General features: G+C 47.5%; 2 protein-coding genes across 2 annotated transcripts; both read left to right on the top strand.

The window, feature by feature from the left end:
* Positions 1 to 24095: 24095 nt before the first annotated feature.
* On the top strand, positions 24096 to 25394 carry LOC119403056 (solute carrier family 22 member 7). Its single transcript, XM_037670006.1, has one exon. It carries the CDS (start codon positions 24096 to 24098, stop codon positions 25392 to 25394), a length of 1299 nt encoding a protein of 432 aa, XP_037525934.1.
* Positions 25395 to 36922: 11528 nt separating this feature from the next.
* On the top strand, positions 36923 to 38785 carry LOC119403055 (solute carrier family 22 member 7). The gene has a single exon (XM_037670005.1). It carries the CDS (start codon positions 36923 to 36925, stop codon positions 38783 to 38785), a length of 1863 nt encoding a protein of 620 aa, XP_037525933.1.
* The last annotated feature ends 22231 nt before the right edge of the window (positions 38786 to 61016 follow it).

Genomic DNA, 61016 nt, shown 5'->3' with positions numbered 1-61016 from the left:
TGCTGCTTCCGCTGTGCGACATACTACCGCTATAAAACCATGTTTGTTCTGTTTTTCTACAGCACCTAGTGGAAATATGGGGATGATCCGGAGTCCTTAAAGGACTTTGGCGGATCTTAATGCATCGTGGGGGTCCCTTGGTTGCAACTCACGCCCACGTATATTAAATCTTTGTCTATACACCTGGCGTTGTATACGAAGATATGTTAACATAATTTCGTATTTATCGAACCAACAGTCAGTTTGAATGAATCGGTGAGGTGAATTTAGCAATTGACGAGGGCCAAGCGATACTTCATTCGGCTTTTTCGTGGTTTTCGCGTTCTATATTCCGATGATTTATCACGGAGGTGCTGTGTCACGCCTAAATTTCGGTTGCTCGTGCAATACTCTAGTTTTCACACTCCTCCTTTACTGTTTGAAGGCTGAAGCCTCAGATGCCTCATCAAACGCGAAGATCGATAGTCGGCGCAGTCGGCGTCCCGCGTCGGTTGCATCAACGCGCGTGATGCAGAAAATTTTCACGTGATGACGTCACCATATGAGGTCATCATGACACCATAGATTGGCGAAATGTTTGACGTCATCATGTCGTCACACGATGACATCACATGGCATCCTCGCTTTGCATTGCCTCTGTGATGGTTGGGCCGGTCACGGAGGCAGTGAAAAAACCGGTCAGGTGCACAAAGCTGGCAATTTCTCCGATCCCGGAGGCAGTACAAAACCACCTTAGGTGTAGACAGCTTCCGGAGGGGGGTGGGGGAGGATCACAAGAAGATGGCTTTCGCATTCGAGTCATCTCAAGCCTGTTTCATGTGCGAGCGACTGAGTAGCGGGCCCCGCGGCGATCGAGAGGCACGAACACGCGCGGATGCGGTTTCATTTCGCATGCACCGACTTTGTGCGGCGCGTGGCTCTGCTATGCGCAGTGATGGTTGTGGAAAGCGCCCGTTATCCGCTGGTTCCCTTTGTCCGAGTTGGCTTGTTTTGGTGCGCTTGGGTTGCGAGTTTCACCAGCCTTCTACTTCGGGGCTCGATTTTCACGCGTCTAAACTTTGAATGATGTAAATGTAGTGTACTATAGTGCATTTAAACAACCTCAAGTATTCACGTTTATTTCTAGTCTAGTTTTCTTTTCACCACACAAGTCTAGTTGCGCGCTGGTGCACTTGTGGGAAAGCAAAAGAAAAATTTGGCTTTTGTGGTTTTAAGCTTTCAGAGGGTTTTGGGTGGCTTTCGCTCTCGAAGGAAGCGCCCCAACGCGCTGGTGCGCCGTCTGGGCCGGCAACCGGATGCAAGCGGCCCTGTCGATGACATTGTGGGTTTGTGAAGGAGGTCGTCCCTCTTTAACAGCGAAAACTGTTAAAAGATCTCATCAAGGGTTGTATTTAGCGCCGCAGTTGTTCGCCGCCGCCGCCGCCTGCGGTGTCAGTAACCACTCTCGCGTGAAATAAGAAAAAAAAACCAAGTAAGAAAAAATATCCAGGATGGAACGAGGTTCGAACCTGGGCCCTCTGCGTGGGAGCCCAGTATTCTACCTCAGAGCCATGCAGGTTTTTTTTTTTTGTCTTCATTCCAGGGCTTCAGTTTTCAACAGTGTCAAGAAAGTACATGCTGCCTACAATTCGTCGAGCATCAACATCAGCGTGACGTACAGCCATTCGGGACCTCCAAATACTGTGAAGAGCCAACCAAATTGTAATATCATAGGAAAATTCACCGTCATTTTCAATCATCAAGTACAGTAAAACCTTGGTGATACGATCACGGCTCGTACGAATTTCGGGGTGATACGAATTTTTCTGTGGTCCCGGCCAAGGCCCATTACCCTGCAATGTATTGGAGTACGGTTGGTGCGAACCAATTTGCACCCCGCGACGTTTGATACGAACGTACGCTAGCGCACAGGTATGAACAGGTGCTGCCCGCGCTGTCGCGGAAGACGCGGCAGTCATGCGCGGGCTCGGGCATGCGCGCTGCGCGACCATCAACGGTGAGTCTTTGCCTCCGAGGTAGTGCGCCCGAATCCTGGAAGCCTTTACGCGCCTTCGCGTTTAGAATACAGATGACGTCGCGCTTTTTAACACGAAAGTGTTTTATGCCGGGGTCCACCAAGACTTCACTGACGTATTTCCGTCACGGATATGACGTTCTTAAAATATACACGAACATAATACAAAGAAAAAAACCAGAAGAAAAAGTTCCACAAACATGGAAAATTTGGGAATCGAACCCACGACCTCTCGGGTCCGCGACGATGGATCGCCGAGCGTTTAACCCATTGCGCCACAAACGCATTTGCGGAGAGCTACACAGACGCGCCTTATATATCTAACACTCCTCCGTGTACCTGCGCTCTTGCTCGGGGCGGTGCCGCCGCGTACGAGCAGAAAAGAGAAGTACTGCATTATGACACTAACGCGCACCGACAGTGAACGCTTCGGTGGTCTCAGCACTACGACGCCTCGATGCCAGCATTCGAAGGGACGCTGGCATTAAGAAGCACTACCAACGCCACCTAGGTGGCGTTCGGCCTACTCACCACAGCGGAGCGTGGCCTCCTCAATTAGCTCTGAAAATGTTTCTGAAGTTGATCGCGGAGGCTGCAATTGCAACGCGCTATACGCGCTGATTTGACTCGGTGACGATTCAGTTACGTGCTTCGTCTTTCGCGTTGTGCTAGCGTGTGCAGCATAGTGCAGTTTCCATATACACCAACGGTGTTTCTCCGCTGTCTACTGATACGAGTGTGATGGCACCGACTACGAGAACTGCGGCATTAAGCGCCGTCGAAAGACAACGACGTCGCCGAGTTAACGTCATGCAAGTGAGTTTGGTGCAGCGATGGACACGCCAGGGGGGAGTGGGAGGCCTTCGCGCGTTCACGGCTCAAGCTGAGAACTCTGCCTCTCGCTTTCCAGAAGTTGACCGCATCGCGACCCAACAGGCTGCCATACACACACCAAACCAAGACCGAAATGATCGTACCTTCGCCGAAACGACCCGCCAGCGGGACGCCGCTCGACAATACGACGCAGGATGCCCAGCGCACCCACAGGATGGTCCACGACCCGCAAATCATGCACCCTTCGCTGCAGCGGACCGCGAGTTCACCAAACGATTCAGTGACAACCCGTTCGGTTTCGCCTGCACGGTTTGCAAACGCCTGTTGTTCACGTGTGATTTGCGCGATGCTCCGGCGCGTGCAATGCAGTGTCTCCGGACAATGTATCCCGGTCGCCAGTCTTTCCAAGACTTCCGCTTATGTGCCAAGTGTGTCACTTTCGTGTTCTATACCGATTCCTATATCAGAGGGATCAACCACATTTTTTTTTTCAACGCGTTGACGCGTGCTCCTGAGCTCGAGGCAGCAGCGTCTTTGTACTGTGTTAACACGTGCCTGCCACGTGGACGCAAGCCATGTCCCCGCAATCAGACGTTCTATGAAACAAGACTGAAACCTGGGCTGCGGGTCCGTCATGAAGTCCCATGAGACGTGGACGAAGACCCCAAGAGACAAAGCGGACGGTCTTGGCGAAGGACCTTGGCCGCTATTTAACGCGTGCGAATTGCTTCTTAGGTTGTTTTCGCCGCAGTACTCAATTGTCATGCAGAAAAGCGTAGTAAGCGTATATTTACGAGTACAAGTATGATAGTTGATGTCTGAAAACTTTACTGGCAGTCATTCATAGCTGCTCATGACGTCGCTGCGGCCCTGAGAAACACTAAATCAAAACGTATGCCAAGTGTCTTTTGTCACACACTAATTTTCCACGTTTTCTGGTGATACGAATTTCAGATGATACGAATATTTCTGGTAACCCCGCGAGATTCGTATCACCGAGGTTTTATTGTACCTTACTCAGAGCCACGCCGGTGCTTGAGAATGCTTTGTAAAAAGACACTATACAGGCTTCATCTCGGGAAGGAACAAAATTAACCAATGTAATGTAGTGTGGAAGAAAGTAAAATAACAACTAGGCGTCACGCAACGCGAATTCTGTAACCAGGCGTCACACAATGTGAATTGCTCAACGAGTGGGTTGTCGAATGCTTCCAACCCACTACAAAGGCCTCTATCATAATTCTTCATCGTCGTCAACCACAGCATCAACAAAGTGCTCATAATGTCTTACAGGTGTTTGGCGAGTACCCGGTTCTCCGCAGAATTACAAAATGGCAGTGTGGCTGCTTCCCTAATTCACGAATATTGTAATCGTTTTACAGCCACGCTCTATATGGCAATGCGAAGCCAAAGTTCGTCCCTGCTATCTGCAAAAAACTCCTAGCGCATACGTGCCACTAAAATTCGGCAAAGCCCACTGCTCACCAGAGGACCACTAACAATGAAAAAGGGAAAACAGGGACGACAACCACACTTAAAATTTATAGGCAGAGATAACCAATAATTGAAAAGGCGTTAATGAACCATTGGAATTAACTGAGTGTTAAGCAACGGGGCCGCACGTTTCATCTTGGCCGCGTAGTACTTGGGCGGCAATTTCATTTCTCGCAAAATAGCTCGAAGAATGAGTAGAAATAGGGAGCATAAAAATGGCACAGACCAAGTCCAGAATGTAACGGGTCTAAGATGACAGGTTGGTCCTGTTCAGAGACATTGCTGTGGTCTTTCATCAGAACGTTTGACTGGACAAGTTGGTGTGATTCCATCTTGAGTAATTGAGACCTCTGGTCTTCAAGGGTAGAGCTTGTCAGCTGGGCCTCCCAGTGCCCGACGTTTGGCCCCGTGATAGGTGGCAGCTACTAGTTGCGTCCATGCTTCCTTACCATATGGTACAGCGTCTATCTTGTAGATGACAAGGTACAATCGCTTCGGTAGCTTGCATGATGGGCGGCGTGCTAGGGGGCACCTTGATAAAATGTGCCAGTTAGAGGTATCCGGAACAACACCGTGTCTTATTTTGTGAGTTTGGGGTGAATGGGTGGGAGAGCCCTTCAGCACAGTTTGTAGTGGAGAGTCGAAACAAAGAGATTCCTATAAGAACCAACCACGAATGGTCGCGTTTATGCTGAACTTGTGCTGATAACGATAGTGTGTTATCGCTACACATACGCACGACGGTCGTTTCTGAAAGCAGGGACCGCCTGAGAATAATTATATTCTATTTGACGGTTGGCTATACGTTGAATAGGAGGTTTATCGATCGGGATTCAGATTCAACACCACCCGAACACTGCTTGAGGTAACCACCACCCTCGCCCATGCTGTATAACCATGAGACGAGATCGGCACCCTCGCTGCCTGGTCACTCTTGCTGCACGAGGGGGATAAGTGACGTCTACATAAGTTTCGCAGCGTAAGCGTTTCAACGGCTGCACACGCACGTGTATATAGTGAATTGTTTGAAGCAGTGACACCGTAGTCTAATTTCACTCCATAACACGTTCATATTTCTCTTTCTCACTCTCTAGCTCATAAAATTTTAGTACTTCACCTATGCAAAATGACAAACTTTAATCCAGATGCTGTCCAGTAGAAGTTGGAAGAGATGATAAACACGTTTAAGGGCTCGCGACGAGGCAAATGTGTTCGCAGTTATTCTGATCAGGTTGATACGGCAGTCTGGTCAACCAGCGCAATGGCACTGTCAATTACAGTGTTTATTTCAAACGGTATTTACTGTTCCATTTTTCGTTTTGTCTTTTTTTAACCATTCTTGAGTTTTCAAACAAATTTTATACAACGAATTTTTGGCCAATATCCCGAGTGGGTATGTGCCATGATGTAGGACAAGCAAACAAACAAACAAAGGTGGCGCGCATGCGCTGTCTACAAAGAAGAAGCATTCACTTCTGCCACTCAGCATAAGTTGGTTCTCGTCTGAAATCTTTTGACGCATCGAACCCGACGAGCAGCACCTGAGACCCAGGTCATGGATCTTCTGTTTCTCAGTCGGCTTGCCCGTCTCGATTTGCGAACGAGCGAGTCTTTCGATTGCGGGGTATGCTTTGGCCACGGCCCTTTCCAGAAGCGGATGCTATTCCTCATCCTCCTGGGAACATTCATCACTCACTGCCAAACCCTCGTGGTGTCCCTTGTCACCGGCGACGTCGACCACTGGTGCAAGCCGCCCGATGGCTTCAACATCTCTGCCACCGAATGGAAGCATATCGCCATACCGATGGAGACCGACGGACGTTTCAGCCGCTGCCGCATCTACGAACGCTGTAAGCCGCTCGCTAAACACGACACATTGGTAGACCACCAGGACGTTGGCGCTGTAGCACCCGCGGAGGAATCATGGTACAACCGATGCTTCCCCGACCAAGTGCAGGACATCAACAGCACGCGCGACGCTCCTTGCGAAGCGTGGGACTACGACATACGCACGGCTGAGAACAGTGCAGTGAGCACTTGGAACATAGTGTGTGACCACCGGCTGATGCGGGTCGTCCCCGTGGCCTTGCAGAGCTGCGGCAGCGTTGTTGCTCTCGTCCTGGTCGGAGCCTTCGCCGACTACATCGGTCGGAGAACGTTGCTCCTGGGCTCGGCCATCGTGATGCTTACCTCCACGCTTTGTAGTTTCGTGGCAACGGGATACGCGTATTATGCGTTGGCTCGTTTCCTAGCCGGGAGCAGCATGGCCGTCAACGGGGATTTGCACCTACATAAACCCATTCGAGTCGATGACGCACGCTCACAGGCCGCAGCAGGTCCTTCTCCTGGCCGTAATAGGCGTGGCTCTGTCCGAGGCATGGACCGTCGTTATTAATTCAGTCTTCATCGACTGACATCTGAAGCTGGTCATCTACCTCGCCCCGGCAGCTCTGATCCTTCCCGCGCTGTGCTTCGCGCCAGAGTCTCCCCGATGGCTTGTCGCAAGAGGAAGGCTGGCCACGGCCGAGTCCGTTATGATGCGGGCGGCCATGACCAACAGCTTTCCGCTTCCGGCAACGGCGTGTCTTGTGCAGAAGCTCAAGGAACAAGTCAAGAACCGCGCGCTTTGTGAAAGCGTCGAAAGAGACGACTTGCCCGACGCTGGCTCCCTGATTCGTCGACCGCTGGCCCTGTTCGTCGTATGTTTTTCAATATCATTTGTGTTTCACGTGGTCGCCTTTTCCGTGGTTCAGTACGAAGAATTCTGGATCCCGGCATTCACGGTCGTCATAACGCTGCTCGCATACGTAGTGATGCACTGCCTCATCAGCGGCGGCACACTCGTCACCGTACTTAGCGTTTCCTTTGTGACCACCGGCTGCATACAGTGTGCGCTGAGTATCGCGGCCGCCGCCACGCTGGCCAAGGTCACCAAGGCCTTGCTCGTGCTTTCTAAAGGTGTCTCGAACGTATTGTTCATCCACTGTTTGACGTACGTCATGGGAGCTTTTCCCATCGGCACTTCGAGCTGGCGTCGGCTGCTGGGCGTTCGCTTGCTGTGGCGTCGCAGCCATCTGCACTGTTTCGATCCTCGTTCTGCAGCCTGCCGGATACGAAGACGTGGTCTTCGCCATGACGGCACTACTCCTTTTCGAATCCCTCCTCATGATCCGTGATCTACCGAAAACAACAGTGGTTGAGGAAGCCAAGATCATGGCCCGGGAGCCTACAGACTCCAACAGAATGTGCATGGATCACATGAAACGGACGCTGGAGGGTAAAACGCTGCGCAAAACGTCCCGTGTGCGAAGCATAGAAAGCACCCGGTCATCCAAGAGGAGGAGACCAAAGAGCACTGGCAGCAGCAGCTCTGGCAGTTCTAAGTCGTTTCCTCGGTCGAATAGCGGATAAGCGCCAGAGTGAATTCACCGGAAGCTCGGTGGAAACACTGGTTGTGCTTTTTGTTTTGTATTGGGAATTAAAATTGATGATGTTTCGTAAGAACTGGATCTTCGTTTTTTAAATGTTTTCTCGCACTACGCCGACATTAAAGAAGGTATCCGTTGCACAATGATTCCTATAAGTTTGGCCTTCGCTTTTTGAAAGTTAGTTTGCCCTAGGCCGAAGGGAATTGGTCCGTTGCATGTTCAACTGGAGCAAGAAGTAAACTTTGTAGAGACGACCCGAAATGTACCTCCAGGCATCACCGTTATTTCTCTCTCTGTTATCACAGACTGTCCAGGACTAGTGGAGGCAAGAAGTGCACAACGGTATCGGGGGTTCGTCCGCAATTTCTACTGGGTATGGGAGATGAAGGGCTGCCTGTTTTTTAGAGGAGATGGGTGATGGCTTGGTGTGGAATAATTGAGCGACTCTCTGTATGGCCAGGCGAGACAAATATTCCCCGTTTTATGTGTGCCGAAGCTGCTAAGGTGTATGTGCCACAGAAATTTGGCAATCTTCACTACCGACGCCATGTTAGAATTAAGTTGTCCGCGGGCAAAAAAGGTTAATTGCCCAGGTAATTTTCAGTGGTGTAATAATGAGGGGGAGGGAAATAAGGAGGGGAGAGGGCAGAGACTCTAGATTTTGGATAAGTCAGAAAGAAAGAATGTCCGCGGTTTTGCTAAAGATGCTTTGATTTAGCAAGTAGTAGCAGAGGCCTTCAATACTTTTATTAGTCATGACGTTTCCACGAAAGTTTGATACAGGGATAAAAGCTTCCGCTAGGGGCGCCCTCGTCCGTGTGGGGCATCGGAGCGGCGCCGGTGCTGCTGTTCTAAGGCAAGCGTCGGAATCGAAAAACGTGATCAAATGTACCCGTGAACGTTGATTATATCGTCAGAATGATATTACCTTTTAGGAAATTCGGCGAAGCTCTGATACAGAGCAATATAGCGTCGAATGCGGCTCTGGAGCTCTAACTTTGACAGCAACAAACGCATGCTACTTCCGCTGTGCGATATACTACCGCTATAAAAGCATCTTTCTTCCGTTCTCCTCGAGCATCTAGTAGACAAATGGGGATGATTCGGAGTCCTTCGAGGACTCTGGCGGATCTTAATGCATCGCGGAAGTGCAGCGGTTGCAACTCTTGACCGCGTATATGAAATCTTTGTCTATTCGCCTGAAGTTTTTATACGAAGATATGTTAAAGCAGCTTCGTATTTATCGAACCAACAGTCAGTTTGAAAGGACCAGTGCACTGAATTTGGCAATTGAGGAGGACCAAGGGACAGTTCACACGGCTTTTCCTTGGTTTTGGTGTTTTATTTTGCGGTATTTATCCCTGCGGTACCGTGACACGCCTAAAGTGCGGTAGCTCATGCAATAGTGTGCAGTTTTCCCACTCCTTCTTTACTGATTTTTAAGGCGGAAGCATCAGATGCCTCATTAAACGCGAAAACTCACTGTCTGCGCAGACGGCGTTCCGCTTCGGCGGTGTCAACGCGAGTGGGGCAAAAAATCATCATCAGGTGATGACGTCACCATATGAGTCCATCATGACGTCACATATCGTCGGAATTTTTTACTTAATCCGGACGTCCCACGATTACGTCATCCCAAGGCATCGTCGCTTTGCATTGCCTCCATGATCGTTGCGCCGATCACGGAGGCAGTGCGAAAACAGGCGAGGTGCCGAAAGCATGCAATGTCTGGAGGCACTACGAAAGCACCTTAGATGCAGGCAGCTTCGGAGGGTGGCGAGGGAAGGTCAATAAATCTGATGAAGAAAAAAAAAGCCGGCAGATCCGACGCATTGTGGGAATCGATGTAATGCGAAGCAGCCAGCAAAGAGCTGCATACATCGTCTTGTATGTCACTAAGGAAAATGCGTGTCATGGTTTTCATGTTAACTCCTATTATTTATGTTCGTCACACAGTAACGTCACGCAATACCAACTTCGGGGTAGATCAAGCTAGCGAAACGGCCGCCAGCGCACCATGGCGTGGTAGGTAAGTCACGCTGTACATGACATGTGTGTCATGAATTTCATTTTAACTCCTATTATTTATGTTCGTCACACAGTAACGTCGCGCAATAAGAACTTCGGGGTAGATCAAGCTAGCGAAACGGCCGCCAGCGCACCATGAGCGTGGTAGGTAAGTCACGCTGTACATGACATGTGTGTCATGAATTTCATGTTAACTCGTGTTATTTTTATGTTCGCCACACAGTCACGTCGCAAGATACCAATTTCGGTGTATATCAAGCTAGCGAAACGGCCACCAGCGCCCCATGAGCGTAGCACGTAAGTCATGCTGTACATGACATGCGTGTCACGATCTGCTATCTTGCATAAGATCTGAAATACGTAAGGACAGAAATACTCTGATAACGCTTTCAAACTTGCAGCCAAACACTTCCTCACGCTCCTTGAGGCACACAGAACTTTGGCATGTACCACGACCGCAAACAAATTGGTTTGCAGATGATGCAGTCTCGCGTCCCTCAGGTTTTCAATAAATTTCATCTCACGATTGGAAAATTGCGTGTACTTTCGAACAATGACTTGCACGCGCTTCTTGTATAATTGCCTATTATCATCTGGTGTCTCGCTTCATTTAGTCATACATTTGCACAAGCTCATACCGAACTCTATCTTACGTGTTCTCTTCAACAAATATTACTGTTGTTACTTTCGTGTGCATTGTTTTGTTGTAATATTTACTTCTCCTCAACTGTCTGTTATGACTTTGTTTTGCAACTCAAAGAGCCTTTGTGTACATGTTTTATTTTGCTTCTGCTATAGTGTCCGCTGCTGGGTAATGGGAGGTGGGGCCAGTCAAGCTACTTGCACGTAGATTTTTTCCCACCTTCCCAACCACATCTCAAGTGCAATTGCTTTTGTACTTTGTGTGGCAAAATAAACCAAACTTCAAACTTCAAAATTTTCATGTTAGCTCGTGTTATTTATGTTCGCCACACAGTCACGTCGCAAGATACCAATTTTGGTTTATATGAAGCTAGCGAAACGGCCACCAGTGCCCCATCAGCATGGCACGTAAGTCATGCTGTACATGAATATGCGTGTCATGATTTTCATGTTAAATCGTGTTATTTATATTCTTCACACAGTCACGTCGGAAGATACCAATTTTGGGGTAGATCAAACTAGCGAAACGGCCGCCAGCGCACCATGAGCGTGGCACGTAAGTCATGCTGTACATGACATGCGTGTCATGATTTTCATGTTAACTCGTGTTTTTATGTTCGTCACACAGTCACGTCGCGCAATACCAATTTCGGGGTAGATCAAGCTAGCGAAAAGGCCGCCAGCGCCCCATGAGCGTGGCACGTAAGTCATGCTGTACATCACATGCGTGTCATGATTTTCATGTTATGACTTGTCATTTATGTTTGTCATACAGTCATGTTACGCCATACCAATTTTGGTGTACATTCGATTACCCAAGCGACCAGGAGAGCACGAAGTCGTAGGCGGCTAGATAGATAGATAGATACGCTCAAAGTCGCAGAAGTTCGCTAAGAAATGCTTCGCATTTAAAAACAAGAACATGGCTTTCGCCTTCGAGTCGTCTTCGGCGAATGCATAAGGGACGCTGTGAGCTCTTTAGTTGCGAAATCCACTTAAATATTTTTCTTTCTTTCCGGTATTCGTAAGCTTCTCGGTCATCATATGGTGTTGACTACATCGACAGTTCGCGTGTCAGAGCCGGGCTTGTTTTGCACGGTGGTTAGGTAGTGTTTATTTCTACACCAAATTCAAACCCTATGAGACTAGCACGTGCAACCATATATTTTTATTTAGTTCAGATGTTTCCTCGAATGCACATGCACAGCACATATCTTGTGTGTATATTATAAGTTTTTGCTGCGTAAGCGAGCGAGCGCTGGACTTTCTCGCGCGAGACAAATACGCCATAACGCCGCCGAATATCCTTGGCGCAGCGTCCAGCAAGGGCTTCAGAACATCTCGCTGAGACGTTACAACAATACCTCCGACTAGCCGCTGGTCCACGCGAACAATGTCACTCTCATCTAAGTGTTTTCCCTGACACGTACATGTGGGGAGTGAAATGTGAAGCCACCCGTTTTAAACGCGAAGCATTTCTTAGCGAACCTCAGGCACTTTGGCCGTTTCTATCTACGTATCTATCTATCTATATATCTAGCCGCCTACGTCTGGGCGCTCTCCTGGTCGTCTTCATAACTTGTGATATACCAAAATTCTCATAGCAGGGGATCAGTGTATGACGAACACGATGCACTGGTCATGACATGAATAACGCAAAATAGCTGTCGCGTACGTCAAGAAACCCTTTCTCTCAGTCACGTGTGGCACATACCCGTATACCAGAGTTCACGTTATGCGGGTATGTGCCGCAGGTGGTACAGAGTCTCAACCAACACAATAACCGCGAATACACACATTGACAGGCAAGGAAAGTGATAATAATAAGTGTTTGGGTTTTATGTCGCAAAACCACGATATGATTATGAGAGACGCCGTACTGAAGGGCTCCGGAAATTTCGACCACCGTGTATTCTTTAACGTGTAACGAGATAGCACTGTACACGGGCATCTAGCATTTCGGTTCCATCGAAATGCAACCACCGCGGCTGGGATCGAACCCGCGACCTTCGGGTCAGCAGCCTAGCACCGTAACCGCTACACCACCACGGCGACGCGAGGGAAGTGACGGAGATGAACACAGAACACCTCTGGAAGACGCTCAACTACCATTCACTCGTCCACGTGGTCCACAACGTGGATGACGTTGATTACGCAAAAACCAGGATCAATGCTTCCTACAAGAAATCTGCTGAGAGAAGCAGGCCTCTCACCATTACCGGTGACTTGAACATTGATTTATCAAGACCCAACAACGCTTGGTCCTTACACTGCGTGAAAGACGGCCTGGTTGTGGACAGGGCATCAAAAGATCTCTCTGCCAGGTCCACCACACAAGGCATCATAGATCATTTCATTGTAAGAGGCATCCAGAATTTCCACCAGCTGCACTACACCTCGCACTTCACTACACTTAGACTCCTCATAGCCACGATCACAAACGGATCCGATTAACAAGTCTGATTGAGCTGCTGGTGTTCACTGATCACGGTGATGATGACTTTGTTGAAGAACTGTCAAGAGCCCCTTCCACACTACACACGGGTTCGTGAAACGTGCGTACGTTCTCCGTCATAACAGACAAGTATAGGCTTCTAAAGCTACGTCGAGCGGCGCCACAGCTCTTATCGCAACTCGGGCATCCATGGCCACAACACTGCCGACCCCGCTTCCGCGCACGCGCAGAGCTCTCAGATTGCATATGTGGCGTCACAATGTAACTATAGCTGACTAGCAGTGCAGCGTCGTTACGCAACAGTAAACAACTGGTTATATATTATATATGCGACTCTTCGACATATGAGTGTGCGTATACCACTTACACATTTCGCTTGCGTCACTCCGTAACGTTTCGATCAATGCGAAAATTACGCCACAGTCACCATCCCTCGCATGCTTCGCATAACATTGATTCCCACGATACGTGGGATCTGCTGAATTTTTTTGCCGTAGCGCGCTTCCATTTTTCCCGCCGTCCGCTGTCTCTGGGCAGCCAGAACATGGACACTTTTTCGTCATTTTCCTTGTATCCTGATCGACACCCAGGTACGCAGCAGGTACGCGGCATCCTTTCCGACTTTCAGGCAAAACATACTAGGCACAGTACAGGACATAAGGTGAAAACTCAGCACTGACTTGCCATGATATTTCCTATTCACACCGGCAGCCGCCTTCGCTGCCGTCTGCCCGATTCCAACAGACTGAACGCAACGCCGCCCCGCGGGCGCCGCTCAGCGCAGAAAGCTCCCCCATAGAGTTACACCGAAGCTTCATGACCAGTGAATGCATTGAAGGACTCTGGTAGTACTAATCGTGGCTAGGCTTGGCTATTATTCTGTTTCGTTCGGTTCCCTACACTTCTCACGTGTTACGTGATTTTGGCGGCAACATGTCATGTGACTAGTTGTCACGTGCTTTTACGTAATGTGGTCACGTGACTAGTTGTTACGTGATTGTCTGTAATGTGTCTAGTTGTTACTTCATGCTACGTGATTCGTAGTCGCAGGAGTAGCTGATAAGTGGTGTTACGTGATTTTAGGCACGTGACTGGCTACCTGATTTTACTTCATTTTAGTGGGGTGACAAGATGTTACGCGATGTTTTAGTCAACTGACAAGTTGTTACGTGAGGTTGCGTCGATTTTAGGGGTGTGCGAATTGTAAATTTTAGAAACGAATCGAATAAGAATCGAATAGGGTGACAATGAATGAAGTACGAATACAAATTGAATACTATTCGAATAGTTTTGGAATAGTGAGGCAACGATTTTTAAAACGGTTGTATAAATTAACAGTACTTTCTTTGTAACAAATATTGACAAACATTGAGAAAGGAACGTTACGATTGACACGAACCGAAAAAAAAATGCCACAGCTCTGTAAACTTCGGTAAGCTCGTGTAAGCCTTGACAGCCCAGAATTATTTTGTTAGTGTAAGTTGAAATACAGTGGTTAGATCATAGCTCAAGGTGGTACTTTGTTGCCACTTTTTATAAAATAAAAATGAGACATTAAAATTTAACAATGTTTGTTGAATCAACATCATGAATCTCATGATGAGCACTGCAGATTGAGGACACTTTCGCTTGGCGACGCTTGAGTGTTAAAAAGGAGCACCTTGATCTGTGATTAGTACGCCATCGATAGTCCCGTAATAGCCTGGGCTGCCTATATCTTGGTAATCCAATAATTAACGCAAGAAAAGTACTTCCTCGATGTTCCGATGTGTTGGTCATATGGATTTTTTCCCCAGTGCTGATTATTCGAAAAGTATTCGAAAAATATTCGGCATTTTGAATGTGTGCTATTCGATCCGAGTATCCAATCGACTAGAACACTATTCAATTCGTTATTCAAGATTTTTTTAAGTGCGAATGCACTTTATAAGCGACCCTGAATCCGCCGTCCCATAGCAACGGCGCGAGGAGCGGAGAGGAGCGTCTGTAGCAACGGCGCAGCGACGTCACGCCCCACGTGACTGCGCGCGCTCCGCCCTCCGCTCCGTGGCTGCGCGCGCACCGTGCATTGCCTGTGGTGATGAAGGCCGGCGGCGAGACGCCGAACGAAAGCGTGCGAAGCGAGCCGAGCACCCTGAAGCCGATCTGGCGCGGGGGCGCGGGGACGCGCGATGCGTGAGCGAGCGCGGGCCCTCGAATTCGATCGGCCGGACGCGCGCTTCAAGCGAGACTTCCTGGACCGCAGCTTCGGATATAGCTGCGCGGTGTGCGATCGACTGTGGTTCGACAACAACCTGAGCCCCATCTCGGGCGTGCGCAACGCCGCCAACAAGTTGAACGCGTTGCGGGTTCTTTGGAACGAGTTCGGAAGACAGATCATCATCATCAGTAAAAGTGCTTTGCACTTAAAAACGGCCAGACCTCCGTGGGTCGGCTGGCGCGTGCTCTCTCGCTGCCGTCTCCTTCGCTCGGCTCTGCAGTTTAGTCGCGCGCGCCCCTCATAGCATCACCCCGTGCTTCGCACTTCCTCATACTCCCCTTCGGGGAAATGCGGGTTTTTATTGCGATAGCAATTATATGGACAGTCTCGGCTGGATTTTGCCGTCGCCGTCGCCGCCGTCATGCACCGTATATGTATAAGTATGTATATATATATAAAGGCCCCCAAGAAAAATAACTCAGAAAAATGCTTCCGAAGCTCGGAATCGAACCAGGGACCTCTTGCCCCGCAGCGAGCGGCGCTATCCACTACGCCACAAAACGCAGATCCTCCACGTAGCTAACGGCGAGCGTTATATACACACCATTTAGCGCTGGACGTACTCAGAGACAGCAGGCGATAATAAGTGTTTCTTCATTACCAGCGAGGTGGCGCTAAGAGCCCGACGGGCGCATTTAAAAGTCGTCGGCGAGCTCGCTCGCTTCTTCTTATATTTGCGCATGGGAGAAGCTTGCCCTTCCGCTGTCTGCTCGCGCGGTTTTCTCGTGGCGAGGGGTAGAGGAATGTTTCACGCTTTCACCGTGATGTCCGCGCTCATGTTACGGCGCGTACGAATGTCACTCGAGCTCAGGGACGCCGCCAAACGAACAAACAGAAGATGAGCGCGCGAACTATCAAGTGTCACAGCTCGACACTTGAAGCACGCTAGTTTCTTTCGCTGCTTCGGCCGCCTTTGCAACAGAAGCGCTGTTCAAACTGAGACTATCCATTGGCGAGCCTCACTTCGTATAGCATTAGTTCCTTGCTATCGCATTCATTGCTTCGCCCTTGCGGCGAAACTGTGACTTTTTTAATATTCGCTCACCTCTACTTATTTTTTAGTCAGGTGATTATGTGTTGCGTGACTGTTATTCCCATTAGTGGTTGTTACGTGATGTTACGAGATTTTAGTAATGTGACCAGTTGTTACGAGATGTTACGTCATTTTTCGTCGCCTGACTAATTGTTCTGTAATGTTATGGGATTTTTAATCACGTAACCGACACGCCCATCACAGTTATTGTATTCCACGCCGTACAAATAGACGAACGTGTTGTGGCAACGAAGAAGAACATGAGGATGAGGACGAAGAGTGCGCGTGTCGGGTCATAAAGACAATTTCCACTCGCTCTACCGGGCGCAACAACAACTTAAACGGCTCTGCTGCTAAAATTCCAGTAAGATTTCTGAAACTCGCATTTATCCCATAAACTCCACAACTAATGAGCCAACGTGACCCTGCTCCGTCCTTTATCAAACGATAATGTTATAAGCGGTCACTGATACGACCAGTTTGGCCGATACAGTAAAATACCACTTGAACGAACGTCAGTTAAACGAACTTTTCAGTTCTACGAACATTTTTTAGGTCCCCCGCCGAAGCGCGATTGGACCCAATGCTAACGCATTTCAGTTTAACAAAATTAGCGCGGAGCGCATTTCAGTTCTACGAACATATTCTGTGACACCATCCAATGCCTCTCAGGCCATATTGATCAGGATTTGTTTGAAAGACTGGGTACAGACAGCGCTTTGTGTTTTGAGGGCTATATCATCTGTGACCCTCGAGTTGAAGCATGTGCCACTCTGTCTACAGTAGAGGTGGTAGCGAGCGTCCTACCTCAGGAAGAAGAAGAGAAGATACAAGTACTCCTTGGAGAGGAAGCACCAAGAATTTCAGCTAAAGAAACACTGATGTACTTGGAAAAAGCGAAGTCTTTCACAGCCCAGCAAAGTGTTGCGCCGGAAAAGGTTTATGAGAGCTGGAGCACAATGAGTGAATTTATGACCACTGCAACCATAAGTGCACAAGTGCAGAAAAAGATTACTGGATTCTTAAAACTTTAGAATTAGCGCAAAGACAGGACGAAGGAAAATGACACACGGACGGGCGCTGACTGCCAACAGAAATTTTTATTGACGAAACCAAGAATAAGAGTAGACGAAAGAGTAAAAAAAAAACGATATGGTTACAACATTTTTGTCACGTGCATTACGTCAAATAGCTGATTTCTTTTTCTAGCAATTCGAATGACGGAACGCTTATACATCGATCACCCCTTTGGTGGATGACAAAGGCCTCAAATATCTCCTGCGCGCGCCTTTGACGATAGCGTTTTAGGATGGTGACGTCAGACAGACTGGGGGTGCACCCATGACTGGCACAATGAGTGGCTAAATTGCTACCGATACCAGTCGTTAATGAATTTGCACGTTCGCGAAGCCTACACTCTAAATATTTTCACGCGTAGCAAGCGTGAGAGGGGGGCGTGTTTTTGCACGCTTGTTCTATGCGTGGTGTGCTTTCACGCTGAAAAAATCACGCTTCCTGAGCGTGACTTGCGGGATGCATAACGCTTGCGAAGCGTGAGTGGGGGCGATTTTTTGCACGCTTGTACTAAGCGTGGTGCGCTTTCACGCTAAGCGCACCACGCTTGCCAACCGTGACTGCCAACCTTTTCAACGCTTAGAGAAGGTGTTAGAGAGGAGTTTTACTTACTTAATGCGGCGTTCTCCCGCTCCTTGAAATGCCTTTCTGACTGTCAGAAATCATCCAAAAAGAAAGCTGAAAGAAGATAATATTTGTTGTGCTGTATGGGCTTGGCGGCTTCTTGAAGAGTATACATACTGATGCCCGGCATTAATTAGCGCATTACAAAAATTAATTTTTCCTTTTCATCTTGCACATGTGCAAACTGTAGAACGTGACACTGCGAGAGGGTAAAATGAGCTTGCTGGCTGAAACATAAATATGGATTTCGGTTTATAGTACAGAGAGTAGGCTAGAAATAAGAGACAAGCTTTCATTATTTCACTGGCTACTCTTTCCATGTTGTACCCAACGGTACATATATACGCACAGCTCAACATCGGCAGTGCGGTCTGTATTTACGGTGCAGCTAGCAAGCTCGTGTTCTGCAGAACCAATAGAATGTTCCCGTGCCCAATATGAAAATTGAAACTTGATATTTGTAATTAGCCATTTAATGTCGGGCAAACAGCATATATACCCGCCAAAGAGCCGCCAAGCATCAACAAATACAGCACAACAAATATTATCTTCTCTCAAATTTATTTTTAAACACTTTCTGACAGTCAGAAACACATTTTATAGAGCAGGAGAATCCCGCATCAAGTAAGTAAAAATCCTCTCTTACACCTTAACTAAGCATTAGGAAGGCCTCGCGTCACGGATCGACAAGCCTCACACCGCGATTGCGGCGTTAGATCTTCGTTATACACCGTTCAGAATTTAGTAGTGTTAGCAGAATGAAGGCGTTCTCGATTGTCTCAAACTTTCATAAAGCATCTTCCACAGGTGCATCTGGCGAATCCTACAATTAAGCCTCTGATGTGCATGCATTCTTTCGAGGCGATTACTTATATATACGGTAGTCTAGAAATTTGAGTGAGGAATTTTGCGCGGAGTGTTCTGACACTTTACATTTTGAATCAAAGATAAGGGGTTAAGTAGAACGAAATATTTACAAGAATTTAAATTTGAGTAAAACTTTTATTGACCATAACTTACAAAAACGCTTCTTTTTATGGAAGAGCAATCCAAGAAAAAAACACACAGGAACTGTAAAATAGGCGCTAGATGAATTTTGGATGTCTCTTTAAGCAGCACATAAACTTTGATGTGTACTTAACTCAAACGAAGTGTAGTTTCGTGAACAAATACCGTAGCCTTTTCTGCGCCCATGGAATTTCGTCGATGCCGGCACGTCTAACGACTGCTTGAACGAAGCCAAGCAACTGGCCAAAAGCAGCCGGATAGGCAAGGTCCTTGACGTAGTACACACACAAACAAAGCACCAGTGCTTTTTCCAGCGACGTGTTCGGCTGTAGCTTCATGGTTTCGCTGGGCTCTTTGCCGCATACAAGCTCCTTCACGTCGCCCCACACAATGCACGGGCCAATAATGTCTACGGGTGAAACCTGGCAAAGATAAAAAGGAGAAATTAAATTGGTACCTGATGGAATGAACCGTTGTCCAATTTCACTTGGTTCAGAACTACAAATTCATGAAAATGATTTTGTCGACAAAGCTCACATTGCGACTGCGGCGTTAAATCTTCTGATACACTGCTGAAAACTGAGTATAGTGTCAGAAGAATGATGACGTTATGAATTGCTTCTGAAACTTTGGCTCTTAAAAAACTATTTTACTCACCTTTGAAATTAGGGCCATTTTCGCGAGCCTTGGCCTCAGGTACGCATCCACCTCTGTGTACAATGGGTCCGCTAAGAATGACACTGTCGCCACTGCAGGCAGAATTTTGCTGAGGCTTTTGACATTCTCCTCCATAGTGCTTAAAAATATCAGTTCACTTTCAAAGGCAAGCTGAAAGAGAAAACGTGGAGTTAAACTTCATGAACACAGAATACAGCGCAAATCAGCAAAACTTCGTGGCTCTTTGTTGATTTAATTATAGTGGCATTGGGGGTCAGCAAAAACAGTACAAAGGGGTTTTGATGTCGTAAAGTCAAGTATAGTTCGTACACCGGCAATCTGTTTGAGCACGAATGAACAAAAAAAAGTGAGTGCTCCAGATTACACTGGGCGCCAATAAAATCTTCTGAAATATGGCAATCTGAAGAAATAAAGAGGGACATAAGAAGGTACAGGACTGTCTTACCAGTTCTTCGTTTAGGAGATAAGCCGGTAATACCGCCACTGGTGACGTGGTCCTCAGGATAAAGGATGCTTTTAAAAGTGCCTTCACGCGGGGTGCATCTATTCCGCTTTCAGAATGTCCTTCTTCATCTATTGTCTGCACAGATCAACAAATATAAATTTCACAGCGATAAATATAATTGCGAGTGTAAGACGAGTGCCTCTTTTTGAACCCCATACACTCCAACAGATCTTGCGAGCTTTTCAATCAAACGTTCTTCCCTTGACAAACGAACTGCGTTGGCAGAACCGTTAGTCCTTCTCGAGACTAAATGCAGAGAGGTTAACCGTATGTTTGACATCCCGTATGACGCAACTGTAAGCCCCAAAGAAAGAACATTGTGGTGCAACCGTTCGTCCATAGAGAGGAACAGCTGCAGGAAAAAAAAAGATTTGTGCCCGCGGTGGGAATCGAACCGCTGTCTTGTCGGTTGGCAGCCGGGTGAGCTAAGCACTCTTCCGCAATTATAGTGTTTGTGGAAGTAGAACTCAACTCGACTGTGAACATGTGCACTCAGCGTGGTATCTCAGACATATTCATCCATTAGAAAGAAAACCGTTAACCTGGGGATCGTATACTGACCACATTTCACTGCGAATTTCAGAAACGGCATTCAAAATATTAGCTATTAGTTACACCACTGAGTACCATACGAAGCACTTCATTTTTTGTACTCGCGACTATTTTGGGCTTTTACAGTAAAAGGTGCAAGCTCGAATTGACTGTTTTGACACGTATGCTCTACCTGAGGCGCTTACAAAAACAGCTTTTCTGTAATTCCGCATAATTTTGCTATAAGATCACAACATGACTGCAACAGAGCTCCATTCTTGCTGCCGCGACAGCTAGCTTACCGACCGCCGAGGCACTGGCTCCACGTAGTGGACCGTAAGGTAAACTGTTTATGCTACCTTACGGTAACGCAAATATTAGGGAGTTTTCGAATAGGGGCCCCAAAGAAATAACGCCAAGGCCGCTGCGCATGCGCGAGACCGAAACAGCTTCGGGTTTTGCGTTGGGCACGCTATTTCGCCAATTTAGCGGGAGCCCCAAAGTCTGCCCCAAAAGCTTTGCGTCAAACAAACATGACCGCACTAACTTCGAAGCGACGGCTCTCGGCCAAGACCACGGTGACCTAGAATAGGGGGAGTGCCCAAATCGCCGCGGACCCTATTCGAAAACTTTATAACTCCTGCTTGACCCAAAGCGAGCCGACGCAAGAGGCCTTGGGGCCCCGAACGTTTGGGGCAACTATTCGAAAACTCCCTATTAATTTCACACAAGTGCGACTTCACCCAGTAGCCTCAAATTCCTGAAGGTGACGCAATCGTATCTTACTATAAAAGGCGAGGTTGTGGCATAAATAGTTCGCCTGTAACCAGAGCGGTCTCTTGGCAATAGCGGCTTCAAATAATACTTATGGACTCATGCGTTGCCGACTCACATAAAAAAGCGAACTTCAGCCTTGATGTGCAGCAAAAACACACAATTTTACTGTGGCCTTAACGCGCTTGTTTTGCAGGATATGGCACAATTTTAACGCTTCGTAATGTACGCATCGACTACATGAATTTACGGCATACAATATATTTTTGGTCATTTTCGAGGCGCTCTGCGGAGGACGGAGGAAGCAGGCGCTGTTTATTCACCGCGCGAGGCGCCAGGCGGGCCCTTTACCGGCGTTCCGCCTCCTGGCCCGAAAATGGCCACCGCCGCGAACCGCGACGCGGCCACGAAATTTGGCGCCGACAAGCCAAAGCTATGGCCAAAGCTAACGAGCGCTAGACGCGGGGACCGGTGGATACCCGACGGCGAAGTCAAAACGGCTCACAGCCACGGCACCGAGAGGAACACTCCTTCCTTCTTTCTTGTCATCCTTCCCGGTCGATCACACGACCCGAGTGAAACAGAAACTCTCGGGCTGAATCGACATCACTTTCTTTACTACAAATACTTTCATGAGCAATTACTCAAGATAACCACGTCACGTGGCTACGAATCCGGCATCTAAAGTTAATGTTGGCTCTGATGTAAGTGTTCGAGCCAAAACTACGCCGCTATGACACGAAATGGAGATGTTCAAAATGAAAGTACGTGAATTACATAGCCCTAAATTTTCGCGTTTCTGTCCGTCATACTGTACACAGAGAACTTGGCCTGATACTAATGTCAAGTTCAGAGGTCAATAGGAAGAAACGTCACTGTTGCGAAAATAGCTGTAAAATATATAATGAGCAAACACATTTCAAAATATTTGCTTACCCAGGTATTCCAAGCGGCCGTGAATGGCAGGCGAGTGCCCGCAGTATGCACACCATCCGGCCGGAATAGCAGAGTTCGCAGTGAGTGGCGCCGTGTCGCGCGAGAACTCCGGGCAGTCGCATTCGATGTTCTTGCATCTACCGCGCGGCACACCACGTAGGTCAATCGATGTCAAGTTATTCATGACTTCACCACTTTTCAACACCACAAAGCGAACCCTCCGCACAGTACACGCTCGAAGGCAGAGACGATGCACAAAGAGCTTGCTAAGTCAATGACTCCAACGACTCTAACCCCGTTTTCCCGCCAAAAGCATATATCGAAGCGAGCGCCACCTTTCAAGGCATTCGCGTGAAAAACAAAAATAAATGAAAGCAGGCGCAAATTGCAGCAGCAAATCAGGGGCGAGTAACGGCGACGTCGCACGGCTGTCTTGGCGATTGTATGAGGATATATATACGCGTGATGAGGAGAAGCGCGATCGGCGTCGCAAACTTTTCCTCAGCGTGAGTTTTCCGGTTCTCACGCGTAGAATCCCGCATCACGCGTAAAATACAGCGAATGTGCGTGTCCTCGAGCGGCGTCACGCTTGGGTGGAGGAAAACAACGCGTATTTTGAGTCACGTGGTACATAAAACGAATTTTAGGAGGCCGAGGGGCGCGTTTCACGCTTACTACGCGTGAAAATATTTAGAGTGTATCATTGATGCACCTCCCAGTCTGTTTCACGTACACACTGCCGCACAAGCACGGAATCTCACACACGACGCATGTCGCACACTCGGTGAATGGCTTGGCGTGCCTCTTCGAACAGCTCGCTCTGCTGCCTTCCCTTTCGTTCACACGGCGACACATGCCGCCCAGCAGGAAAGGTGCTGAAAACACCACACGGACACCGGCACGTCCAGCCGCCTTCTTGACCCGATGTGAAACACCGTGTACGTAGAGGACCACTGCCACATTGCGGTTCGGCTCTCGTTCCTCCCGAGTACGACGCCCCTGTACCTCCGTCAGCAGCGCCTCAGCCAATGACACAAGCAACTGTCGCGGAAATCCTGCGGCCAGCAGCCTCTCAATTTGGTTTGAGAAACTAGGGTGCACGAATTGTACGCAGGAGCGGGATAAGGCATTCCTTATGGCGGACAGTGCAATGCCTCTTTTCAAAGACTTCGAGTGGGAATGCCTTATTCCGCTCCTGCGCACATTTGGTGCACACTAGTTTCTCAAACCATTTGTTTCCAATACAGGTGTCCCACAGAGATCTGGGCTCGCACCAGTTCTTTTTAACGTGGCCCTCTTCGAACTGGCATGGAAGCTGGTGGTAATACACCACGCAAAATACATCATGTATGCAGATGACATCATGCTTTGGTCAATGCACGCTGAAATCAGCTGTCAAGAACAAGCTTTGCAAGAGGCCCTCGACTAGCTTATAACAAAATTGCAATGCTTCACCTATGCAAAATGACAAACTTTAATCCATAGTCATCACAGAGGTGCTCTCTGGTGGAAGAAAATAATGAGCACATTTAGGGCTCGCGACCAGGCGAAGGTGGCGAGCGTGCGCTGCCTACAAAGAAGAAGAAGCGTTCACTTCTGCCAGTCAGCATACGTCGGCTCTCGTCTGAAATATTTTGGCGCGTCGAACCCGACGAGCAGCACCTGAGATCTGGGTGATGGATCTTTGTTTCTCACTCGGCTTTCCCGTCTCGACTTGCGTACAAGCGAGTCCTTCGACTGCGAGGAATGCTTTGGCCATGGCCCTTTCCAGAAGCGGATGCTATTCCTGATTCTCCTGGGAACATTCAACGCTCACTGCCAAGCACTTGTGGTGTCCCTCATCACCGGCGACGTCGACCACTGGTGCAAGCCGCCCGATGGCTTCAACATCTCTGCCACCGAATGGAAGCATATCGCCATACCGATGGAGACCGACGGAAGTTTCAGCCGCTGCCGCGTCTACGAACGCTGCAAGCCGCTCGCTAAACATGACACACTGGTAGACCGCCAGGGCATCGGTGCTGTAACACTCTCGGAGGAATCATGGTACAACCGATGCTTCCCTGACCAAGTGCAGGACATCAACAGCACGCGCGACGCTCCTTGCGAAGCGTGGGACTACGACGTTCGCACTGCTGAGAGCAGCGCAGTGAGCACTTGGAACATGGTATGTGACCGCCGGCTGATGCGGGTTGTCCCCGTGGCCTTGCAGAGCTTCGGCAGCGTTGTTGCTCTCGTCCTGGTCGGAGCCTTCGCCGACTATATTTCTAGGAGAACATTGCTGCTGGGATCGGCCGTTGCAATGCTTACGTGCACGATATCCACTTTCGTGGCAGCGGGATACAGGTATTACGCTATGGCTCGTTTCCTAGCCGGATGCAGCGTGGCCGTTAACGGAGTTTTCACCTACATAATCCCCTTCGAGTCGATGACGCACGCTCACAGGCCGCAGCAGGTCCTCCTCCTGGCCGTCATAGGCGTGGCTTTGTCCGAGGTATGGACCGTCGTTATCAATCCAGTCGTTATCGACTGGCATCTGAAGCAGGTCATCTACCTCGCCCCGGCAGCTCTGATCCTTCCCGCGCTGTGCTTCGCGCCAGAGTCTCCCCGATGGCTTGTAGCTAAAGGAAGGTTGGACGCAGCCGAGGCGGTTATGATGCGGGCGGCCACCATCAACAACTTTCCGCTTCCAGCAACGGCGTGTCTCGTGCAGAAGCTCAAGGAACACCTCAAGAACAATGCGGGTTGTGAAAGCGTCTACAGAGACGACTTGCTCGACGCTGGTTCCTTGAGGTGTCGAGCGCTGGTCCTGTTCGTCCTAGGTTTTTCAATATCATTTGTGTTCAACGTCGTCGCCATGTCCGTGGTTCAGTACAAGGAGTTTTGGATCCCGGCCTTCACGGTCGTCATAACGCTGCTGGCGTACGTATTGATGCACTACCTCATCACCGGCGTCACCCTCGTCACTGTACTAAGCGTCTGCTTCGTGCTCGTCGGCTGCATACAGTGTGCACTGAGCATCGCGGGCCGCCGCCACGTTGTCCAAGCTCACCAAGGCCTTGCTGGTGCTTTCTAAGGGCGTCTCGAACGTATTCTTCATCCACTGTTTGACGTACGTCATGGAGCTTTTCCCATCGGCACTTCGAGCTGGCCTAGGCTGCTGGACGTTCGCTTGCTGTGGCGTCGCAGCCATGTGCGCCGTTTCGATCCTCGTTCTGCAGCCTGCCGGACACGAATACGTGGTCTTCGCCATGACGGCGCTGTTTCCTTTCGCGTCCCTACTCATGATCCGTGATCTGCCGAAAACAACTGTGGTTGAGGAAGCCAAAATCGTGGCCCGGGGCCTTACAGACTCCAACAGAATGTGCATGGTCCACATGAAGCGGACGCTGGAGGATAAAACTCTGCGCCAAACGTCCCGAGTGCCAAGCATCGAAAGCACCCGGTCATCCAAGAGGAAGAGACCAAAGAGCACTGGCCGCAGCAGCTCTGGAAGCTCTAAGGCGTGTCCTCGGTCTAATACCGGACAAGCGCCCGAGTGAATTCAACTGAAGCTCAGTGCAAACACCGGATGTGCTTTGTTTTGTATTGCGACTAAGACTTTGTTATGATGTTTCGTATGACCTCCATTTGCGTTTTTTGAATGGTTTCTCACACTACGCCTATAATAAAAAAAAATGTCCGTAGCATGAAGACTCGTTTAAGTTGGAGCTTCGGTTTTAAAGGTTCCTTTGCCCAAGACCGAAGGGAATTTGTTCTTGGCGTCTTTACCTGGAGCATGCAGTACACTTTGTAGAGGCGACAGAAAACCATAACTCCAGGTATCATCGTTATTTTTTATCTGTTATCACAGATTGTCCGGGAATAGTCGAGCAAAGAATTGCACAACAGTGCCGGGGGTTTATCTGCAATTTCTATTGGGGAGAGGAGAGGGGGGCTGCCTGTTTATGAGAGGAGATGGGTGGTGGGTTGGCGTGGAAAAACTACAGGGAAGGTGTATATGGCTAGGCGAGACCAGTATTCATCCGTTCTATGTGTGCGAAAGCTCCTAAGGCGTACGTGCTGCAGAAATTGGGCAAGTGTCACTACCGACCACATCTGCACTGAGAAATCCGTTGTCCGCGGGCAAAAATGTTAAGTGCCACTGTAATTTGAAATGATATATGACAATGAGGAACATAGAAAGGAGGAGTGGAGAAGGTAGAGGTTCGTGATTTTGTGTAAATCAGAGAAAACTCCCGGCCTGCGCGGAAAGCGGAACACAGTTACAGCGCAAGCTGCAACAGCGGCATTTCCAGAGCCCGTTAAAAACTCTCTTGTGGCTACACTAGCAAGTACACTAGCAACGTACCCACTACGCCAGAAATAATAATTTTATTGCGATAGCAATTATATGGACAGTCTCGGCTGATTTTTGCCGTCGCCGTCGTCATGCTGCGTATATGTATAAGTATGTATATATACATCAATTCCTAAAGAAAAATAAATCAGAAAAATGCTTCCGAAGCGCGGAAGCGAACCAGCGACCTCTGAATTCCCAGCGCGGTGCGCTAAGCACTACTCCATGAAGCGTTCATCCCTCATGTAGCTAACGGCGAGCGTTATATACACACCCTTTACCGTTTGCAGTCCTCCGAGACGGAGGCGCTTATAAGCGTTTCTTCATTACCAGCGAGATGGCGTTAGGAGCGCGACGGGCGCACTTAAAGGCGTCGGCCAGCTCTCTCGCTTCTTGCGCAGGGAGAACCTTGCCCTTGCGCTGTCTGCTCGCGCGGGCGCTCGAACAAGCTACCGCAGTGTTCATGATTCTCAGCAGATGGAGCTACGTGGTAGCTTTCACTGCGTGTCGCGTACGTGTAGCTAAAAGTGTTTCAGATGTCGTGCACGTAACGTACGTGTACTTTTCACGTTTGCGTATGAGAAGTCCCTACGCACGTGAAATTAAAACTGTCTAGTAGCTGCCGGGTAGTGATGGACGCGCTGCAACTGCCGTGAAAGCAATGAATGCTATCGCATTCATTGCTTCGCCCTTGCGGCGAAACTGACTTTTTGTCAAGTTGGAAGCAACCACCACGACATTGTTCGTCATTCTGCGGAGAAGCAAGGTACCATCTGTAAGGCATTCTGTGTACATGTTGATGCGACGGTTGATGACGATGAAGAATTATGGCTGAACGCTTTGTAATTGGTTGGAAGCTTTGAACGACCCACTAGTGACGTAATTCGCTTGTTGTGACGCCTGGTCGTTATTTAACTCTCCACCACGTTTTATAACATGCGTTAACGTTAGACAGACAGAGAGAGAGGGAATTAACTTTACTGAGACCCCGAGGAAATAGATCATGGGAGCCGTATGGGCTTCCTTGGCAACCAATACAAGTGCACTTGCGAGGAACCCGCTAGGCTATAAACATTCACAATTTTTGTGCAGTAGGCAAGCAGCCGCTATGCAATTTTTCGTCTTTCTGCTGAGAACCGTGGTAGCCGCTAAACACGTGTAAAACATTATATGCACTTTGTTGATGCTGTTGCTGATGACGATGAAGAATTACGGCAGATTCCTTTGTAATTGGTGGGAAGCATCCAAAAACCCACTGGTTGCTCAATTCGCGTTGTGTGACGCCTGGTTACAGAATTGGCGTTTGGGACGCCTGTTAGTGATCTTACTCTTCTACCACACTACATTACATATGTTAATGTGGTTCCTTCCCGACATGAAGCCTGTATAGGGTTTATCGGTGTAGAAAAAACAAAAGACTATGTTCCTTCATGCTTCGCTAGGGTAGAACCCCTGCTTGCTATGAAGGTATTTTAAATCACAATATGTTCATCCAGTGGTTGACGGTAGATGTGTGCTTAAATGTTTATGGTGTCCTGCAACATATTTCTGTTGTCCCCGTTTGTGTGAGGTACAACCGGGAATAAAGAAAGAGAATGACATGGCTCCACAATAAATAAAAAGAAAGAAACGGCATTGCTCTGAGGTAGAATGCTGGGCTTCCACGCAGAGAGCGAAGGTTCGAACCTCGTCCCATCCTGGATATTTTTTCTTATGTCGTTTTTTTTCTTATTTTGCGTGATAGTGGGTACGGACCACGGCGGCGGCGGCGACGGGCAACTACGGCGCCGAAAACAGCCCTTGTTGTGGTGTCATAACAATTTTAGTAAAAAGTAGCGGAGTCATTCAATACCTTTACTGGTCATGAAGCTTCCACGAAAGTTTGATATTGGGACAGGAGCAGCCGCTAGCGGTGCCCTCGCCCGTGTGAGGGCGTCGGAGCAGTGGCGGCGCTGCAGTTCTACAGCACGTGTCGGAACAGTAAACACGTTGATAAATGTACCCGTGCACGTTGATTACATCATCAGCGTCATATCACCTTCAAGCAAATTCAGGGAAGCTCTAATACAGTGCAATATAGCATCGAATGCGGCCTTGAAGCTCTAAATTCGACGACAACAAACGCATGCTGCTTCCGCTGTGCGATATACTACCGCTATAAAAGCATGATTCTTCTGTTTTGTTAGAGCATCTAGTAGAAATATCGGGATGATCCGGAGCCCTTCAAGGACTCTGGCGGATCTTAATGCATCTTGGAAGTGCAGTGGTTGCAACTCTTGACCGCGTATATCAAATCTATATTCGTATACAACTGGTGTTGTATACAAAGATACGTTAAAATAGAGTTGTATTTATCGAACCAACATTCAGTTTGAATGTATCAGTTCACTGAATTAAGCCACTGACGAGGACCAAGGTGTACTTCATGCGGCTTTTTCCTGGTTTTCGTCTTTTATCTTGCGTTGATTTATCACTGAGGTGCCATGCCACGTCTAAATTTCGGTTGCTCATGCAATACTGCGTAGTTTTCACACCCCTTTTTGCTGTTTTTAAGGCTGAAGCCTTAGATGCCTCATCAAACGCGAAAATTGACTGTCGGCGCAGGCGGCGTCCCGCGTCGGTGGCGTCAATGTGAGTGGTGCAAAAAATCATCACGTGATGACGTCACCATATAAGGTCATCATGACATCACAGATCGCCGGAATTATTGACGTCATCATGACGTCATGCGATGACATCACACGGCATCGTCGCATTGAATTGCCTTCGTGATCGGTGGGCCGATCACGGAGCCAGTGCAAGGACAGGCGAAGTGCTGAAAGCTTGCAATTTCTCCGATCCTGGAGGCAGTACAAAACCACCTTAGGTGCAGACAGCTTTCGGAGGGGGGTGGGGATGGATCACAAGAAGATGGCCTGCGCCTTCGAGTCATCTCAAGCCTGTTTCACGTGCGAGCGACTGAACGACGGGCCCCGCGGCGATCGAGAGGCACCAGGACGCGCGGACGCGGATTTGTTTCACATGCACTGATTTTGTGCGGCGCGGGCCTCTGCGATGCGCAGTGATGGTCTGGAAAGCGCCCGTAACCCGCGGCTTTCTTTCTCAGAGTTCGCTTGTTTTGGTATGCTTGGGTGGCCAGTTTCACCAGCCTTCTACTTCGGGGCTCAATTTTCACGCGTCTAAACCTTGAATGACGTAAATGTAGTGTATCAGTGTGCAATTAAACAATTTTAGTAGTCACGTTTATTTATATTCCAGCTTTCTTTTGAGCACGCACGTCTTGTAGCGCGCTCATACACTTGGCCATGGGAAAGCAAAAAAAAAAAAAAACCCAGGCCTGCGCTGAACCCGCAGCACAGTCACAGCGAAAGCTGGAAGAGCGGCGTTTCTTGAGCCCGTTAAGCTCTCTTGGGGCTACAATACAAGTACACTAGAAAGGTACCCTCTACGCCCAACTCACAATTTTTGTGAAGTTGGGAAGTACCTACTAAGCCATTATTCGTCATTCTGCGGAGAAGCGAGGCACCAGCTACACGTCTGTAAGGCATTATGTGCACTTTGTTGACGCGACGACTGATGACGATGAAGAATTATGGCTCAGCCCTTTGTAATGGGTTGGAATCTGTAAACGGCCCACCAGCTATGTAATTTGCGTTGGGTGGCGCCCGGTCGCTATTTGCCTCTCCCGTCATGCTGTATAACATGCGTTGACGTGGGAGAGAGACGGGGGGGGGGGGCAAAAAACTTTACTGAGACCCCGAGGAAATGGATCATGCGCTTATGTGCTTCCTTCGCAACCAATACAAGTGCACTTGCGAGGAACCCACTACGCTATAAATCATAGTAATTTTGGAGAAGTAGGGCAGCAGGCACTGTGCCATTTTTCGTCAATCTACGGAGAGCGTTGGTACCTGCTAAACGCATGTAAGGCATTATGCGCACTTTGTTGATGCTGTGCCTGATGACTATGAAGAATTATGGCAGAGACCTTTGTAATGGGTTGGAAGCATTCAACAACCTACTCGTTGCGCAATTCGCATTGTGTGACGCCTGGTTACAGAATTCGCGTTGTGCGAAGCTTGGTGCTTATTTTACTCTTCTACCGCGCTATATTGCATATGCTAATGTGGTTCCTTCCCGACATGAAGCCTGTATAGGACCTTTTTGCAAAGCAGTTTCAAGCACCGGAATGATCCCACGCAGAGGGCCCAGGTTCGAACCTTGTTCCATCCTGAATTTTTTTTCTTATTTCGTTTTTTTTCTTATTTCGAGCGATACTGGTTACGGACACCGGCGGCGGCGGCGGCGGCAGACAACTACGGCGCCAAAAATGACGCCAGGCCTGCGCTGAAACCGCAGCACAGTCACAGCGAAAGCTGGAAGAGCGGCGTTTCTAGAGCCCGTTAAGCTCTCTTGGGGCTACAATACAAGTACACTAGAAAGGTACCCACTACGCCATAAATCACAATTTTTGTGAAGTTGGGAATCACCTACTAAGCCATTATTCGTCATTCTGCGGAGAAGCGAGGCGCCAGCTACACGTCTGTAAGGCATTATGCGCACTTTGTTGATGCTGTGCCTGATGACGATGAAGAATTATGGCATAGCCCTTCGTAATGGGTTGGAAGCCATCAACAACCTACTCGTTGCGCAATTCGCGTTGTGTGACGCCTGATTACAGAATTCGCGTTGTGCGACGCTTGATGCTTATTTTACTCTTCTACCACGATATATTGCATATGCTAATGTAGTTCCTTCCCGACATGAAGCCTGTATAGGGCCTTTTTGCAAAGCAGTTTGAAGCACTGGCATGGCTCAGAGGTTGAATACTGGGCTCCCACGCAGAGGGCCCTGGTTCGAACCTCGTTCCATCCTGGAATTCTTTTCGTTTTTTTTCTTATTTCGAGCGATACTGGTTACGGACACCGGCGGCGGCGGCGGCGGCGGACAACTACTGCGCCAAAAACGGCCGGTGAAATGATCTCATAACAGCTTTCGCTGTAAAAAAAAGTCCCTAGTCATGATCCGTGATCTGCCGAAACCATCGTGCTTGAGGAAGCCAAGATCATGGCCCGGGATCCTACAGACTCCAACAGAATGTGCATGGATCGCATGAAACGGACGCTGGAGGGTAAAATGCTGCGCAAAACGTCCCGAGTGCCAAGCATCGAAAGCACCCGGTCATCCAAGAGGAGGAGACCAAAGAGCAGTGGCAGCAACAGCTCTGGCCGTTCTAAGTCGTTTCCTCGGTCTAATACCGGACAAGCGCCCGAGTGATTTATCCGGAAGCTCAGTGGAAACCCTGGATGTGCTTTTTGTTTTGTATTGCAACTTAGAATTCATGATGATGTTTCGTATGATCCGCATCTTCGTCTTTTGAATACTGTCTCACACTACGCAGATAATAAAAAAAATACGTAGCATGATGACTCCTTTAGTTTGGACCTTCGCTTTTTAAAAGTTAGTTTGCCCAAGAGCGAAGCAAATTGGCCCGTTGCATCTTTAACTGGAGCAGTACACTTTGCAGAATGGAAACGAAACCGTAATTCCAGGCATCACCGTTATTTCTTTATTAGACAAAACAATAATGAGAACTAATGCACAATAATGCCAAGGAAAGTATAGGGGGTGGTATTTGTAGCAACCACAATAAAATGTGAAGAAAGTGAAGTGGACAAAAAGATAACTTGCTGCCGGCAGGGACCGAACCTGCGACCTTCGAATAATATGTCGGATGCTGTACCACTGAGCTACGGCGGCGGTGATCCCCTCGTCCACTTTATGGGGTATATATGTGCATTTAAACCTAGGAGTGTTAGCCAGCGCCGATCGCAGCCATGGCGGCGAGTGTGGTACACTCCTTTTCTGCCTGCTGCCGTCACGTAGCACGTGATCTTTTTACGAGCCGGCAGCTAACCGGCTCATAAAAAGCTGCCGGCTTTAACTTAATTCGGTCCTACGCATAGAATTTGATAATAATTTCCCTTCTAATGCTAAACAAATGCCATTTTGATGTTTAAATGATAAGTTACAAGATTACTTTGTTCACGTGAGAATAAACAATATAATTGCGACTGTGGGATGTTGTAGGCATCTTCTCTCCTTCTCTGGACTGGTCTTTTTCGGTTAGACTTCCCGATTGTACACCTATATTCTGTGCAGAATCATTTGCTATTGTTCAAGCACTACGCGAACTTCCTTCAAGCGAATAAGAAGAATTTTTAATTACAGATTCTTTTTCATTATGTTCTGCTCTCTCTTCGGCGACAAACTTAACGCTTTTTATATGTTTCGTCAATTCATACCGGTAAACTCGCAAAAAAATTCAGCTGCTATGGGTACCAGGCTACCGCGGGATATATCTGAATGAGATATGGAGGGCTCATTAGCCGCAATATATCTAAGCGGAACTTTTATCCCAATTTTCCCTGATATGGCTTACGCGACAGCAATAAGGTTTAGAAATGAAATGGTTGTTTGCATAAGGAAATAGGCAAATTATCCTAGTATAAATTCAGAGACTTCGCATATCTATGATAGAGTGAATTTATTAGAAGACAGAGAGGTCAGCCTGCGCTTGAGCGCTCTGGCCTCTACTCTGCACAGGGAAAAGGGGAAGAGGAAAAAGAGCAATGAAGATCATGCTGGGGACATGAAGAGGTGATGCGTATGTACAATAACCACGTAACACAGTGGTCTTCTAAAGTCTATTGTCAAGTCCAGTACTCTTGAGAAAATCAATGAATGCTCATGTAGCAGTCGTTGATGCTGTGTGCTCGGACATCGCGGACAACAGATTAATCTCACTTAGAGTGTTCACACCGCTGCCGGCCAACGCTGAAGCCAGCGTGTTCTGTTGGGACACGTACAGAGGGCGGTCGCACCATATATGGGTTAAAGTTTCATCTACTTGGCAGCGCTCACAGTTCGGGCTGTCCGTACGGCTGATAAGGTGCGCGTAGCGTCGAGTGAAGGCGACGCCTAGTTGAATCCTGTGCAGCAGACTGGCGTGGCGTCGCTTTATTTGAGCTGGGTGTCGAAAGGTCATGTGAGGGCCTGTTTCCTGCAGACGCCTATGCCGATGGTATGGGTCAGACCAGGAAGTCGTTCTGAACTCTCGCATAAGCGACCTTAAAGGGACCCTGAAACGGTTTTTTGAAGTTTTGTCAGCGTTTAGGCAAGAGCATCTACTGTACGGCGACAACCTGCAAAAGCATGCGGACAAACAAAAATAATTCGAGAACGGTCACCGAAAAGCGTAAACTCGGGAAATGTGGTTGTGTCATCAGGGGTGAAGTTACAACCGCAGACGCGGGGATCGTGGCGTTGAACGGATAGCGAGAGCACGACGCTCATTGCAGCGACGAGCTCAAGGGATTCTGCTCGCCATAGGCCTCACAAACATTGCACGATGTCACAGCTTTACAAGTCACCAATTGCTAGATATGTGGCACACAGCACGGCTAGGGCAATTCATTGTGTCCAAGAAAAGAAACCTCGAGATAAACACTGTCGCTCAGCTCACGTCAACACGGAGCACGTTGTAACATAGGCAGACGACGCTCGCTGCCCACAGGAGGTTCAGTGACGTGGACTGGACATATCCAATCAGATCAGCCGCCTGCGTGACGTCGCGCTTCCAAGACGACGCGCACTGGAAGTGCGCGGTTTGAAAACGCGTTTGGCCGAGCCGCTGTGATCGGTGGTGATTCGCAGATTTAAAGCCTTGTAATAAATTACACAATTTACGCAGAGCGCTTAAATTGGTCTGTAAAAATGATCCTTAATACTTGCTGTACCGGCCCAATGTGTTCGTACAAAATCGTCAAAACCGTTTCAGGGTCCCATTACAAAGAGTTCACGTCACTTAGCGAATACGGAATTTTCACGAGAACTGCGCTGTTACCCACAGCGGCTTTTGCTGTAGAATCAGCTAGCACATTGCCTGCCAAGCCGCATTGTCCAGGTATCCATTGGAAGATGGCAGAGTGACTATTCCGTTGCGTGAGATCAAATACATGTATGATTTCGGAAGGCAATACGTAATATTGTCCTTTTCTTGAACATGAATGGTTTGCAATGCGTATTTCTCATCAGAGAGTATTATCCATTCGCGTGACGCTTGGTCGGATAGAAATCGAACAGCTTCTCGTATAGCAACCAATTATGTTGCTGTTGATGATGACTTATGGTCTAGCCTATGCTGCCGGGAAATGTCCAGTTGAGGGATCACAAAATCGGCAGTCCAAACGCGCGGAGTCACAGGCAGATAAATGTATTAGTGTATAGTGTCGTTGTATAACTCAGTCAAGTATGGCAATGTGAGTTGCTTGAGGCCAACACAAGGATCACGTGATTTCTACGGAATCCCAGGTATTTGAAGGCACACCAGTGGTTTACGCGGAAACCGCAGGCGCACTTCAGCGATGATGGTTGGTGTAAAACCTTCAGGAATGGTAGGCCTGTGAGTATTGATGCATTCTGAGTAGGCGCAGTCTGGTCGGTTCGTCTGCAGTGAAGACAAGTGGTGGTGCGCATGCCGGGTCAGTAGCCGAAGGTGAACTCGAAGAGGTTCACATGTCATGTAAGTCTCTATCTCTCTATAGGGTAGGTGTGTGACTCTTCAATAGTGCCTGATGTTGCAGTACATCGCGGGAGGTATAGGCATAAGCGGAGTGCTCGCGCTTGAATGCTCTTTAACGTACGAATGCACGTCGTTCGCATTCGTGAAGGCACCGGTAAGCTGTAGCGTAGATATCCCACAAACAATGCGTTGCATAACTGCACAAGGCTTTTCTCCGAGGGGCCCCATCTCAGTCGAGCTACAACACGAAGCAGGTCTACAAAGCTGACTAGTTTGGTCCGTAGCGCCGTGACATGCTTCGACCAAGACAGGTTAGCGGTCAATAACGACACCTAAATATCTGGAATGCGTGACAGCAGAAATCGTTGCTCCGTCAGCGAAGAACGGATACCGCGTCATTAACTTTCTTGTGAATGCCAATGCAGCACACTTTGCCGTTGAAAGCTGCAGTTCTTGACGGCGCAAGTACTTGGATGTTATTGATGTAGCCTGTTGTAGTCTTGCTCGCATTTGTGGACGCGTTACTCCAGAGGCCCATAAGCAAATATCGTCAGCGTATACGTTGATTTTAACAGAGCCAGGAAGCTCCGCTACAAAACCAATGAGCGTGATGTTGAACAGTGTGGGGCTGAGGACCACGCCTTGTGGAACACCATGGTTGATGTAGTGTCTGCGGATGGTGCCATCAGCCGTCGACATGAAAATAGTACGTTCGCTGAGATAGCTGGCAATCCATGCGTGAAGTCGACCCCCTACGCCAACATCTTCAGCGCGTCAAGAATGGCCTCATGAAGGACGTTATCATAGGCGTCTTTTATGTCCAAAAGGAAACATTTTGCTGGAATAAAGAGTGGTGTGTATCACGACTTGTAGAAGCTATTTACACCAGATAACGCTGCAGAATTCCGCATTTGAAATATTACTTACATAAGGCTGGTCTTAGGGGGCAACCGTTATGTCAGTTTTGCAAGGAAATAGAAACAATAGACCATTTGTTCTTATTCTGTCGTTGATATTCCCATTAGAAAAAGATACCTGGTCGCTCCACTACAAATTTAAAATTAGAAATAGATGTTGCAGCAATTTTATTATTTGGCGGCACTATATTAGTTATAGCCACAGGGATGTCTGCTCGGCAGTGTTTGGTTACATAAGAGAAACAAGAACATTTACGTTAGTGTATAGTTATTTATGTCTATTATTGGCTCCGAACCCGTCATTATATCCGTCAAACAACAGATCACACAGTCTGACTGTTTGCTCATTTACATTTTCATTTATTAGCTACGTTTTATTTCAGTTTAAGTTTCCAGTGTCTGTTATGAGCTCCATAGGTCTTTACCTTGAAGATCCTGCCTCACGGTTCTTGGCCCATCCCCCTTAATGGGTGAGCGCCATCAGTGTGAGGACAACAACATCATCAGTAACTACCGAGGTGCCGTCCTGCAAAAGGTGGAAGAGAATGACGACCACGTTAAGCCATTATCCCCCGTAGAGGGTAAAAGCAAAGAGTTAAGGGACAAGGAGGCAAGCAAGCAAGCTCGCGACCATGCTACGGTGGAAAGCGTGCAGTGACTAGACAGAAGAAGAAGCGTTCACTGCTACCGGTCAGCGTAGGTTAGCTCTCGTCTGAAATCTTTCGACGCATCGAACCCGACGGGCAGCCCCTGAGACCAAGGCTATGGATCTTTTGTTTCTCAGTCGGCTTGCCCGTCTCGACTTGCGAACGAGCGAGTCTTTCGATTGCGAGGAATGCTTTGGCCACGGGCCTTTCCAGAAGTGGATGCTATTCCTGATCCTCCTGGGAACATTCATCACTCACTGCCAAACCCTCGTGGTGTCCCTCGTCACCGGCGACGTCGACCACTGGTGCAAGCCGCCCGATGGCCTCAACATCTCTGCAGCCGAATGGAAGCATACCGCCATACCGATGGAGACCGACGGAAGTTTCAGCCGCTGCCGCGTCTACGAACGCTGTAAGCCGCTCGCTGAACACGACATATTGGTAGACCGCCAGGACGTCGGCGCTGTAGCACCCGCGTCGGGATCGTGGTACAGCCGATGCTTCCCTGACCAAGTCCAGGACATCAACAGCACGCGCGACGCGCCTTGCGAAGCGTGGGACTACGACATTCGCACGGCTGAGAGCAGCGCAGTGAGCACTTGGGACATGGTGTGCGACCGACGGCTGATGCGGATCTTCCTCGTGGCCATGCAGAGCGTTGGCAGCATTGTTGCGCTCGTCGCAGTCGGAGCCTTCGCCGACTATATCGGTCGGAGAACGTTGCTCCTGGGCTCGGCCATCGCAATGCTTACCTCCACGATATGCACTTTCCTGGCTACGGGATACGCGTATTACGCGATGGCTCGTTTCCTAGCCGGAGGCAGCTCGACCGTGAACGTTGTTTTCACCTACATCCTGCCGTTCGAGTCGGTGACGCACGCTCACAGGCCGCAGCAGCTCCTCCTCCTGGCCGTGATAGGCGTGTCCCTGTGCGAGGTATGGACCGTCGTCATCAATCCGGTCCTTATCGACTGGCGTCTGAAGCAGGTCATCTTCCTTGCCCCGGCAGCTCTCATCCTTCCCGCGCTGTGGTTTGCGCGAGAGTCACCCCGCTGGCTTGTCGCGAAAGGAAGGCTCGACGCGGCCGAGGCGGTGATGATGCGGGCGGCCACAATGAACAACTTTCCGCTTTCGGCAACGGCGTCTCTCGTGCAGAAGCTGAAGGAACAGGCCAAGAACCGCGCAGGCTGTTGTGACGACAATGAAGACCTACTCGACGCTCGCTCCCTCCGGAGTCGAGCGCTGGCCATGTTCGCCGTATGCTTCTCGATATTGTTTGTATTTTACGTCGACACCGTGTCCGTGGTCCAGTACAAAGAATTTTGGATCCCGGCCTTCACGGTCGTCATAACGCTGCTGGCGTACGTATTGATGCACTACCTCATCACCGGCGTCACCCTCGTCACTGTACTAAGCGTTTGCTTCGTGATCGTCGGCTGCATACAGTGTGCGCTGAGTATTGCGGCCACTGCCAGGTTTGGCAAGCTCACCAGGACATTGCTAGTGCTGTCTAAGGGTGTCTCGAACGTATTGGTCATCCACTGTTTGACCTACATCATGGAGCTTTTCCCATCGGCACTTCGAGCCGCCGTCTTCTGCTGGTCGTACGCTTGCGGTCGCGTCGCAGGTATGTTGGCCGTTCTGATCCTCGTTCTGCAGCCTGCCGGATACGAAGACGTGGTGTTCGCAATGACGGCACTGTTCCTTTTCGCGTCCCTGCTCATAATTCGTAATCTGCCGAAAGCAACGGTGGTTGAGGAAGCCAAAATCGTTTCCCGGGACCCTACGGACTCCAACAAAATGTGCATGGATCACATGAAGCGGACACTGGGGAATAAAATGATGCGCAGAAGGTCCCCAGCCTCTGGCACGGAAAGCTCCCGGTCTACCAACAGGAGGAGAGCAAGGAGCACTGGCAGCAACAGCTCTGGGAGCTCTAAGTCCTGTCCTGGGTCTAATAGAAAACAAGCGCTGGGATAAATTTACCGGAAGCTCAGTGGAAGCGTCCGCGTGTTTTGTGTTGTGTATGCCGCTTAGAATTTAGGATGATGATGTTTCGTATAAACTGCAACTTTATTTTTTACATGCTTTGTCGTACAACGACGATAATAAAAATGTACTTTACATGATGATTGGTATTGTATGGACCTTCCCATTTTGAAAGTTGTTTCCCCCAAGACCGAAGGCAATTTCCCCGTTGCGACTTCAGCTTGAGTGAACGGGAGGCTTTGCAGAGACGCCAGCAAGCCGTAACTCCAGGCATCACTGCTAGTCATGTGTTGTCACGAAGTGTCCAGGACCACTGAAGGCACAAACCGAACAGGGGGGGGGGGGAGGGGAGGGTGCCCGTTAGTAAGAGAAGAGGGGTGGTGGACTGGTGTCGCATAATTAAGCCCTGACTGCCCTGCGTGGTGGTTATACGGACTTCGAGCGTGTTCTATGAGGCTGCGTAAACCTAAACTAACTGCGTAAACGTAAACCTAAGCTGCGTAAACCTAGCAAGAACCCTAAACTTAATATAACCACGCCCGAGCAGTGGGAGGCTATGCTGCACAGCGCGTGCCCGGATGACCGACTCTGGGCAGTCCGGCTGGCTGAAGACACCGCCAAGACCCAAGGTCTGGCCGCCGCCTGAGAAAGGGGGGCTCCGGTAGGGCTAGTCTCCCGGCCCCCGCCGCCCTTGACCCCAGCAAGGACGAAAATAAAGTTATGTCTCGCTCTACCGGTCCCCCTTTGATCCAACAGGAACAGAAGAAACTTATTAAGGCGCAGGACCTTTCTCAAATCCTGGCCGTCCATAGGGCCCGCGTGAGGGCCGTCAGGTTTAACCTGATGGTCTCCGAGTGGGCCTATCCAGGTGACGTTGTGTTTACTCGCGTCTATTGTGGACCAAATAAGGTTGTTGCACTCACTCACTCACTCACTCACTCACTCACTCACTCACTCACTCACTCACTCACTCACTCACTCACTCACAGGGAAGCTGTGAGTGAGTGAATCTATCTATCTATCTATCTATCTATCTATCTATCTATCTATCTATCTATCTATCTATCTATCTATCTATCTATCTATCTATCTATCTATCTATCTATCTATCTATCTATCTATCTATCTATCTATCTATCTATCTATCTATCTATCTATCTATCTATCTATCTATCTATCCGCCTACGTCTGCGTGCTCTCATGATCGCCTCCTTAACTTGGTGTATACCAAAATTGGCACTGGAGGGTAAGAGGATTTGACGAATATGACTGTGGGGAAATGACATGAATAACGTGAAAATCATTTCACGTACGTCGTCAAACCCTTTCTTTGATACACGTATGGCACATACCCGTTTACCAGCTGGAAAAGAGAAGGCCTCCGCATGCCCTCCTCTCCCAACCAACCACGTCATCACAGTCGGATGTGAGGCGTGACGACGCCTCACGCCGCTCTGTAGATCGCAGCAGTTTACGTTGGATGTGCGCTGTGTTGGATGTGCACGTATGTTCAGAAGCAAGCCGTTCAACCGTGACGGAGTGCTTTGGCACCGGCGTTAACTCCTGGCCGAGTTGTTAACAGTTTGCAGGAAGGGCGCTTCAAGATAGCTGGATGCTGCTGCGCGCCTAACCGCAGATGCAGCGAGCCTATACGCAGTGTGGTGAGGTTTCTTCAGATCCAGCTCAGAGGGACGCACGGACGTAAGCCGTCTGAAGGCAGAACATCATGCCGAGAAAGCACATAGGTACGGAATTAGCATGGCGGAGATATGTCGCGGATTTATTTTTCGTTGTCTATTCAATGTTAAGTCTATCGGGCGCAAGGAGGTTGAAAGAAAACTTCTGGAGTGGAGGCGGCGCACCGCCGCTGAAGCCGACGACCGCCATATTGCTCCAGGCAGAAAACGTGTGGGTCGTCGCTTGAGCCCGCGTGGAAGTTGCACAGAAGGGGAATTTCTCCGCTCCTTTGGTGACAAGCGAGTGTGATGGATGTATCATTTTTCGGACTGCGATCCACTCGATAACCACATTTACAATTTGTCGAAGATTAGCAAGCTGTACATAAAAAACGCCGGGCCTGCGCGGAGCGCGCTGCACAGTCTCAGCGAAAGCTGGAAGAGCGGCGTTTCTAGAGCCCGTTCTAAACTCTCTTGGGGAAACTAATACAAGTACACTTGCAAGGTACCCACTACGCCGCAAATCATAATTTTTGTGTAGTAGGGAAGCAATCACTACGCAAATATTCGTCTTTCTGCGGATAAGCGATGTACCCGCTACACATCTGTAAAGCATTATATGAACTTTGTTGATGCTGCCTGTGGATGACGATGAAGGAGTATAGCTGACAATAAAATGAATCTCGATATTCTCTTGTCTAAGAAAGGGAAAATAGACAACCACCCGTTTGTAGCGCGAAGCCACAAGCAAATCCATACGGATTTCTCAGAAATAAAGCCTCTTAGTTGCCGAAAAATTCGTCCTGGTCCGGGGATCGAACCCGGGACCAACGCCTTTCCGGGGCGGTCGCTCTACCAGGACGAATTTTTCGGCAACTAAGCGGCTTTATTTGGGTTTCCTTGTGGCTTCGCGCTACAAACGGGTGGTTGTCTATTTTCCCTTTCTTAACCCTCCCACCACCTTGCGGGATTTCGCCGAACTGATTTGCAATTCCCTTGTCTAACACAGGCTGTTTTAAAGAATGCAAAAGTGAGAATGATAAATGTACATAGACGCTTTAAACTGTTTGTTGAAGAATGCAGTTTTTCCATTTATGAGTAAAGTAATTCCTGTGCCTTCTATATGCTGTTCTGCTCTTCCTTTGAATCTACGACTAGAGTGACCAAGTTGCATAAAGTTTGCTTTCCTTAGCTCCTGTCAAACACTCTCAGGGACAATAAAAGAGGCAGTGTTACGATCCATGCAAAAAAAACGCCAGGCCTGCGCTGAAACCGCAGCACAGTCACAGCGAAAGCTGGAAGAGCGGCGTTTCTAGAGCCCGTTGTAAGCTCCCTTGGGGCTACTAATACAAGTACACTAGCAAGGTACCAACTACGCCATAAATCACAATTTTTGTGAAGTTAGGAAGCACCCACTAAGCCATTATTCATCATTCTGCGGGGAAGCGAGGCACCAGCTACACGTCTGTAAGGCATTATGTGTACTTTGTTGACGCGACGACTGATGACGATGAAGAATTATGGTTCAGCCCTTTGTAATGGGTTTGAAGCTTTAAACGGCCCTCCAGTTATGCAATTTGCATTGGTTGACGCCCGGTCGCTGTTTCCCTCTCCCGCAATGCTGTATAACGTACGTTGACGTGGGAGAGAGAGAGAGGGGGGGGCGAAGAACTTCACTGAAACGCCGAGGAAATGGATCATGCGCTCATGGGCTTCCTTGGCAACCAATACAAGTGGACTTGCGAGGAACCCACTACGCTATAAATCGTAATTTTTGAGAAGTAGGGTAGGGAAGCAGGCACTATGCCATTTTTCGTCATTCTACGGAGAGCCGTGCTACCTGCTAAACGCATCTAAGGCATTATGCGCACTTTGTTGATACTGTGCCTGGTGACGATGAAGAATTATGGCGGAGCCCTTTGTAATGGGTTGGAAGCATTCAAGAACCTACTCGATGCGCAATTCGCATTGTGTGACGCCTGGTTACAAAATTCGCGTCGTGCGACGCTTGGTGCTTATTTTACTCTTCTACCACGCCATATTGCATATGTTAATGTGGTTCCTTCCCGACATGAAGCCTGTATAGGGCCTTTTTGCAAAGCAGTGTCAAGCACCGGCATGGCTCAGATGTTGAATACTGGGCTCCCACGCAGAGGGCCCACGTTCGAACCTCGTTCCATCCTGGAATTTCTTACTTATTTCGTTTTTTTTTTACTTATTTCGAGCGATAGTGGTTACGGACACCGGCGGCGGCGGACAACTACGGCGCCAAAAACACCCGCTGAAATGATCTCATAACAGCTTTCGCTGTAAAAGAATAGACGGGACAGGGTTAATCCCCTCTTCCCCCCGCCTCGCCCGGAGGAAACTGCCGGACATTTAACAGTTCATTCATTCGTTCTAGTCACTTACTCGAAGAAAAGCGTAAGAGAATGTTGCTGTCTAGGATGGTGTTGACTGCAAAGAAGCGGTCGCAGGTTCGAATCCCAATGGCGCACTTCGAAAACTTATTTCTTAATGATTTATTTTTGTTTTTTGGTTTTATTTATATATACATACATATACATATCCAAGACCCTACGGCAACGGCCACGGCAAAAATCGGCCGAGAGTGTCCATATAATTGAATAATAAAGCAACTTCTGCAATGCTTTTGTGGTAGGTTATAGCCGAGAATGCATCAGCGGTTATATCCACGTTAGAAACACTTCGATCTGAAGAACTGCCCATGAATTTGTTAGACGTCTCTGTTCTCGTACCGTGACTGTATGTGTCTGTGCGCTTGTTTAAAATTAGGGAAGAAATAACGGACTAATTATCAGGCCTTGTACGTGACAGTGCCTATTTCCGCTACCGGTGGGCTTTGCCGCAAAGCAGTGGATACCGAAACACACTGCACATGCTTTGCAGCGTAACACAACTGCACTGTGATAATACTGGCTATAGCGAATCAGTCACCTTGCAGCACCTGCAAATAATGTAAATAAATAGTCCAATGAATCTAAGTGGCAGTGCAGGCACGGTGAGAAACAAGGAAGCTGTGCGTCAAAATATGGACGAAGCGCGCAGCACAGATTTCTCTGCGCTTCTTAATGATGGGTTTGCTATGATACGCTTCGCCGCTACACAGTCCTGTAATGTGAAGAAAACGAAATTTAATGCTCTGCGCGAAGCGTACCGTGAATGATATCGCCGCGTTGCTTCAAAGGCGCAAACTGCTCCCTAGCCCCGACATGCGCGTTTCAAGAAGCGGTTTATGAAAAAAGAATACTAGGTAAACTCAAAAGAAAGTGACCCCCCCCCCTGCCCCCCCCCCCCATTAATTTCTCAGCAATGGATGCGGCAGGTGTGCATTTAGTTACACGTGCGCCCGTGAACGCAATCCGCTGGCATTTCCACGGGTCAATCGTGAAGGCACATCTCGCACGCGCGTGGGGCCAGAAGAAAAAAAAAAAACTACTTCCACAAACTTGCCATTTGAATTCTTTTGCGCGCTGTTACAATCACTCTGGACCCTTAAGCAGGTGCTTTGGGTCTCAGAAGCAGTCTAAAGTGCACTGTATCGCTCCGGAAAGTGTGCAATAAACTTCAAATGTCACGCACCTAACCACGTAGCGAGCCCAACAAGTGTCATCGCTGGCACGCGTGAGATTGAGTGTGCGATCGTTCTTGGTGAGTGGGCGTACAGCGCTTGCTTCACGGAATCGGAGGTGCGGCATGTCGAATCCGTCGAGCTGCAAGAGACGGGTGTCCTTTATATATCTCCTTCGGGCCCCGAACACGCTATTTGGAGGGGGGGGGGGGGAGGGACTCATTGTCGCGTGGGAGTGGTGATTACAGAAACACAGCGCAAAGTGATCATGACAATGTACCGTAAGAACGACATCTTGTGGCAGCTGCTCTCCTAATGGCAATCACACAATACGCTCTGGAGTGAACTGGAAACAGATAACACAAAATGCAATAACAAGAATACTACAGTGAGCAAACAGACGAAAACAACTTAGACGAACCTGTACAAAAGAATACATTCAAATAATAAAGAGCAAGATCAGTGAGGGCGTTAGCATAAGCTATGGATCAACAAAACAGCTTTAGATGCGCAGAGTATGGTCACGTATGGGTTGCTGCAGTAGCACTATGTGACACTATACTGCATCTATTGATATCGATGCGAAACGCAGCCTACCTGTACCTGATATGGTATAACAAAATGCATGTGTGTATGTCGAATCTGAGAATGCTGTCGCATCGCCTTAGCCCAAGTGAAGAGCATGTGTCTGAGGTGTTTGCTAAAAGGGGTCATGACAATAACATTCAGAGCCTAAATTATGCCCTTGCTATTGACCCTCAAACGTCCCACACTCAGGAGCAGAAAGAAAGAGATTGTATGAAAATGTAGCCAAGACTTTTGGTATTTATACGTTATTAAGTGCGGACATGCCTATTGGTAATGACATTACACAATGATCACGTGTTGTAAGTGCAGCAGTTTGCCTTACCACGAAAATTCAGTGATTAGAAATTCGGGTAGTAATGAAATTCGTCACTTACGTTGTGTGCGGAAATGATCCTTGTGACGGAGAGTCCCAAGGCCGGCAGCTTCTTTAGCACAATCAATTCTGAAGTTCTTGTGCACTCGTACTCGGACATTTCCCACGAGGTTGTCACCTCGAGTTTTAGTTCAATCTTCTTTTCAACGAAACAAGAATTAGGAATTGAAAAAAAAAAGAGTTAACAGCGAACAATTCAATCAACAGGTGCGTTAGAGTGTAGCAATACTAATGTTCTTGACTAAGCCACGCGAGTTCCTATACAGACATGAAAGTGGTGACAACCAAAAAAAGATTTGCTGAAAGCTCAAGCATGGGATGCAGATTGAATTAAAGGAAATATTGCTTTTCCAACACCCAATAACCAACCATACCCGAGAATAGTCAACACTATCTAATATTATCCCTAACGCAGCCCTCGCCAATCATGAGTAAGCCCAAACATGTCAGTGCTGTGATTATGCGAGTAAATGCTCTAGCTAGCTAAGGAAGCACTCTACTCGAGGTCAGCACTCTAAGAAAAAAGCGAGTATTTGGTGAGTATTTCTCCTACACAACAATAATCGTCATCTGGCTTGCTCGCGTTTGCTTTCTTGAAAACCCGGCTCTCGTCACTTTCCTACCAAGAATGCTATGTCACGCTGAAAACGCGCGCGCCGTTCGTGACCGGTAAGTGCCGGGACCACGGTGATAAAGCGAGGAAAGTACGCGAGATGGATGACGATTATTGTTGTGTAGCAGAAACACTCCCCAAATACTCGATTTTTTCTTAGAGTGAGTGAGTTCAGAAAGAAACGATTGTCGATATTACCGCGGGCGTCACCATGCCCCGTTAGAGAAAGTTGGTGGAAGAGACCGCAACCCTGTTTCCTATCTATCTATCTATCTATCTATCTATCTATCTATCTATCTATCTATCTATCTATCTATCTATCTATCTATCTATCTATCTATCTATCTATCTATCTATCTATCTATCTATCTATCTATCTATCTATCTATCTATCTATCTATCTATCTATCTATCTATCTATCTATCTATCTATCTATCTATCTAAATACGAGACGAAACCGATTCAAACTTTCACTTGCAACTACAGTTTACTGTACTTGCAACAATTACAAACTCTAGGTGCAGAACTGAGCCGACAACTTTCAGGTTTCCTTCTCCATATAATTATTCTTTAAACATACATACTTTCAGCTCACCTTTTGTTTCTCAATCACTTTGATGTTCTCCAGCGATAGACGGACAGCCAGGTTTCTTTGGGGGTAACTTATCACTGAAAGGCGAACGTTGTCAAATTACTTTTAATGAATTGTGATGCTTCACTCACAAGTTTCTTTGCCTAGAGTTTTAACCATTACAAGGCAAGACTTCTAAACTAGCAACTCAAGTGCTTGTGCGGGCAATTTTTTTTTCTGTCGCGTATTGCTTATTTTGGTTGAACTTAGCACAAAGTTTCAACTGCATAATAATATATATCATATCATGTGTTATAAAACGCATATTGCAAACGATGAGAGCAGGAGGGCATTATGACGGAAAACTGCTGCGGGGAGTTGCAACAGCGCCAGCCTATACTTCACTCATGGCTGATTGGCTGACGCTCACGACAAACGCCGCCGGCACCAACACCGACATCGCACTTTCGTCAGCAGAGATTTTTGAAAGCTATTGCGTTAAAATACGCAGAAATGTGCTGTAATTCACTCAAGTGATTACCTAAGCTTAACTCACTCGCGATCTTCTGATTATCGGTGTGGCGAATTTTCGATTTTCTAAGAATAATGTGATGTTGTTTTCCAAAGAATTCCTCTACTCGTAGAATACTTGCACTGTACGAGTATATTCACTGTATGCATTGCACTTTGAGTAGATGTGGATTGCTGCTTGGTTAGTCGTACTTGGAGGACGTTTATTGAAAAACCTAGTTCGCATAACTCTTGTCGATCCAGAACTGGTGTCTCATCTGCTGACGTAGAGCGTGTTAAAGTAGAAGGCTGATACTTCCAATGTGACATAGAATGTAGAACTCTTTTGCTTAATTCATGAATGATTTACTTAATCCTTTATTTTTCACACTATGAATGAATGAATGAATGAGATATTTATTCCACTGAATGGGACGGCTCTCGGCCGCATTTGAGGATTTGGTGTGGAGGGGTCGGGGTTGGATGATTGCATGGTGAGCAGGGTCTGTATTCAGCTGTACTTACTAGTCTTTCTTATTCCATCTGATGCGGATAAATGTACCCCTCATCGGTAAATGTTGAAATCAGTTGCTCTCGCATGAGCCGGTTGACCTCTCCTACGCAACTATCACACAGTTCACTCACACTAGAATATTTTGTGAGGGCTGTTTGTGCCACATGAATTGACGTACTACATTTCATAAGGTTCACAAGTAACCGTTAAGTAGGCGTTAAATGTTGGAGGTTAGTTGCGAGAAAGCTATACAATGCACGGTAAAGTCTCATGTCACATATTTCTTCGTAGAAACCTGTACTTACCGATGTTAACATAATCTCTATCTTCGCCTCTCGACATGTACCCATTCTTGAGACTGGAAAATATGTCAATACCGTAGGTTCAATGGCAAATTTTGGTGAAAATTATACATCTTCTTCTTCGCTAGGAAATATTCGTTTCATGGTCGCACCTCATCAGCCAAAGTGCCCAAATTTTCGTAGCAGGAGCTCTTGAATAAAGTTCTCGCTGTTGCGCCAAAAAAATGCGTATTTTTTTCTTAGAAATTACTACGGAATTGGTTTAAAGCGACAGCTCTCCTTATATCTGAACCATGGTTAAAAACAATGTAACAAACAATATAAAATCATTTGTCAATTACGTAGAGGTCATAAAAACGTTTTTTTTTCAATCTGTTTGAAATAGGAAATAGTGAATATATCAAATGGCGCAATTTCGAAAGCCACCGTTGTAGACCCCCCTCCCCCCCCCCCGAAAGTTTCTAATTTGCATGTTTATGTATACACTTACGCATAAAAACACACGCACGAACATGCATAAACGATGGTATAACCCCCCTATTACCCACCACTGTGCAGCAAGCAGAAGGATGAAGAATCGCAGTCGCATCTTCGCAGTAATCCAAAACGGAGCGCACCCACACAATGCAGGTCATGAACAAAAGCTCACAGAAGCGGGCCCGATGCAAAGCCAAAAATGAAGTTTACCCTTTGTCGCTTGGCAACTAACGCAAGGTCGATGACGTGGCGTTGAGAGCGCGACTAATTTCTTGAGTGATCGCAAACTGACGTGAGCGAGACTCTTTTGTTAAAGCGAGACAATTGATTATTGCCGGACAAGACAAACATGGCCTTTTGTCCCGGCGATAGAACCTTACAGTTCCTGGAATGGTCTGTTGTAACGCTCGACACACATTTTTGTACAATCAGCACCGCACTGTGCCATAGTCACTGTTTAATATCATCTTTGCCACTCGCCGCGGTGGTCTAGTGATCATGGCGCTCGACTGCTGGCGCGAGGGTCGCGGCATCGAATCCTGTCAGCGGCAGCCGCATTTCGATGGAGGCGAAATGCTAGAGGCTCGTGTGCTTTAATTTAGGTGCACGTTATGGAACCCCAGGTGGTCGAAATTTCCAAAGCCCTCCACTACAGCGTCTCTCATAACGGTATCGTTGTTTTGGGAAACCTCAACAGTTATTAGGGCAAAAGTCTTAAATGACTCATGAAGCGCGAAAATTGACCGTCGGCGTCCCGCGGCGTCGGGCACAGCAGGAGTGATGCAAAAAAAAAAATCACCATCACGTGATGACTTCACCACATAACGTCACAACGATGTCACAGGTAACTAAAATATGTGACAGCTTGTCTATTGGTGCTATATTATTGTTATGTGGTCCATAAGCGAAGCTCCAAGGTTGTACGGTTCCGCTGATTCTTAGAGCGGCAATATATTTTTGGTCCACATTCTTTTGTGAAAAACCTCTTTGTTTCCTTTCATTGATTGTAGGAAACGCTGGAACATTTGTGGCAATGGCTCAACAAAAGGCAGGCGAACTACACTAGCAGGTTATGCATTTTGACATTACCAACTGCATGGTAACATTCCTGCACTAATGTTACATGTACTTTCAACAATAACAGGGGTGTCAACCCCATGTTTATACATCCGTCTACTAAGTCTACTCATCAGCTAAGTGCTTTTTTGTAAGGAGTCAGAACAATATATCCGCGACAGCGAGTGCCAGGTCGATGCTGTATTCATCGGAGCCGTGGGGCTGAGCTTTCAGTTTTTTTTTCTCAACGAGTGGCATTGGTCTTCATATGAGGCGTAGTTTCACGCAAAGCTCAGTATGACGTCCGCTTGAGAAAGCAGCGAGTGTACAAGGAATGTTCCATGGATACAGGCGAGTGCCCATACCGCTGGTCTCAGACAACAGTGTCTGCCTAAATGTTGGGTTTTTGATTTTCTGCGATGTGCGGAATCTTTCAAAAGTATTCTGTAGGAGACGACTCGATTGCGCTGTAGAACGGCGATTGCTTGAGAAGGAGTATACCTACTGCATAAAAAGTCGAAGTATCTAATTGCCAAAGACCTCTAAATACCCTGTTGCGTCCTCGCGTCTTTTCGCGTGTTCTGGTAGACTCATTCACACCGGTCAAATCTCAAGGTTTCTTAACGTGGAGCAAATTTCCCAAGCGCGTACGGCAGCAGCTTTGAGAGAGGCCCCGCCAAAGTTGTGCCAACGCCGCATTGTGGGCCATTTACTCTAAATCAATTTAGCATTAAATGAGTGTACTACCAACTTAGCTAGAATACTAATGCTTCTTTCACCGTTTAAAAAAGATGAAGGGATGGCTCACCGTGATGTTTTAAAATATATGTGTCTGGCATATCTACAACGGCCTCCCATTAGGGGGTCCTGTGAGTAACTCCTGAGGAAAAGTTCGTTATCTATCTATCTATCTATCTATCTATCTATCTATCTATCTATCTATCTATCTATCTATCTATCTATCTATCTATCTATCTATCTATCTATCTATCTATCTATCTATCTATCTATCTATCTATCTATCTATCTATCTATCTATCTATCTATCTATCTTTCTGTCTGTCTGTCTGTCTGTCTGTCTGTGTCTGTCTGTATGGCATATTCTCTTCAAGATTCAATTTGAAAATCGAAATTTTTGGCTTAAGGTGACTTGTTAGGTTGTTTAAACAGTTAGCAAGATTGGGATAGTCAATGAGGCATTTAAATTTCTAGTTCAAGCAGGTCTGCCTATGACTACCAAGTGTAGAAATACACCGCTTCAATTCGATGCTTTCTAGGTGACAAAGTAGAAACGACGAATAAAAAACAAAGAAAATGCGCACGAGAACCTTCAAAATAAAGAGGCACAAGGTTAAACTTAGAATTTAGTTTCAAGAATGAACCGCAACGGTTATCCGGCTTGCATTTTACGCGTAGAACGACAGAATCGACCGTTTCTCGGAACTGCTGAATAACGGACAAATAACGCAGTAGTACATTTGCATTACAAAACTAAATTAATCGAGCAGACAGTTACCCGAGGGAAAGCATAGAAGACGTAAATTGTTATTTTTAACCATAGTGTAATTATTGTGACGGAAATGTACATGAATTGAAGTGGACGAAAAATCACCCCTTCCGTCAGTGGGATCTTAGCCTACAACCTCCGAATTATACGCCCGATGCTTTACAAGTAAACGAGCCCCTCGGAAAAAATTCCGCTTCTATTGATACATTTGTATGTCTTTCGACAGGTCTTTCAAAGCCAGTCGCGTGGCCGGTGCAAATGCCGCCGCAGAAGCATAACAGCATTTTGAAAAAAATACTGAAGTGCAACGCTCACACCGTCGCAAACCTCGACGACAAACACTCGCGAATTGAACATCCCGGTGGTGCGATGTCCCTCATGGCTCGAAGCTTCCGGTGTCACGCCCTGCTGTGCCGCCTCTGTGGTTGCTTCTTCATCCAGGATCTCTTCAGGAAGGATGACAAAAGCTCGCCGAGGGTGGTCTGGAGAAGTTGGTACACACTATACTCACTCGGATGCATCGGCTTCCTTCTCTGGATGCAGGTCGGCGTTATCGCGCACGCTAGTCACCAGGCGACCAGGACCGGTCACAGCTTCCAAGGCTCCCTGAGCCTTGTTGCCCACGTCGTACTCTTCGTCAAGATCATTGTAAACGCGATATCCGTGGTGGCCGGCACGTCGAAGACGCTCGACTTCTACCGTCGCGCTGCGGTATTCGAGAAGCGAGTCGGCATTCGAGGATGCCCCTGCTGCGCCCCTAAGCGGTACTTCTGGTCCGACGTCCGGTGGTACGGCGTCTTCGTGGCGTACTGCGCCGCATTCGCAGCAGCTCTGCCGTTAGTGCCTGAGTGGCATGCTCTCTCGAGCATTGGAATGCGTAACGTCTGGTCCCGGGTCTCACTTTGGATCAAGGCCCTCCTTCTCATCATGCTCTACTTTGTCTACGACAGCGTACACATCGTGGCGCTGCGATCGGCTGGCAAGGTAATGTAACGATAGGCTGCCAAGGCAAGGTAAGAGGAAAGGGTGACAGCGCACTGAAGAGGGGGCATTTTATGACAATTGAGAAAGAAGCGATTTAGTGTTTGAAGTAAGACTGGGTTGCCTCAGAACGTGTTGTTATCAAGTCAGGTAAATTAAAGAAGGAAATGCTTGTACACTTGCCGTAAGAAAGATGCGGATGCGACGGAGCATATATTTTCTAGGAATCTGAGTATACCCACGCGGGCATTTGTTTGAGCATTAACCTGCACGACAAACTTCGTTTTTTGACTAGAAGAGACAAAGTCAACATGTCAGCGATCTCAGACACCAATAAAAGGCGGTTAAAAGATTCGTGCTGGAAAAATTTCGGACAAACAGAAAACCAAGTACCACAAAAACAAAAATTTGCTCTACCTTTAAAGTGCGGAAAGTTAAGCTGTGAAGTTATAATATTTTCTTGCAAAAATACCCAATTCGGATAAGCAATATATATTAAGTGGAATTACAGATTGAGGCTCGGCCCAAAGGACACGCTCATTGTATTTATACGATTTCGCCCTCTACCGTTCCATCCTGTCCCGTCCCTACGTGCATTCAGTCATTCATCCATCCATCCATCCATCCATCCATCCGTCCATCCGTCCATCCGTCCATCCGTCCGTCCGTCCGTCCGTCCGTCCGTCCGTCCGTCCGTCCATCCATCCATCCATCCATCCATCCATTCATCCATCCATCCATCCATCCATCCATCCATCCATCCATCCATCCATCCATCCATCCATCCATCCATCCATCCATCCATCCATCCATCCATCCATCCACCCATCCATCCATCCATTAATTAATCAACCCAGGTACTCGTCGAGTACCTCAAGAACCAGCTCGGAGCTCTGGAAAGGTGCATTGCGGGCCACGTGGGAGGAGCCCAGACCCTGTCGCATCATGCGAGCGACGCACGGTGCCTCGTGGAAGCTATCCGGTTCCACTTTTACGAGATACAGGAACTGAAGACGGCCGTCAACGAAGTATGGAGCTGGTCCCTGGTGGTGTCGAGCTCCTGCACGTTGCTCGTGCTCTGTACTTCGCTCTACGAAGTGTGTCAGAATGGTCCGGCAAAGTGGGAAAGCTACACGGTGTTCGTGTATTCGACATACGTCACGTACGACTTTGTCACATTAGCTAGCACCAGCCAGTCGATGACGGACATGGTGAGTCCTAAGCATTAACACTTTCATGTGAAGGATAAAACAGCGAGAGTACTTAGATTAAGATTTAGGTGCACGTTAAAGAGCCTCCGGTGGTCGAAAATTCCTGCGCCCACCACTACGGCGTCTCTCATAATCATATCGTTGTTTTGGGGACAAAAGCCCAACATTTATTAGCCAGGTATCAGCAAGAGATAAGCCCGTCAAGAAACCTTTGCTCCGTATTCATTAATTGGGTATCATCATAAAAACTTAGTATTCTAGTCACCAGCGGTATTCCTATCATCTGCTTGCCTAAAGGGTCAGTAGGAACAGAATCGTCTAGACAGAGTGCTGTTAATGTCATTTCTTTGATAGCGGAACCGCTAATGAGAGCAGCTTTTTTGTGCGATGTGATTGGCAGAACATTAGAAGATTTCATTAACAACGTTGTTGTGGTCGTTCATGCCTCCAGTAACTAGGTATTCTGCAAAAATTCGTACGCGTGCATTAACACCTCTCCACAAAGAGAATTACAAAAAAAAACAGGAAGGCAAAATAAGTGGCGCTTAGAGCAGTGTGTTAAGAGCACCTAGTTTTTCCTGCAACTGGCAGCCTATGAACTATGAGGAGATTTATTTTCGCGCGAGTTATCATAGACTCCCCATCGGTGACATACATGCATAAAAACTTAAATGAAAATGGTGGCTTTTTGCTCCAATTACGCAGGGAAGGAAAATCAAAGAAGCGTGCAAGACTACCAGTGGACTCAAAGACGACCACTACAGACATCAAGTAACTGCCATTATTACAATAAATATGAGAAGCGAGAATTAATGGTTCTTTTTGTTTAGTACCACGAAGTCGCTAGCGACTCTTGGCGCAACCGTAAGTGCACGACCGTCGGTGAGATGTATTTAATAAAAGTTCTGTAAGGCTCTCTAGACTTTTTCCTGTAGTCTGCAGAATAACATAGGCCTATAACCATCTTGTGCATGGGGGCCTCGTGCTCTCTTTCGTGCTAACATTAATTTCCACTCCATAGAACTCGTAGCCAGCATCATGTGGCTGGCTACCAATATAAAACAGCTTCAATCGCGTCACGTTTGCATCTAAACAACATCCAGGATTGAAGGCTAAACGTAGAACTGTCGTCTGCACACCATCATCATCAACGAGCATCAACCTGCTCCTTTCCCAAGGGCCCAATCATTCATGTTCAATACAGCAAGGATAAAAATGCAGCCGCGTCTTGTAATATTTACCAAACATAAATATATCAGAGTTCCAAATTAATTAAATACGCAGAACACGATGGCATCAGAGCAATAATTTGTACTGCTTGCACTGAGTTATCTGTTCTTTAGTTGCTGTTGGATATTTGTTACTTGCTGGTCAACGCAGATCGAGTACCTTCACAGCTGCATCGATCCGGAGGAGCTCAGCTTGGCTGGTGGCGACTTCTTCAAGCTCAATATGTCGCTACTTGTGTCGGTGAGTATACACCTGAGAAATGTAAGAAGGCAATTGAGCAGTCCGCCGTGGTCCAGTAGCGCAGTAACGTTGTCCCAGTGGTTTTACCAGTTCGTGAGAGAGTCTCCTCAATTTTATTATCTGGTGAGATCTCTTATTACAAGTAATTTCGCTGGAGCCAATACATTTCAAAAGAAGCACCCCACTGTACTCATATTACGAGACTATCTCCATGCTCACGGGGAGGATCGGTAATCATTGATACCATGTTACCTCAGTGATAGATATAGTGCCAGAGTTATGCGTAGTAAGGTTCGTAGGAAACATGTGGAACTCATCCGCACGAGATGAGATGCTATGTAGGGGAACGTCTATTCCAGCATGTTAAACTTGCTTCAGAATCAAAATAATGTTTCTAAGGGGAACTGTTTTGTATGCGAATCATCACCTACTAATGCTTCGCAACATGCACTGGCAGCAGTATTCAACAGAACAGAGTGGTAAGGCAACAGTAGCCAACAGTTTTCCGAGCCAACACTGGGCTTGGGTTATCCTGCACAAGTACCTGCAGGTAATGTAAGCCTATGCTCCTCCCAGTCTGTGAGTTCGTCGCGATTTTTCAGGGCATTTAGTTTCAATATTATACAGCTTTCCAATTTCTAGACGGTATTTGTTATAGTTTCATATGATAGTATTATGTCCTATTTTGATTCGCTAGTGTTAATTTTGTTCACTTTTAGCCCCGGAGATGTTGCTTTGTAGGAGAAACCACAAACTGCCTAGCAAACCTCAGTTTACTTCGCATGGAAGGCTCTGTAATAAAGATGTAGTCAGTTTTGGTGCTGTTAAGTATGGTCAGCGCTAAAGCAAGTCTGTCTTCCTTTTTGTATATTGTAGTTAGCTCTCTTGCCGACCTCTGACGCGTATTGCATATGTCTTTTTCCTTTTCCTGCAGATGGCAGCGGCTCTAATCACTTACACAGTCATACTCGTGCAGACGAGCCAGACTGCAACAGACATCCTTCAGCAAAACTCAACTTGCCCGGCAAACACCAATGCGACGGCTTAATTGATGTTAGCGTTGGCCTTTCGCAACCGCCAGAAAGCACCGAAGACAGAAAAAAAAAATTATCAAACCTTCTTGAGAGATGGCATGTACTAAACATGGCTCTCAGATGAGGAAACCTGTTCTACCAAGTATCGGACACCAGAATAAAAATACAGGGCCCATGATAAAACTGTTGCGAGAAGAAACATGTCTCCGTGGTTGTCGACTGTCCTTTATAGTTTATCTCGAGTACGTGGTTGCTTAATAGGTATTCTTAAACTCTTCTTCTGTTTTTTGTTTCATTTCGTATCCACCGGTATTATATTATTGTTTACTTGTTTGCTTCACGTGCACGCTTCTCATACTGCATGCGCAGGACCTTCTGTAGATTACATTACGTGCCTTTGCAACAGTGTTTCTAAATTCATACGCTGATGTCCGAAACCTCACCAAATCGTTATTAGTTCATCGAATAGAAGGAAATGCCATTAGGAAAGCAAGGGACAATATCCTGACTGGTGCAAACGAGTCATGCATAACTCGTTACGTATAACACATTATTGGACAGTCACCGCAGACGAGTGTTGCCAGTTTTTTTTTTTTAATACCATGACAATGCTTACATACAAGGAGGTATTCCACTTGCTCATTAAGTTGCTGAGTGTGCAGATAATAATATTATTGTTTTCCATAGAGTCTATATTATTGAAATAAAACCGAACAAATTTTTACTCAGATATTTTAGTAATGACGACTTCATTTGGAGTTGCCGCGAGAATATTAGCACTTATTTGTAAAATGACGACGACAATGACGGAGCTTTGAACTCGTTCACTAACCTAAAAAGAGAGGCTTGTAGTCAAACTGCATCGACTTGTCAGTCACCCCAAACCGTAAGCTAGGAACCGGTTCACTGAACTAGTAACGAGCTATCTCACTTGTCGTTATGTCTCCTATGGACGTAACGACGCATAATTTGCGACACTTTTCGCACATGATGTGCGACATGAGCTTATCAGTAGGCATCCCGTATGACAGCAACTGATTCTGTCCGTTGTCCAACTGATGCGACCTAATGTAAACAATATCTTCATTGTCAGCGAAATTGTGATAGAGTTCCCCTTAACGACATCACTTTGCTCTCTAGCGAAGGAATGTTTTGCTTTCCGAGTTTCGTCATTGCGTTAACGTTGGACGTCGGAAACTGCCCCTCATCCAGCCCATCATGCACAAATGGAGCAGGTGAATAAACGGGCCAGAGACACGCTATTCAAAGAACACGTTCCGTGGACGCCAACAAAGCGGTCAATACACGCGCCACAATCACCGGTCATACGTTCGCAAGTCTCCCGTTTGCATAAATAACGCACGTGCTGCCTCTCTCACACCCGCACTGTGTGACTCATTTAATGTTGCCAAGGTAACCACGGCCCCCTCCGTGCAGGTTGCCACTAAGGTCATAGGGAAGACACATGGGGATCCATTAGCAGTTCTTCATTACTGCGTTCACAGCAGCGCAGGCGTGAGCATGGCGAAGGTCTTTTCTCCTGCGCTGAAACGTAAAGACGAAAGCACGCACAACATGTGACAAGCATGGCACGCGTGCGCCGTAATGGGCTTCTCGCAGTTAGGATGCGGGTGCGGACAGGGTTTTCACCTTAGCTACTTCGCAAGGGCGGGAGGAAACGATAGAGAATGCAAGTAACATTGTCACGCCAACGAGGCTTTTGGAACGTGGTGATAAGATGTTCGGTAGCCGAACCTCGCTCAGCATGGAAATGGGGCTAGGACGTTGTCGGAAAAGGACCGGCTGTCCTTGTTTACCCTGAAGCCTGTGTTTGTGCTGAGGGTTCCTGGCATCGTTTGGGCTCGTATGTAGCTACTTCGGAGAAACCATCGTTCTGCCAGTGTGCGGCGTCGTCGACAAGAAACTACTTCCAAAAACCGGACTGAGTCCAAGACTGATCTTGCAAGGTATGGCTCGATATATGCTTGTTTTGACGTTCTGCTACAGTACAAAAAGGGTAAGCACCGAACGTCCGTATTGCCAGCTGGAAAAACAAGTACATTTTGGAAAGTGCAAAGCGTATTTTGCTGTATGTTAGTGAGTGATATATGAAAGTATGAGATCAATGGCGTAGCACAGATATTAAGACTGAAAAGAACACTTGCTTTTCGCTCCACCATTCCTACACGTTCTACTATTCCTACGCTGCAATTGCATTGAAGACGTGCTCAAGCTAGTACTTATCTTCATGTGCGGCACTTTGGTGAAAGTTCGTATCTACATGCGGAAAAGACAACATAAAGCACACATATCCAAGAGGCAGTTTTTGAAGGTGCTGACACAGTTTGCAATGCCAAATATTGTGACTTGTCCGCGGGAAAGATTATGTCCGTGAGAATACGCTTTGATGAATTTCTCTGGCAGGTACATCATGAGCGCTCATATGAATGGCTCCTCCCCCATCGTCGTGGGGCCCAAACGTGTGTTCACCGTGGACGTCGCACCCGCTCCAGGCGACTTCAGCAAAGCGGGGAAGCACAAGCGGGCGCCGTATAGCAACATGATGCGAAGCTTCGCTCTCCAAGCCAGGTTGTGTCGCATCTGTGGCTGCTGCTTCATCAAAGACTTTCTCGCAACACCTCCTAGGTATGGTTATTTCATTCCAAATGACAAATGGTTTGCGCAAACCTCTGCGGCGCTCGTCGTTGTCGCCTTGTTTAGTCCTTGTCTGTTTTTTTTTTTTTGCAGCAATTTGAGAAACGTGCGCCAGATCAACTTTTTACCTACAGTCCGTAGCCTTACCCTTTGATTAATGACTGTTTTGCGCACTTTTATAAATGCTTAACCACAACTAAGCGTTCGATTGCTAATCTATGCTCTTTTCTATCTTGTCGCACTCTACCTATGCTAACTTGTGACAGGGCTTAGACCACAATTTTTTCATTTAGACCAGGTTGAAAAAATAATACAAATTATGCGAAATCTCTAGTAACTCTCTCACAGGATTAAACCTCTCGTAAATATTGAGAACAAGACGGTCATGTTTACTGAAGTGCTTTTGAAGATTTGTAGATATCACTCATCTGAGAGAAGTACTCATTCGAAGTACTGCCATGCTTGAAATTAATTACACTGGTTTTCAAGGACTTTTACTGCGCAGATCAGTAAGCCTAGGACAATTAAGGAGTTCTGAGAAAAGCACGCAGAAACAAGCAGGTGCTTGAACAACTAGTGTTGCAAGCATCAAGGCTGCAGTTGTTTCCCGCTGTACTCGACGTACCTCACTGCAGGTCTCCCAGAATCGTCTGGCTCCACTGGTACACGCTGTACGCGGCAGCCTGCTTCGCCTTCTACGTATGGTTCGAGATTGACGTCGTGACACGCGATGCCATAGAACTCAGCGACACGCATCGGTTCTTCACCAAGTCCCTGCTCGTGCTGCTTCACGTCGTGATCATCGTCAAGGCCAGCGGCAACTTCCTCACCATGGTGCTGGGATGCCGCAAGATGCTCGATTTCTTCACTGCTGCAGCCCGATTCGAGAGGGACGTGGACGTACCGTCCTGCAAGTGTTGCGCCCAGAGGCACTTCTTCTGGTACGACCTCGCGGGAGTCCTGACGCTCGTCGTCTACTTCGTGAGCTACACGGTGGCCCTGTTTCACCAGGAACAGAAGGTCGACCGGGACGGCGAAGAGTGGACGCTGCGCGATCTGGTGGACAGAGCTTGCAGCGTGTTCGCCGCCATACTCTTCTTCGTATACGACAGCGTCAACTTCATAGCCCTCAGGCGCACTGCTGAAGTGCTGGTGGTGTACGTCACGCACCTCAAGGAGATTATGGAAAGCTACACGGGTGATAAGGCGGTGCCCTGCGAGCTTGAAGCTGCCCAGAAGGTGCAGGCGATGAGACTTCACCTCTGCACGGTGCAGGAGTTGAAGGACTCCATCAACGGAGTCTTGCAGATATCGGTGGTCGTGTCTAGCGTCGGCCTTCTGCTGGTCACCTGCATCTCCCTCTTCACGGTCATCACGGAGGGGCTACAGAGGACGGAGCTGTGGATCGCCATTGGCTACTCGGCCTTTAACTCATACGAGTTCCTCAGGCTGGCGCAAGTGAGCCAGTCCTTGTCTAACGCGGTGAGTTTAGAGGCACTACCGCTCACTTGCTTATTTGTGAACTACATAAAAATAATTGTAAGGAGACCGATGGTGAGAATAAGGTTAAACGCTTAAAAATATACACTCATCGTCCTCATTCTGCCTACGTCCACCACTATCAGTACACTGCCACGTACGACAAAAAGCTCAACCGCATTTTCGCATTGAGTCCAATGACTCGAAGATAACACAGCCATCATTTATTACGTGCTGATTGGTATTGCAATGTTTTGCGAGCGTGAATAACCTTTCCCGTTTCAACACCACTGTTAATTTACAACTGTGTATGAAGACTATTTAATTGTATAATCGCTTTGTTCAAGTAAAATCAATTTTATTCGCCTAAACACACCGACTATGTAAACATCATGTGGTTGGTTGGCATGCTAACTCTGCATTCTATATTACCATGAATGCATAGTTGCAGCTTTTAGGGACAAAGAACCTGCGGGAGAGGCTCTAATACTGACAAGAAAAGTTTTATCCTGGTCTCTCAATAGCATTTATTTGTTTGTGTGTTCCGTCCTTTCCCCTTCTTTGCTTCTCATGGTGTATTTTAGATGAAGAAAAAAACAGCGCTTAACACAGGACAAGGTGAAGACACAGACGCGGTGCTGTGTCTTCATATCATCCCATTTTAAGCGCTGTTTTATTTTTCATCTATAATGCACCGATCAGCCCACTCAAGAACACTGCTCAACTTCATGGTGTATTCCTGATGAAATTGATGGCTGAAACGGTACCGACCATATTAGTGTGAATTTCAGTAAGGTACACAGTAAGGAGAACAAAATTCATGTTCATGGAGCTTAGCACTTACTCGACTTTCCAACAATTATTTTCGTAAGTGCTTAGATATTTTTTAAAGTGAGAGAACACAATGAATAATAGGAACTGTGAAGCAGCTGCAATGTTCTAAAAGGGATCGGAACAGCAATGAAGACGTTTTAATTACTGCATGTGCCTAATACTATCAGTCGAGTAATTTTGTATCCGCAATTTTTCACAGTACCAAGAGATCAAGAATTTGTGCCGAAGAACGTTGACCATGGAGCGGACAATTGCGTACAGCCAGCAGGTGAGAAAAGCGACCACTATATATCAAAACTTACCTGAAATCTGAAAGCGTATTAAGGTAGTGTGAAGCAGAGGAACAATCCTAGAATTTCGTCACAGATGTTTGCTCCGATATCATGTAGTATTTGTATAAACATTAACACTTCGATATGAACTAGATATTCCAGCAGACACCGAGGCTACTTGTCATCTGTAATAATAGTTGACAAGAATACGGGAAAGCCATATAGGCATTGGTGATTTCCGGATATTATTATTATTTTAGCACATGGACATCAACATTCAACACCGCACATGTACTACCAGCGCGTGCATGATCATTATCATCATCATCAGCCTGACTACGCCCACTGCAGGGCAATTGCCTTTCCCATGTTCCGCCACTAAACCAGACCCTGTGCTTGGTGCTGCCATGTTATACCTGCAAACTTCTTAATCTCATCTGCCCACCTAACTTTCTGTCTCCCCCTCGCGCGTTTGCCTTCTCTTGAAATCGAGTCAGGTACTCTAA

Source organism: Rhipicephalus sanguineus, chromosome 8 (assembly GCF_013339695.2).
Source record: "Rhipicephalus sanguineus isolate Rsan-2018 chromosome 8, BIME_Rsan_1.4, whole genome shotgun sequence".
NCBI classification, from domain to species: Eukaryota; Metazoa; Arthropoda; class Arachnida; order Ixodida; family Ixodidae; genus Rhipicephalus; species Rhipicephalus sanguineus.
This window is presented reverse-complemented; position numbering and strand designations above follow the sequence as displayed.

Excerpts from the sequence above, each read along its gene's own strand:
- LOC119403056 (XM_037670006.1), top strand. The coding sequence starts at position 24,096 with ATGCTATTCCTGATTCTCCTGGGAACATTCAACGCTCACTGCCAAGCA.
- LOC119403055 (XM_037670005.1), top strand. The coding sequence starts at position 36,923 with ATGGATCTTTTGTTTCTCAGTCGGCTTGCCCGTCTCGACTTGCGAACG.